This window comes from Paramisgurnus dabryanus, chromosome 8, assembly GCF_030506205.2.
Source record: "Paramisgurnus dabryanus chromosome 8, PD_genome_1.1, whole genome shotgun sequence".
In the NCBI taxonomy this organism is placed as follows: domain Eukaryota; kingdom Metazoa; phylum Chordata; class Actinopteri; order Cypriniformes; family Cobitidae; genus Paramisgurnus; species Paramisgurnus dabryanus.
Genome location: NC_133344.1, coordinates 39,568,703 through 39,621,374, shown reverse-complemented (window position 1 = coordinate 39,621,374; position 52,672 = coordinate 39,568,703). Strand labels below are relative to the sequence as shown.

Genomic DNA, 52,672 nt, shown 5'->3' with positions numbered 1-52,672 from the left:
TTAACAAAGCCGCATTTATGCCATGCGGTGAGTTGCTGTCTTCCTTTTTGATTTGTTACCACTATTTCACATATTTTGAAAGAGGGATTGTTTGTTATGAAATATTTGTGAAGTTAAAAGGGACAGAGAATGAAAAACCATTTTTACCTTGTCTCTGTTGATTAATGGTAGTCTACCCGCATTCACAAACATACAAAAAGTGCTAGACATGCTAAACATCTCAGTCTCATAGAAATTCCTCTTTTAGAAATGTCAGCCAGAAAACGGCCCAATCTGAAAAACTGATGCTTATGACATCACAGGCATCTCACTGCCCCTCCACTTTAAAATAATTGGCTACATTTTTTGTGTAGCAGCAAAGTCAGCCAATCAGTAATGAGATTGCAAGTTAAGCCAGTAGGGGGAGCCAAATAGGTGCAAAACCACTTGTTAAAAATCCCCCACCCTAATAGAGCTATCTGAGAGAGGTTTTTAGGAAGCTTCCAAGGCATTACAGACCCAAACAAAAAAAATTGTCTACATGTCACATCATAGATCAAGGATAAATACCCCATTCAATCATTCTATGTTACCTTTTAAATATTAGTTGCATGTGATCCAGAACCACATAAGGTTGGATTGAGGATAAAGGATGGGATTGATTTCCTTTAAAGAAAAATAATGTCCTCTCTCTTTACCTCCACAAAGAGCTAATATATACGCTTAAAAAATAAGTGTTTTTTTGTACCTTACATTTTTATTGCATACACATAGGGTTCAGAGGGGCGGAAAGTTTCGAGTACATTTCCAGAGAACTAAATTTGGGAACATAATTTGGGGAATTTTGGAAATATTCCAAGTTGGAAACTTAACGGAATTTTAATGGTAATTTACGGGAATTTATGATAATATTTGGAAATTTAGGAAAACTTATATAAATTACATCATATACAAACAAAATAAACATTTAGTTTAGTCATAAGTAGACATGCATGCAAGGTAATACAATTTTTGAAGAATCCTAATACTTACGCTCATCAAGCCTGGACATATTTGATCAAAAATCCTTCAGAAATCATTTATACATTTAAGTTCCCTGTTATAGGCAACTCTGCATTTTTTATTTATTCTCAGTTTCAAACTGCAATTAATTCCTTTTAATTCCCAATTAAGATTCCAGCCTTGAAAATTCCCAGAATTTTGAAACCCTACATACACAAGCCAATTTACTTTATTAATTGTACAATTTTATGGATTTGCATGTTCTTCAGTCAAGTCACATTTAATTGTATTGCACGTTTTGCTTCAAAACTAATTTACAAGAAAGGCGAAGACATAATAAATAAAAACCAGAAAAGAACGGGGAAATTATTAAACATATAGAACATATAATAGAATATAATGCAAATTTGATTGTGCTCATAAAAAGATTACAATCTAATTACATACAGAAAAACATTGACATTTTATAACTGTTGCTTGAATTGCATAAGCATATCTGTTTGTTTTCTTTTTTCAAGCAAATATAATTCTCATGTAATGTGTTTTTGTACTAAAGTATGGTACAATCAAGAGAAAGAAGACTGCCTTACCATTATACTCTGACAGTATTCGTGTTGATGTTTTCATGGCGCCCCCTTGTGGTTCTGAAAGGGCAATGGAAATATTTGTTAATGTCAAAGGATTTTTACTAATATTCAGTACATTTACATTGATACTTAATAATAGCTCTGTTTGACTCCATTTTTAGAAGCCTGAAAAGAGACAATGGTTTACTGACTTGTTTCACAGCAACAGAAAACATTCTTGTCATATGTCTTTTCAGATATTACATATAAATGCATAATTCTAAAGCTTTAATCTCTAACTACTTTCTTTAATAGTAATAAAAAAGCTGGTTCTTGATGTATATTTTTTAAAACAATCCTACTACTTAATAAAGAGACAGCATACAGTTAAAAAGTCACTTTTCATGTTTCTGAGTGACCCCTGTAAATGTAATTTCTTCAGTTTACTGTGAAGCATATATGTCCCAAAACACTACAAAAACGTATTTTGTAGTGATTTAAATGGTAAAAGCCAATCATTCCTAATGGTATTTAATGGAAACCATTCGAATTTCTGTGATGGTTTCTTATTGTTTTTTTTTTTTTCGGTATGCTATGGATGGCTTCAATTCCACTCAACACCATTTGTGAGTTCAAACAACATGTCCTGCAAGCTCTCCCACATAAAACTGAGACCAAGCACAACTTCAGGCTCTAAAGGGCTTTGACTGATACTAGCAAAACCCACCCTCAAATTAAAACACAGCGAGCTCACTGTAAAAAAAAACCCCCGATTTACCTCAGATGCTCGGGTCAGGGGATTAGCCTAACAAATATCGTTGATAAAATGTCCATGTGAATTTAGTAACTTTAGCACCATCTGTGGTCAAAAGGAAATTTTTTTAAGGGGGCGGTCATTTTAGCTCAGAGGACGTCATTACTCCATGGCCGTTTTTCAATGCGAAAGCTGCAGCCTCCGGAGGTCGCATATGCAGGCTGCATACGTCATTAAGCCTGGATTATTTAAATTCACTGAGCAATACATTCGCAAGTCATAAACATATTATAACAATTTACGATTAACTAACATAATAGTCAACTTTATGATTGTTAGCATTCTGAAATAAGACTTTCTTGATGACGTAGGCAGCCTGCATATGCGACCTGGAGGCTGAAGCCTTCAGATTGAGAAACGGCCAATGTGTCGCTATGCACTTTATATACAGACATGCTCAGAGGAAAGTAAAACTTCCAGTGGTTTGTTATTATAGTAATAGTGCGCTGTTTGTTGTGGATACCTGAAATGGCAACAAATACAGTACTGGTTATCATCATCATCAGCAGCACTTGAGGACATTTCTGAAAAGACGCACTAAAGCGAACAAATCGATGACTATCCATCCATTACAGTTTTACAGTACGTCGAGTAACTGACTGCTTACGGTTACTATGGTAAAGCTGTGTGGAGGACCTGACATTAAACTGTGTGGACTGACTGCTCGTTAATGTGGAATATTTATACTTAAATTATATTCATGTTAAACCCAACGATTAGCAGACTGTTTCACATAGAGAGAGTTGGATATAACTTCCGTCTTTCTTCAGGTAAGCAAGGACGTTTATACTTTTAAGACAATGATGTTTAAACATGAAGATATTCTGCTGATTATGTTATCATTGTGAGTTATTTAAAACGACACACACACCACCACCCATAATCCATAAAAAATATTAATGTTTAAATACGTTTTTATTCATATTTCTCTGGCCAAAAATATGTTTTAAATATATGCTAAATACATTTTGCAGAAAGTAAAGCTTAATTAAATATATTTTGAATTTGTAAATATAATTCGTTTTAACCTTCATATATTATTATTAACATATATTTATATATGTCAAAATATATTACAAAAAAAATATATTGGTGAAAATTACATTTTTGTAAACATATTTCAAAATATATTTCAGCACATATATATTTTTTAAACATTTTTGAGATATATTTACAAATATTTTTTTGCCATATGGAACAGAAGATCTTACATAGTTCACTTCACTACTTAATCCTTTTCCTGGTAAAAGACTTACAATTATACAAATTTTACAATGTCAGTTGCTTTATGTATTCAAATAACTTCAAAACAATATAGGCTGTATAGTAATCTAGGTAGTTGAAATATAATTTTAAGCACTCGTAACAGTGCTCATGTGTGACATCTAAATTGAATTTATATAAAAGTGCCAGTTCTTTTAATTCTATAGGCTACATTTAATACAAGATACTAATTACAGCCAACGGGCACCTTGATGTTAAAAAGGCGTTAAATTGACCTCAAAAACTGACAGGGCAAAATTCTTATTCGAACTGACGACAAAAACTTGATGTCCATTTGACGTTCACACACCGATGTTCTTTCAGCCTCCAAAAAAACAAAACAACAGCCATGTAATGAAAGGAAAAAATTTTATTCAGCAATCTTGAAATTAATAATAAGGGCTGTAGCCTAGTCCAGCTTTGTCAAGTCCAAGACCAGGTCTAGTCGAGACCAAGTCAAGAGTCCAAAGAAGTTAGAGTCCAAGTCTATACCAAGTCCAAATGAGACAGTCAAGACAGAGACAGAAAAAATAATCCTCTTCAAGACCTCATTCTCAAATATTGATCATTTATGTGATGTAAATTTGACGTCTATACAATGACATTAATTGTAAACTGCCTGTAAACATTTTGGTCTGCGGTTTCCCGGACAGGTTTAGATTTGGACCTTTAAGTAGTTTTTACAAACAAACCTTACAAAAAACATACAAAACAACAGCACTGATATATGTAAGGAATAATTGACGACGGGCCATTGAATTATTTGAAAATAATGCACACCCAAGGTGTTAATGCGGCAAGACTTGAAGCGGACATGTATTTGGACTACGATGGACTACGATAAGCCCTGTCCGGGAAACCGCCCCTATTAATTTAAGTGTGGGTATTAACTTCCTAATTTTAGCTTATCACTACTGAAAGAAACTTGGTCATCCAAACTGACCTTAACATTATGTTATACAGCATATTTATCAAGTCTCGACTAACGTTTTATTATGTCAAATGCATATTAAGGTGCCTGCTTGGGAGTGATTTGAGGGGGGACTGACTCCCCTAAATATTAAGTTAAAAAATATTGAAATATTATTCCTTTGTATCCTAAATAATATGTTTGCTACTAACATGACCACCCCTAAAGTGGATCATACCTTGTTAATGCTTGACTCAAGCATACTCCAAACAATTATTTCCATATTCCTCCCTGCATTCTCTTAAAGGGCCCATATTTCATTGCTAAAAAACAACGTTATTTTGTGTATTTGGTATAATACAATGTGTTTGCATGGTTTATGGTTCAAAAATGTTCCAAATACTGCACATTTTTGTAGCTCTAGATAACCTGTCTTCCTCAAATGCTCTGGATTTGTAAAAAACTCATTGATCGGAAAAGCACTGTGTCCCTGATTGGCCAGCTAATTTGTACATTGTGATTGGCCTAAATTCCTATGACGTTAGCCAGAAATGTGACGCTCCTTACCATGTTTGAAAGATTCAGGCACAATGCAACGCTGACAGGAGTTAACTTACTGGCTATGAGTCAAAGTGGGAGGAATTATGATAATGTTGGTCTTTCTTTACTACATCACCAATCCCAGGAAGTAAACTGATGTAGAAAATCTGTGTGTTTGTTGTAGTCCAAGAATCACTTTATCATTTAAAACACATCTTTGAGCGTCATAATAGCACATATAAAAGTTTAACCTTTCACAGTAATTACTTCATTAAAACACTATGAATGTAACTCTACACCCATGCCTCATTATAGACGGATCTATGAATATGAAAATTAGTTGCGGACCATAGATATGAATATGCAAATTAGTCTCCGCCTCCACTATTTCACACCACCTCTGACCACCTTGTGTAACTACTCATGTCTTTAAATAGGGAACACATGGAAGTGTTTGGTGGCTTCTAAATTTATCCCTGTTTGGATCCTAATAAATGAATGGTGCTAGGCTAAATAGACGTGCTGTACAACGATTAAGTACATACATTGAGAAAAGAGAGGTATGGATTAATTTGTCTAAAGGAAGAACATAATAAAATATTGAAAAACTGTAGTGTTTTCCTTTCAATACAAAGTTTATAACTACTACCCAAATTTATAAAAACTTGATATACTCAATGTGTTTTTATTTTAATAGATTTGTTATTACATAACAACTGTTATGTCTGTAGTCATTAATTAGATTAAGTACATGTGAACATAAAACAAACTAATGTTTGTTTGTTTACAGTATATGTAACCCTGTGAGATGGATAAGTATGAGAAACTGTCTAAGATTGGTGAAGGCTCATATGGAGTGGTGTTCAAATGCAGACAGAGGGACACGGGTCAGATAGTGGCCATTAAAAGGTTTGTGGAGTCTGAAGATGACCCAGTCATCAAGAAAATAGCACTGAGAGAAATCCGCATGCTGAAGGTAGATATATACAGTATATAGACACAGAAACTATAAAAAGTACTGTACAGTATATTGTACAGTACTTTCATCCTTTACCCTAAATCATTTGCAGAGTAATATATACACATATGTTTTATTCTTTATCTGTGTAGCAACTGAAGCATGTGAATCTGGTGAACTTGCTGGAGGTCTTCCGGAGGAAGAGACGTCTTCACTTAGTCTTTGAGTTTTGTGAACAAACTGTACTCAATGAACTAGACAAACACCCACGAGGGTCAGTAACATACTTCTCTTTAATCCCACTATCATATCTTTTGCATCTGTCTTTATGTCTGTCTTTCATTTTAATGAGCAATCAGATGTAAAATATCATATCTAGAGACATGATCAGTGTGTCCAGCTACTCAGTAATATTTAACAAACAGTATATTTTTATTGGCTCTTATGGCCATGTAAAAGCTATGAATTCACAGCCTTTAAATGATCATACGCTAAATGGAGTTTCTATAAATATTTTAATGGCTTATCAGCAGCCATGTCACCCTGTAGCCCAAGACAGCTTACCCACTGAAGCTAAGCAGGGCTGAGCCTGGTCAGGAGGATGCTCCACCTGCCAGGTGGATGCTGCACATTGGTGGTGGTTGAGGAGATTCCCTCATTCATATGTTAAGCGCTTTGAGGTCTGCAGAAAAGCGCTATATAAATGTAATGAATTATTATTATTTTTAATTTCCTTTACTCTAAAATATTTCATCAGCAAAATATTGCTTTCTGTTAGTCATTATGTCATGCAAACTAGTATAACTACACAAGTTTTTCAGTTAAGAAACTTTTAGAGCCTTTTTTAGTGTAGTGTAGTAATTTAATCTAAATGTGCAAAATGCACACTAGTAATGATTTATCAAGGCATGTTTGTTAAAACTAGTTATTTTCCTAATTAAACTAAGGCCTTGTCCTATCTTAAGACAATCTCTGTCCGAGAAACCACCCCAAAGTGTTAGCGATTTATGAACTTCTGGTTTCTGATCTGTCCAAGTCTAAATCAGGGCTGGCAAAATTTCAAAATCCCTGGTAGCTCTTTGGGCAGGTAATCTTGAATTTTTGATAGCCCAAAATTAATATAAAAGTAGCCAGAATAAAAATTACATACATATTTATGTAGAATATTGATTTACATGCAAGCCCTGTTCCTTCTCATCTCCACACTGAATATAATCAACATTTAATAGTAATTTAATGGATCACAAGGCTCACAGTTTGGATCATACAATGTTTTTCCAGTCACAGATTGGATAATATTTCCGATCAGAAATATATGGACTACTGTCGCTTTAAAAGCGAGTTCTGGACAGAAAGTTTCTTTCTCAATTGGTTAGTTTGTACAGTTGGAGCGATCACGAATGGAAAGTGAAAGTAAAGATTTCAATACCCAATGCCTGAATTACATACAGTATAATTACCCAATCAAATGTAAGTGAATGCGAAAACATTAAAATATATTTTTCCTCCCTAACATAGCCCGAGTGCAAGTTAATGAGCTCATTTTGCTCCATTTGTTTTTTTTTTAAGCTGTAAAACTGGTCAGGCTTCACAACTTGGTTGCCTCCCAACATCTTGCTCTCTCAATTCCCAGAATGACTTTCAATTGTAACCTTAGCTGCTCATGAAAACAAAAGAACTGGTTGCCAGTGACCACAGGCCATGCCTACTGTAGATAGAGGACAGCGTTTTTCTCACTCCTTTAGAGATTTGAACAACTGTTTAGTCTTAAGATAGCATACTTGATATTAACATTTGTCTGTTTTTGTTCTTCTCAGTGTTCCTGAAGCACAACTCAAGAATATTGTATGGCAAACTCTACAGGCTGTGAACTTCTGCCACAAACACAATGTTAGTGTGCCCAACTTGGTTTTCTAACTATTGTTAACTTAGTTCTCCATTTATTTATTTTTTTATAAAAAAAGGTTTACATTTAGGGGTGTGACGGTTTTTTATAACTGTGAGACCGACGGTTATAGTTGAAAACCGTCATTAGAACTCTATAACCGCAGAAACCGTGTTATTACAATTTTTTTTAAACATTTTTATCAAGTAGCTAATCAGTGTCTGCTAGTTTATTCAAACGCCGGTTTCACATTGCAAGCGTGAGCACTGAATCTGCAGAAAGCGTTTGCCGTGCGTGGACATTGTGTTTTTACACAAGCGCATAATGTGCAGTGTAATAACAGTATACAAATCTCAAGTTCACATTACTTTATTTTACATGCATTTATGAGCAAAACCTCTTCAAGACGCTTTTTAATCCACATTGTTTTCGTGCTGTTCTGGTCTGTGTAATGACAGATATAGACACAATTATATACATAAAAAGCCCATGGCACAAAACTGTTTCTCTGAAGATTATTAAAATAAAAGATGATAGATAGAGCATTAATTTATGCTGGGCAGAGAGTGACAGCGCAGTCTTCTGGCAACAGTGTGCTTTTTAAATATTTCATTGCTTTTTGTTAAATTGCTCAAAGTCATTACTGTTTAAAACACACTTGGCATCACATTCATGATTTTATGTAAAATGACACTTTTGCGTCAATCCACGAGCATTTAGAAGAGCAAAACGCCCCCCACCGACGGTTATGTTACGAACCATCACATTTGACTCGCGTCATAAACGTCATCACCAATTCTGAAACCGGCACACCCCTATTTACATTCACCTATTTCATTTTTTTTTCTGTGCATAGTGGGGGCAGTAAGCATTTAACTGACCGACATTACTGAAATAGGTGTCCTAAAATATAAAATTTTAATCTGTAAGCAAAAGATAAAAACATGTAAAGGTGGACCAGACCGATTATTTGTTTAGCCAATCAGAGCACTTAGGGGTTGTGTACACCAAAACTTTTACGCCCGCGGCCGGTGCATGTTTTCAATTGTTTCCAATGGAAGCTCGGCGTTTTTCAAATAAGCCAGCAGCTAGTGAGTTTTTTCCGCGCTGAAAACCGGCGCTCGGCGGTTTTTCCACGCTCGGCGCTGAGCGTCGAGAGTTGAAAGAGATTCAACTTGGGGAGAAAAGCTCCGCTCGTCAATGTCAGTTCTCACACGGCCGCCCAATCACAGTGGAGGAGGGGCGGGACATTACCACGGCAACCAACCGGCTCGCAGGTGAAGTATCACAGCTACCAAAGCGCTCAGCTGAAGAAAGCTGGCACTCAGCTGAAAAACAGCTGGCATTCGGCGTCCTCAAGGCGTTTTCAGCCGCGTTTAAAAGTTTTGGTGTGTCCAGCCCCTTAAGAATTTTTTTGGGCCCTATCATACACCTGACGCAATGCAGCACAAAGCGCAACGCAAGTGTGTATTGCTAATTTCAGCCCGGCCCAGTTATAATTTTTACGTTCAACGTCAAGTAATAGTAAATGCATTTGCGTCTATTTGTGCGCCCATGGGCGTTCTGGTCTGGAAACGAGGTGTGTTCAGGTGCATTGTTGTTGCATTGCTATTTTGAGGAAACTAAAATAGACTACAGTACACCATTGGCCAACTAAAACCTGGTCTAAAGTCAGCTCAATATTGATTTTCGTTATTTAAAGAGCGTGTTGGTAATATGCGCCTATAAATGGGATGACAACGCACATTTGCTTTCTACACGCATGGATGCGCAGCAGCAGACAAATGTTTTAAATATAAAAAATTAAAGGATAAAAATGTACAGGATTATTATTTAGTCTCTTGGACATAAATGAGGACAGTTTACAGGACTTTAAAAGGCTTGAGAGCTGCTTCACCTGTAGTCTGGTAAGAAATTTTTAAGCTGAATTTTTTTGCTTTTAAAAAATGCTAATATTGCATTTTTTTTTTAAATGCTACCCAACAGGTTTATTGTATATGATGTCTTTGCACCTTTGGATATGGTGAGATGAGAACCCATTTTTAAGTAATATTTTTCAATACACTCAGGGCCCTAGTCCGAGTGCTTAAATGCCTCTCTACATGTTTGTAAATTCTTTATCTCCTGTTTGTTAGGAATAAAGTATTTTGCTTATGCAAACCTTTTTTGCATATTTTTTATTTATTCTTTTAACAAACATTTTGAGATAACAGTGACCATGCAATTAAAACCCTCCTTATTTTACTCCATTATTGAATTAACGATGTCTAAAGAGAACCAATGCTTTAATTACACAAATAACCTTTATAATAAATAAAACGCAACATCAATCTAAAACTGGTGGTCTTCTTCCTCTGCTCACAGTTTTCCGCTTAAAAAATCCGCCATGTAAATAGGCAATCCCCATGGTGCGACCGCAAGCTTTTAAAGAGAATAAGACTCCTATTGGTTTATTCAACTTTACACCCAAAACACACTCATTACCCATTACGAGAATAGGAACAACCCTTTTAGACTCATAAACCATTTTTCAGTCATTAAACTACCAAAAGTGGATTTGGTCACACCCTTTTAAGCGCTGTGTGCTTAGACCATGCGCTTAGATCTTAATATAATCAAATATAATATTAATCAAATATAGCACAAGTACACACAACATGCAGATCTTAAATGAAGGTTTTTATTTTGAAGTTTATTTAACTAAGTTCGGGAGACGCATGGCCATGTGATTAAAACAATCAGCGCAAAGAGGTTTCTATAAATAACCATCTTTCCTGTCTGTTCCGTGAGAGTTTTTTGCATCATCCCTCCTCCACCCCATCACCTCACTCTCAGATAGTTTAATCTATCCCATTTAGGGGGGGGGGGGTACTCTTCAAGTTCATTTCCATTCCAATTCATAATATCACAGCAAGTCTTCCAGGTCCCGAAGCAGCAAAACCCCAGAACATCACACTTCCACCACCATATTTTACTAGCCTGTTCCAACCAGACTCTCGTACATTCATTTCATTTGTACAGAGAGTCTGGCCACGCTCCATTGCAAAGCGTTACTTCTGTTAAGGAGGGTCCTCTGTTGAAGTTTAAAACTATTGGATCTGCCCAGAGTCACTCAGGATCTGCCATAGGCGATCGCTAACGTGTGGTCATGATGTTTATCATGCGCCGAAACCGGCCGGAAACAACAAGTACGAATAATCAGACCAACAAAACTTAGCAAATTGGTTCTTGTTCCAGCTTTAACTTCTGTATATTTGGCAGTTTTTCAACAACGGACGAATAGCTTTTCTCACGTCTTTCTCCGCTTCCATTACGGAACTACAACTCAAACTGACGCACAATCTCAACGTCATCGTTCTTAGCCACCCCCCTCTGTTCGCTGATTGGACCTGCAGATTTTTGCAGGAGAAAACGAAACTCTACAGAGCAGTCCCAGACGTAGCACTGAAGCGAAATGAAAATTAAGCGGAAGCACGAAGGAGGGCGGAGCCAGGCTAATATTTTACTGTTGTTGTGGGGTCTTTGTGACCTCTTGAATGGGTCGTCGCTGGCCTCCTAGGGGAAAATTCGGTCGGCCAGCCACTCCTGGGAAGATTCACCACTGTTCCATGTTTTTGTCATTTGTGAGTAATGGCTCTCACTGTGGTTCACCGAAGTTCCAAAGCTTTAGAAATCTTCATAGCATTTTCTAGACTGATAGAGCTCAATTACTTTCTTTTTTATTTGTTCCTGAATTCCTTTGGATCTCAACATTGTGTGTAGCTTTTGAGAATTTTGGTTTACTTCATTTTGTCAGGCAGGTCCTATTTAAGTGATTTCTTGATTGTGAACAGGTGTGGCAGTAATCAGGCCTGGGTGATGCTAGAAAAACTGAACTCAGGTGTGATAAACCACAGTTAAAGGTGATCTAAGTGAATTCACGTGTTTTAGGCCAAAAAAAAATTTTTTGTTTCATACAGTAAACATCTCACTATCTGCTTGCTGCCTGTCCTCTGAACACACTGTAAAAAAATGCGGTCTCTGCAGACAGCCCTGGCTTCGCAAACTGCAACAAAAACAGAGTGGTCAAAACTACCACCACGAAACATAACAAAAGTGTTCCAGCCAATAAACGACAAGAAGGATTTGGGAGTGGGGGTTGGGCGCGTTCATGACTCGTTCAGAAAGCACAGAAGGGAGGTGGAGGGGAGGAGTTAGCTACGCTCTGTTTTGTTTGACAACACTTCAAACGTCAACAGGAAGGGTAGGGTTGCCACCTGTCCCGGTTTTACCGGGATTGTCCTTCTTTTTACTAACCTGTCCCGGGAAAATTATCAACTCTCCCGGGACACTGAATGTCCCGGTTTTCAAAAGCTATGTGAATATATTATTAAGCGCACGCACGGCAGAGACGGAGACCTTGCGTCTGTGTATGTGTGTGCCTCAATAAGCGCATGTAAGACAGAGAGCATCCTGATTGGCCTGTTTCGGTAAATCAACCAATCAATTGTCAGTGTGGGCGGGATTTATCTCTTCTCCCGAACCGAATTATCTAGAAACAGGAGCGCCGTCAGCGCCCCAAAAGCAAAAATATAAGACACATTTTACGCCAGACTACACGAAAGTGTACCCCTGTCTTAAAAGAGTTAAAAGTAATAACAATCTTGCATGCTGTACAGTTTGTAACAGTGACTTCAGCATTGCCCAGGGGGGTTAAAATGATTGTAAAATACATGTTGAGAGGCTAGTTGCTATTTAGACCTGTTTAAATGGAATATAAATAAAACAGTTTACATTAATAGTATAAGGAGCTTATATAAATTGTAAAAGTGATTTACATATTTTAGTATAATTAACAAATAATTGGGTAACACTTTACAATAAGGTTCATTAGTTAACATTAGTTTACTACATTAGTTAACATGAACTAGTACTGAACTGCACTTATAAAGCTATTTTTTAAATCTTTGTTAATGTTAATAATACATAATTTAAATCTTTTTAACATAGTTAATGCACTGTGAATTAACAAGAATAAACCATGAATAGCTGTATTTTTGTAAAGTAATGTTAACAAAGAGTAACAAATAAAGTAACACATGTAAACAAGAATAAACCATGAATAGCTGTATTTTTGTTAAGTAATGTTAACAAAGATTAACAAATAAAGTAACACATGTATGGCTTATGGTTAGTTCATGTTAGTTAATACATTTACTAATGTTAACAAATAAGAATTGTGTTGCCAAAAATTGCATAGGTCTATAGAAATATTATGCCATGGGGGGGGGCTTGTGAGCAAACCAATTGGTCGGGTCATCGATATGTCCCGGTTTTTTATCAGACAAGGGTGGCAACCCTAAGGAAGGGACGTCACCAGTGTTGGTCAAGTTACTTGGAAATAGTAATTAGTTACTGATTACTGATTACTTCCCTAAGAAAGTAATCCCGTTACTTTACTGATTACTTATTTTCAAAAGTAATTAGTTACTTTACTAGTTACTTTACTAATTACTTTTCAAAAACATGATGCACGACCTGAATATGCTACAGTATGCAACAGGGCCCAGTTGCATAAAGCACCTTAAGTGTAATTTTCCCTTAAATTCACCCTTATGTTTCATTTCAACTTAAGGGTGTTGCAAAAAAACCTTAAGCTTTTTCTGTTGCATCTCCATGGCAACAATAGTATTTTATAAACCTGGGTCGCTGTCGTGAAACATTTAACGATTACCCTTACCTAAGAGAACCATTTAAGGGATTATACTGTATGCAACACCCTTAAATTATTCTCTTACTGTAGGTAAGGGGAATTTACCCCTTAAGTGTCATACTTAAGGGAAAAACTTAAGGTGCTTATTCTATTCTTTCTGCATATTCCATCATCTGAAATTGAATCAAATGAAACATTATCTGTTTTAACCTCTCGACGCGCACTAATTCGTGGGCGTGATGGCGTCGTTTTTTTCTAAGCCTGCAAACAATATCTATATAGCATACTGTCTACAAAGATTACTAATATTAATATCAACATTACTATACATCGGTCTACGGGTTTAGCATCATTGTATGGTGATTGTCTCTGTTTTGAGGTACATGCTCTAGCATCAGAAATGTATTTTACAGAAGTCCAGATGACTAGATGCAAGATATAAACGGGACTTCTTACCTTATAACGATCGCGAGTTGAATCCGGTCTGTTTCAGTTGTGTGAATAACCCATTAAATCAGTCTAATAAAATTCATCAAATGACAATTTTTGTCCACAAATGCGTATAATCCATGAAATGATGTTTTATTAACAAAGTTCGGGAGGAACATGTCAAATAAAATACCTAAGTGACTTCAGCTGTTTTCAATCAGTAGTCAATGGCACCAGCCGCTTTCAATCGGTAATCAACAATACACCCAAGCAATCAGCTCGAAAGCAAGCCATATATAAATCACAGTAGAACTCACTGAAAATCCTCCGCATCTTTCAGAATCCCTCCTCCACCCCGTCTCCTCTCACTTACCAAGTTATTTCCATAAGGGGGGGGGATACTCTGTGTTTCAGGCTCATTCCCTGCTCAGAGCCCACTCCCCGGACAGCACGCCAAATACGTTTACTAATTTAATTCTTTTAACTTATTTGTAAGTGTGAACTCGTGAAATATAGTAGTCTGTTGTTTACATCAGATTTCGCGTGAACGTGAGATGGAGCCGCAGCAGTCACGTCAGCTTGTCCAATAATCCATGAAATACAGATATATAGTCTGTTGTTTTACATCAGATTTCGCGTGAACGTGTATGAGATGGAGCCGCAGCGGTCATGTCAGCTGGGGGTTCAGGGATTTTTTCAGTAAGTTTCACATTGATGTGCCGGCTTGCTAGGTGTTTGCTTAGATCTGATGTGGAATTTTTCGCTGTGGATAAAAGTTTTATTCCCACGCAGAGTGTACAGCGGACGCTGATGTTTTTGTCACCTTTAACTGGGTTAAACTCAAAGTAATGTCGGTACTTCCAAGCATTAAACGCTGCATAGTCTTGTTCTCTTCCGCGCTCCATGTTGTCTTCTCACGTTCAACAATAAACTGACTGACGGCGCGGCGCTCATACGTCATTGTCACTCGACTCGCGTCACGACACGAGAGAGTCTCACGAAACAAAATCAAGATTAAAAAATAACGCAGTAACGCAGTCTGCTAATGGGGAAGTAACAGTAATCTAATTACTCGTTTTGCAATTGTAATCCCTTACTTTACTCGTTACTTGAAAAAAGTAATCGGATTACAGTAACGCGTTACTTCTAACGCGTTACTGCCCATCACTGGACGTCACACAGATTCGCTTAGAGCACCTTTAAGTTTGAGTTGAGTGCGTTTACATGCACAGAATAAGCAGATAACTAGCAAAAATCTGCTTTTTATAGAAAACCATTTTCATGCGTTTACGTTTACAAATCAGTTATGCAGACAACTGCTATTACACCGGACTTTAATGGCGCTTTTCCATTGCATAGTACCCCACGGTTTAGTTTAGTTTGGGTCGGGTCAGCTCACCTCACTTTGGCGTGGTTAGCTTTTCCATCGAGTTTAGTATCACTTCAGAGTGGGAGGGATTATAGGTGTGTCGTTATATTTACGCTGCCTACTGCTGTGACATCATACACGTGAGAGCGTTGTTGTACATTCCCATACATTCATTTATTTCTCAGTCTGCCACAAAATTAAAATTGGCCACCACAAATAGATGTTTGCACATCGCGTTTATAACTACCTCTCTCTCACATGACAGTTTCTGTTCAAACACCTGACCCGTGGCGTCAGTCGACGGCGCTCCGCTGAGCCTCATTCAAGTTGCATTTAAGCATATATAATGCGGATGTGCACGTCGCGAATGTGCCGCCACAAACTGTAAGTCTGGAAAAAACTGTTATGGTGTCCCGGATTCTCAACCTGCGGATGTTTTTCATCGCTAAAAGGGTGTTTGGAAACTTATAGCAGAACACAGATAACAACATGTTTGCTTGAGACAGCGCAAGCTAGCAGTAAGCTAAAGCTAATATTTACATTATAGCGATGACGTGACGATTCTCTCAGACCAATCAGTGATCTACAGTGTTTTCGCGTCACGTTTGGTATCAGCTCGGGTCGCTTGGAACCCCAACCGAGGTGGTACGAAAAAAAGTATCGGGTACTACGTACTGCACCCAATGGAAAAGCTCCCAAAAGTAAACTGACCCGACCCAAACTAAACTAAACCGTGGGGTACTATGCAATGGAAAAGCGCCATTAGATTTGTCAGGTTTCTCGCAAGTATTGACATCACCGCCTATAGTACATAATAGTCGTTCAAAAAGCCGATGGCATATCTGTCTTAAAGCTCCACTGTGTAGGATTTACTCCCATCTAGCGGTGAAAGTCTATATGACAACCAACTGAATATTACTCTCTAGCCCCACCCATTCGGAACGCGTTTTAACTCGTACGGTGGCCCGGCCATGTCATGCCAAGGTTAACATGGCTTCCAGTAGCTACAAAGCAAAAGCAATGAAAAAAATTTAAAATTTGCAATGTCCTTTGCCTGTGATCTGTCAAAGCACACAGATTTATGTTAAACATGGAAAAAGTCTGATTGTCATGATATGTCCGCTTAAAATCACATACAAAAAGCAACCATAAATGTGGCTTAGACACTCCTTTTTCATCAACGCGAGGAAAAATATCCCAGGGGCTGTTACACTTGGTAATAAGATGTGTTTTCGTCGATCGGATCACATTCATTGCCATGGATGTGTTATGAAGTTGTGTTTCTCTGATAGCGTCAGTCTTTGTTTGTGTTCCTACAGTGTATCCATCGAGACGTGAAGCCGGAAAACATTCTTCTGACCAAGACCGGTGTGATCAAGCTTTGTGATTTTGGCTTCGCTCGCATCCTCAGTAGGTTTCTTTGTCTCTACCTATTTATGTACATTTAGCATCTCCAGCTGGTTAATGACTTATTTATACCTCTTGCCTACAGTATATCAGTTGTCATTGCATTCTGAGCTCACAGAGCCTCACAGATGCAGTCAGCCAGTCAGGCTCTGCTTACACATCTCATTCTTGAGTTTCAGTGTATTGTTACTGTGGGCTAACACAAGGTCTATCTGTCAGCATGTTGTAATCCTTTTTGTATGATGTACATGTAGTTTTGTGTCTATTTGTGTTTGTAAAACAGCTGGTCCAGGTGATGATTACACAGATTACGTGGCGACTCGCTGGTACCGAGCTCCTGAGCTTTTAGTAGGAGATACTCAGTATGGTCCACCGGTGGACGTGTGGGCCATTGGTTGTGTTTTTGCAGAGCTGTTATCTGGAAATCCTCTCTGGCCAGGACGTTCTGATGTGGATCAGCTGTTTCTCATTCGACAAACGCTGGGTACTGACAGAAAAACAAAAGTGTGGGTAGATAAGGTTAGATAAACATAAGTAAATTTAGTGAATAGCTTAATATTTAAAAAGCACCAAAAACCTATATATGTATAGACATCTAACTGTGCCTTCATACCAGATGCGAATGAAGCAAATTAACCACGCTGTTTGCATGTCGTTGGACACTTATACGTTTTGAGTTAACTTACCTCATTTGCAAGATCCATTTTATTACTCCGGGTATCCACATACAGCGAGGATGATTTTGTCCACCATTGTTGGTTAATATTTCATCCCCTGCTCGATATGTTGTAATCACGTTACTACTAGAGGAAGCTCCTGATTGTGTGGCAGGAATATTCACCAAATTTCAGATTTTTCAATTTGTGCGAATCACGCGTTACATTATGTGCCTGAAACGCTCAATTCGCACCATCTCATTCGCGAGAATCAAGCCGCAGGATGTCTATTGCGTCTTTGCGTAAATCACTCCTACTTAAAGTTTTATTCGCACCACGTTAATCAATCAGGATCTTGCTATAGTAGTGACATGATTACAGGAAGTGAGCGGAGTCTCAGCAGATTCGCAGAAGCCCCTCCCATGACGCGAATGTCTGCGTGAATGTCTCGAATGACTAGAATTTCATGCCTGAGTAAACTCAAATGTTCAAGCGTCCAACTGCACGCGAATACCGCGTTTTTGTCGCCTCTACCGCGGCTGGTGTGAATGCACCATAACACTCTTTATTAAAATTAGAATAACATTTTTTATGTCTTTTACGCCTCTATAAATGTGGGCATACATAACAAAGAGTAAGAAAGCAAAATGAAATCTGCCTTCATTCATATAAGTAATAATTCAGTATAAATGTTGTATTTTAAATTACACTACTTAGACTAACCACTGTGTTTGAAACACCAATAGGTGACTTGATCCCACGACATCAACAGGTGTTCCGGTCCAATGTCTTCTTTAGTGGAGTCAGCATCCCTGAGCCCGATACCATGGTAACACAAGTACTCACACAAATACATGCCTAAAGGTTGTTTATGGATGACCGGCTCATCCTGACTAAATGGTTTTGTGTCCTGAAACAGGAGCCACTGGATAAAAGGTTTCATGGTCTTTCTCCTCATGCTGTTACTGTCATGAAGGTGAGATGCTGACTTTGATGGGGTTTTACATTTATTCAACTACATTGTGATTGCTTCATTTAGTTTTAAAAGGGAAATTTCCCAAGACTTTGTAAGATGTAAAGTAAATCTTTGATGCTCCCAAAGTACACACTGTATGTGAAGTTCAAGCTCAAAATATCATATAGAATCTATATTATAGATAATTTATTATAGCATGTTAAATTTGTAAGTGTAAGCAAAAATGTGCCGTTTTGGGTGTGTCCTTTTAGGGTGTACTCACACTATCCAAACCAAACCGCGCTCGGGCGCATTTGACCCCCTAAAGCCTGGTTTGTGATCGACTAGTGTGCGGTTTACTTGGGCTCAGGCGTGGAAGGCTATGGTGTGAGCGCAATCATGCCTGAGCGTGATTCAAAAGGTGAAGACGTCAATTGCGCGACCACTCACCTTCATCTGCCTCTATTAAAGCCTTTTGGTGCGCGCAGCAGGGTTACGTGAATGTCCGAGCTGCACACGCAATAGATCCAAGAAGCAATATGATAACATGTGACAGGGCTGTCTGTCATCGCTCACCACGACTCTGAATAAAAAACACATTTTTAAATTTTCTAGGTTGACAGAAGCTCTGGGACCTAATTATAGCACTTAAACATGGAAAAAGTCAGATTTTCATGATATGTCCTCTTTAAGCGACACTTCTGGTCCTCCATAGTATTTTTATTAAATAGGTCATTTTAATAAAATCTTTAATAAAAATGTCAAATTTTGACCCAACTATGTATCAAATCAAATCAAAATTTATTTATATAGCACAAATTCGTACATCAAGGCAATTCAATGTGCTTTACAAAGAAAAACAAAGCTAATAAAAAAAAACAATAAAAATTTACATGCCATTGTCTCATAAATTATTTTACCATAGAAACAATTCAAGACTTTACACCTTCCTTTTGACTATCTGTAGATTTAGTCTTTAAAAGCTTTCTTAGCTGAAAATGTTTGCTTGGCAACTCTCAGGAAACAGGAATTGGAATGATGCTGGGTACACAAGCACCTGAGTAGGCACAATGCTTCTGCACTAACTACTAAACGGGTTTAATCTCTTTTTTTGTGCATATGTAGTCCTGTCTAGTAATGGATCCCTCTGACAGACTGTCATGTGAAGAACTCCTAGAGCTACCATACTTTCAAGAGGAAGGAGGAACATGCTGCGGCAGAGAAGCGGATCGTCCTGGAAGACGTAATGAGAAAGGCTCTAGACGCAGAGTCACAGGGGTACGAATCAATATGAAACAAGACATTTCTATGGAAATAAAAAATATTAGGCCATATTATTTTTTAAATCAAACACAGAGGAGCTACATGAGTAAATTTTTTATTTATTAATTAATTGCGATTTGAATTCATGATTAAAGCTGATGTACTGCCTTTGTGCTTATTAAAATAATTCTAAATTAACGATAAACAAATGAAAGTAGGAATACAATGAAATGTAAATTTGACCTGCTTTTAGAAAAGAGAAACAAAAGTTACTATGCTTCTTTATAAGGAATAAAAGGTTTAACTAAATCGTTTTGAAATTGTTTGGACTTCTGACTTGAATCACATGTTTTCCAGCCCCAGTACTTTCCACAGTTGATCAACAGCAACATCTCACCAGCACCTGAACTGAAGAATAAACACAGAAACAAAAATGACCATCGTTTACCCAACATCTGATAATGACACCAGAGCAAATGTGTTTGGCAGGCAAAAATGCCTATAAAAGACATCTATAGATGTAAAGCACCTCAAGAAGACTATATTAATTTTACTTTATAAATACCTGTACAACCTCATTCATCTTTCTCTCTCTCATTGGCTGTTGATAAAATTCTTATCATATGTAATCATCCAGATTTAAAATCCTAAATATCAAACATGTTTGATGGGATCAGGGCATCCCAATTTTGCTTGCATTCATTTCAGTAAGTATAAGATTTGATCTGTAATCATCACACATTACATGATAATTTAAGCTTGATGGTTTTTTGCTTGTTGGTTTACCTTGATGGATATGCATGTCTTGGGTCACTTTGAACTAAAATTTGCCTAGCAGAAAGTGCAGCACTATATTGTGTTTTAATGGTAATCATTTAAATGTAATTCATCTTGAAGTTGCAGTAAGTTGCTGCCGTACAGTATGTACATTTACATTAGCTTACTAAAGAAAGTGCCTAGTTTTTCACTGCTACATTACAGTAACCTAAGTGGATTCTTTGAGTAACTGTGATGTAGCATTTGATAATTTTTACTATAAATACATCAGATAATATGGTTTTAAAACAAAAGTACTGGTGTTACTTTCAGGACAAATAAAATAAATAACATTACAAAAATTTTATATCATCATTGTACAGTCTTGTTCAAAATAATAGCAGTACAATGTGACTAACCAGAATAATCAAGGTTTTTAGTATATTTTTTATTGCTACGTGGCAAACAAGTTACCAGTAGGTTCAGTAGATTCTCAAAAAACAAATGAGACCCAGCATTCATGATATGCACGCTCTTAAGGCTGTGCAATTGGGCAATTAGTTGAAAGGGCTGTGTTCAAATAAATAGCAGTGTCCACCTTTGACTGTACAAACTCAAAACTATTTTGTACAAACATTTTTTTTCTGGGATTTAGCAATTTTGTGAATCACTAAACTAATATTTAGTTGTATGACCACAGTTTTTTAAAACTGCTTGACATCTGTGTGGCATGGAATCAACCAACTTGTGGCACCTCTCAGCTGTTATTCCACTCCATGATTCTTTAACAATTCATTCACATTTCTTGGTTTTGCTTCAGAAACAGCATTTTTGATATCACCCCACAAGTTCTCATTTGGATTAAGGTCTGGAGATTGGGCTGGCCACTCCATAACATTAATTTTGTTGGTTTGGAACCAAGACTTTGCCCGTTTACTAGTGTGTTTTGGGTCATTGTCTTGTTGAAACAACCATTTCAAGGGCATGTCCTCTTCAGCATAGGGCAACATGACCTCTTCAAGTATTTTAACATATGCAAACTGATCCATGATCCCTGGTATGCGATAAATAGGCCCAACACCATAGTAGGAGAAACATGCCCATATCATGCTCCATGCTTCACTGTGTACTGTGGCTTGAATTCAGAGTTTGGGGGTCGTCTCACAAACTGCCTGTGGCCCTTGGACCCAAAAAGAACAATTTTACTCTCATCAGTCCACAAAATGTTCCTCCATTTCTCTTTAGGCCAGTTGATGTGTTCTTTGGCAAATTGTAACCTCTTCTGCACATGCCTTTTTTTAACAGAGGGACTTTGCGGGGGATTCTTGAAAATAGATTAGCTTCACACAGACGTCTTCTAACTGTCACAGTACTTACAGGTAACTCCAGACTGTCTTTGATCATCCTGGAGGTGATCATTGGCTGAGCCTTTGCCATTCTGGTTATTCTTCTATCCATTTTGATGGTTGTCTTCCATTTTCTTCCACGTCTCTCTGGTTTTGCTCTCCATTTTAAGGCATTGGAGATCATTTTAGCTGAACAGCCTATCATTTTTTGCACCTCTTTATAGGTTTTCCCCTCTCCAATCAACTTTTTAATCAAAGTACGCTGTTCTTCTGAACAATGTCTTGAACGACCCATTTTCCTCAGCTTTCAAATGCATGTTCAACAAGTGTTGGCTTCATCCTTAAATAGGGGCCACCTGATTCACACCTGTTTCTTCACAAAATTGATGACCTCAGTGATTGAATGTCATACTGCTATTTTTTTGAACACACCCCTTTCAACTAATTCAACTAATTGCCCAATTGCACAGCCTTAAGAGCGTGCATATCATGAATGCTGGGTCTCATTTGTTTTTTGAGAATCTACTGAACCTACTGGGAACTTGTTTGCCACGTAGCAATAAAAAATATACTTAAAACCTTGATTATTCTGGTTAGTCACATTGTACTGCAATTATTTTGAACAAGACTGTATATCTGTGAGTTAACATGTGTCACTATGCATTAAGTTTATCAACAGACCAGCAGGTTTGACTTTAGAGGTGCATTTGTGAAACAACAACAGTGAGATAAAAGTAGAAAAGAAAAGTATCTTTGTATTATTAATGATCATTAATAATGATCAAATAGATAAAATTACAACATTTTGGGCAAAATTCCTTCTGAATACCACTCACAAAATAATTGCAATGCAATACCACAATTTAACTTTTAAAAGATGTGGTTCATATGGTTCAGATCCAGAAATAGAAATAGAAAAGGGGAAAGTTTGATTCAGTTTAAGAACTTCATAATTCAAAAATATAATAGGGCTTGGGCGCCATGTTGTATTCTGGGACGTGGCAGCCATGTTGATGGCGTCACGAATGTAAACACACAGCAAGTCGAATGAGAAGAAGCAGCAGAGTTTGACGCATGTGCAGCAGGCACATATTCTGATGCACACGTGATGCACATGGTTCACATATTTGAAATGCCGAGCAACACACATGACACTCCGAACACATATTTTGAATTTGTTCTACGAAATAGAAGTCCCCACCTGCCACTGGATTTGAAGAATTTTCACCTTTAGCAAAAACTTTTTTGCAGCATGTTTTGCAAGTTGGTCATCCATCGTCTTTAATGACACCCTGGTAATGAGTGTATCAAAAAGATAAATCCAAGGCACTCTTCTTCAATGAAATTTTAAAAAGCCTTAACTGAACTGGCTACTTCATATTAGAAAAAAAATACATGGGGAAAAGAAGGCAACCCACGTGTAGCTACTTGCAAAGCGTAGAGGCACAAACAGCCTTCTTGAGGGTACAGTACCCTGAACAAGGCTGTTTGTGCCGCTACGTGTGGCGTTTCTTTGGCAAATATAAAGTTTCGTTGTTTGGTCCATCTGCCTGTTCTGTTCCGTGCAACAAAAACACGCATTGTAACGGAGCCTTTACGATAACTTAACCGTGATGTTTTAAAGCGCTGTTAATAGTGAAACCGGTTAATTGCTGCATCCCTAGTCTGATCAGTGGTGTCAAAAGTATTCATATTCATTACTCAAGTAGAAGTATAGATACTAGGGTTAAAAAAGACTTTTGTAGAAGTTGAAGTATCAACTCAAGCTTTTTACTCAAGTAAAAGTGAAAAAGTACTGGTTTCAAAACTACTTAAAGTATAAAAGTAAAAGTAATGTAAGGAAAAAATGTCATTACGGATAAAAGCCTAGGCCGCACCACAGGGGCCTTTTGTGCACTACCCTATCTCCTCTAAAACATGTTTCTAAAGGCCATAATAACTATAGTGTTATATTAAAAATGTTAATGTTAAACAATTTGGGATGCACTAGGGCCAGGGGTAGGCAACATCAGTCCTGGAGTGCCGATGTCCTGCAGATTTTAGCTCCAACCCTTATAAAACCTTGGCTACCTGTAGTTTCAGGTGACTTTATAGACCTTTATTAGTTTGTTCAGGTCTGCTTGTTTAGACCTGGAGCTAAACACTGCAGGACATCGGCACTCCATGTTGCCTACCCCTGCACTAGGCTATCTGTTTCAACCACATACGGTACATGCCCATTAAAAATGAACGCATTTCAATACAATGCAAACAAATACATTAAAGCAGTGGTTCTCAAACTGGGGGCCGCGAGATGGTGCCAGGGGCCCCAGTTTTATAATATTTTATGAAATACATTACTTTATTATAAATTCTGTCTAATTAAACCTCAAAAAATAAGGCTACTAAACAAAAGCAATACATTGTATAATTTAATATGTTTTGTTTAATTCAAATTGTAAGTTTTAGAATGTTTATGTCATACATTTTCTTTGGGGGGTCGTGAAGGAATCCACTGTAAACAAGGGAGGCGCGAAAAAAAAAGGTTTGATAACCACTGCATTAAAGAACCACATATGTGTACTACTGAGCATTAACATGTGTTCCGTAGAGAGGAAGATATGATGACTAGTTGCCTATAAATATTGTAATGGTGCAAAAAGTCAAACTTCAGAGCAGGGCCGCTGCTGGCAAAACTTCTACAGTGGTGCCCTCTTTAGTTAAAAAACAACAAAATCTCACACAACTATAGTATGTGTGAGAATAGAAATATGCTATTATTGTTTTCATTTAAAATTTTATTTTGACAGCAACACAAACTACAATTATACAAATATGCAATTATATATTATAGCCTATATTCCTGTATCTGTACTTGTGTAGCTAATGGACTTTAGTATACTTTACTTTAGTCAGTATAAATCCAAGCAATTAAGGAGAATTACTAAATGTCTTTCTTGTAAGTAAATTCAAAAAGTCAGGTTTAAGGAAACAGCTGATGTCTATTAACAAAAGCAAACGTTGGTATGTATGGTTATGTGTTTGATTGATTTAACACTCAAGCATTCAGCTAAGTAGGTTTTGTTAATGCAAATAAAATTTAGGGTAGTTATAAGCATATACAAAACAACAGATGTCTTTAGCATAGATATCTTTGCCATGCTTCAAAACGCAACGCAGCACAATGTCATTTAAGTTGAACAACTGAAGTTATATGATATAAATTGGTATTGTTACACTATTTAAATCACACAGATGAGTTGGTGTCAGCAGACAGCTATATATTTACACAGGCTTGTGAATGTGAACTGACCTGAAAGTGATGCGCGAGTTTTATTTCGTACTTTTCCATTTGAAGACAGAATGCCGCGTTCTGTTACTGTACAAACGGATGGCGGATGATATCAAAGCATCGTGAGAGCAAACTGCTCCGCATGCTTTCTAATCGCTCTCGCGGTTCTTTTATGTTTCTCTGTGCAGCAGCATCGAACAAACTTTTGATCATCTGCAGTCAGCTGGGGGGCGGGGATTGCGTACAAACCAATAGGGTGTCGGAATGGTGTATGTTTATACTTCTCATCCAACCACAATCGCATTTATCTGGATGATGCAATTTATCAAGATAGGTTTTTTTAACGATGACAAGCCGGAATGAAAAAAGCAAACAAGCCGAAATAATAGAAGTAACGAGGCGATTTTTAAAATGTAAGGAGTAGAAAGTACAGATAATTGCGTGAAAATGTAAGGAGTAGAAGTAAAAAGTCGTCTGAAAAATAATTACTCCAGTAAAGTATAGATACCCAAAATAGCTACTTAAGTAAGGTAACGAAGTATTTGTACTTCGTTACTTGACACATCTGAGTCTGATTGGCTGTCAGTCACTGGCTGGTCTGGTAGCTCTCAAAGCAAACAGACCTTATATGTTTGAGCCTGTTTCATTTATTTTCACTGTTCAAACTTTTTTTTCCTTTTCTTTTTAATACATGCCTTTTCAATGGGTTATGTGATAGGAAAAGAGAAAATAGTGAGATTGCCAAAAGATGGATTTGATCCTTGAACATCAAAATCCAGATCTAAAAGCCACAAGGTCTACACCTTACACCACAGAAGCTGTTGACTTCAGCATGTCCTTTTTAAACTTTAGTGCTACAACCAGACTTCATTGTAAATCAAGGCTTTGAACCCGTTCACGGAATGAAAACGAAAACCAGAAACTTTTGATGTTTTGCAAGGAACAGAAACGAAACCAGAAACTTTCCAAAATTATATGTTCCGGAACAGAACTGTTTATCTAAAATAATTGTAAGCGGTTAATAACGTTATTTTTTCCGTTCTTTGACAAGATTTCTGTGTAATATGACTCGGTGAAGTTCACTTCCGGTCATCGCTGACTCATCGGAGAAATGAGAAGCTTGCCACCAGCAAGTACAGTGTTTCTCTCTTGTTGCGTACAGCGCCTCAACAGCGCTCGCCCCCTCCCCTCTCTCTCATGTTGCATGCAGCATGCCTCTCTCACACAACAGTGAAAAGTATTTTAACTCTGCGTTCCTCCGTGTACTTTCTTTTTCGAGTAAATGTCAACAGTTACGGATGGTACTGACAGAGAAGACGGCTGGTCAAGTTCATCACGAGTGACTTAACAAAAGGTTAGCATTACCACACATAACCGTTCTGGTGTGAGTCTGTGTCCGAGCTCTCTCCCTATCTATGATGCAGTATGCCCGTGCACGTGTTCTGTAGTAACAGCAACCGGGTATTCTCTCATATTTCTGAATTTGCAACAAATTGTCTGCACGATACGCGATATACAATAAAACTACCACTTGTATTTAAAATAAAAAAGCACTCATAACGCAACAACACTGATGAGAAGTGCAACAACAGTACAGCCTCGATGTAAATGTATGATGATTTTGTCAGATGAGGGCGCAATTTTAGCAGCAGTTAAAGAAAGAGCTGATTGGATTAAACAAGGAGTTAATGGGTCGTGGGTCGTTACTAGATTGTGTTAAGTCACTATTTTATAGACAACAGAACAAATAATATGTAAAAATAGCATTCAGTTGTGTTAAAATGCAATATAATGTGCAATATAACGGCACATATATGCTAATCCGCGTGTGACGTCATCACCGCCACAGTCTCTCAAAATCCTGTGGGAAACACCGAAGTAGCCTACAGTACTCAAGCCCAAGGCTGCGTCCGAAACCGCATACTGTATAGTAGGTACTGAATTAGATGAAGTACCTACTTACTTGCCGTTAAAACAGTAGGTACTGTATAGTATGAATCCTGGTAGTATGAATGAGATTCGGACGTACTACATTCGCCATCTTGCTACATCACGTGACATACGTCGTCATGTCATTTCAGCGCGAAAACAGCCTCTTCTTCTTCGTTGGATAACTCCTCGTCCGGGGCATCATGGGATAGTGAAGCGTCCATCGTATGCAAACTGCAAAATCTAACCGGAAGTAGTAGGTCATCCGGGTACTTTTGGCATACTGTTTTTTGAATACTATGTATTCGGACATACTACTCGCCTCGCCATCTGCTTTTCGCGTACTATATAGTATGTAGTAGGCGGTTTCGGACGCAGCACAAGTCTCTAATGCTCAATCATAAGAGGTAAAGGGTACCAAGTATCTCAAGATGTTTGTTTTAATACTAATTAGTGGTGTAACGGATTGCAGTTGATCCGTGATCCATTCCATACAGATCACGACCCATGGTTCGGCTCGCATGTGATTTGCGGATTAATACACAAATTTAAATAGGGTGAAAGTTGATGATTTGCACGCGTTTCAAAGGCTTGCAAATGTTAACACTTAAGTGATTTTAAACAATTTAACCACAAAAAGGCACTAAAGTGAGCAATTTTCTGTACGCACAGACGCACATGCGGTTAAATGTGTCTGGTCCAACTCCTATTAAACGTGATTATCCCTATGCCCTTCAAAGATCAGAACTCTTGATGTATAAACTTGAGAGAGAGTTGCGCTACTATGTCTCATACTGTAGTCCATTAAATAAATAAATAAAGTACTGAAAAACAACGTAATTTTCAACTTAATGTGGAGCGACTGTTTCTGCTGCATCTTCTTCACGAAGTGACGTTTGGAATTCTCCATCTGTGTGTGTGCGCGTGTTTAAGTGCACTCAACAAATGTAGGCATGTCAGAATTACAGTTATGCCGCTTACATAATGTAGCCTTTTTTAATGTTCGATGACAAGATTTAGACTTAAGGAAAATTATGTAGACTAATAATTTAAGTTTAATGTCCCACAGCTGACATGGAACGTTATTAACCGGTTCTGGAACTTTATTTTTTTGTTCTAACTGGTCCAGGAACGTAAACTTTAGGGTTGAACCAAAAACCACAAACTTTTAAATGCTGTTTCTGTTTAAAACCAATTGGGAAAAAATTCTGGTTCAAAGCCCTTGTGTAAAGACTGTTGTACAGGTAAGGTGATATTTCCTGCATTGGCTTTCTAGCCTGTCGCACCTCCACCGGTGCCATTAGGTCAGCTGCAGGGTCATCAGCTGGACGCCACCATTCACAGATGTTTCGCCCCCAAGACCAGTACATCTCCAGGCGGGGGGGCGGTGGCATACTGGGGACGTCTCCCCGCCACCCCCTGCAGCTGCCTTCACTGGGGTGTTACTCCCCACCCAATATCTTTCCTCCTCAACCAAAGCCAATAGCTCCCTCTCTCTGCTTCCTCTCCCAGCACCTTTGTGGCTTCTCTCATGCTTGATCCTGATACGCCCATTCTGTGTAGTAGTTGGACTGCTGTTTTGCCCACGAAGCCCCGACAGCCGACCTCCACAGGATGAACACTTGTTTTCCAGCCCGCATCTTGGCACTCCGATGCCAGCTCGGTGTACTTCAGCTGCTTCCTTTCATGGGCGGCAGTCATGTTCTCCTCCCAGGGGATGGTTAGTTCAATGAGGAGAACCCGTTTCGCCACTGCAGACCACATGACTATATCTGGCCGGAGAGTGGTGATCATAATTTTCCTTGGAAAGACTAGCTGCTTCCGGAGGTCTGCCAACATCTGCCACTCTTTTCCAGGAGCAAGCATGCGGTTTTTCTTCTGGGCAGAAGGTTGGTGTATACTGCCAGGCTTTACAAACCCTGCCAGGGCATGCTCTCTTGTTGCAGGTAAGCGATTTACTGCTACCCTGCGGCTCTCCAGGATCTCAGCCAGCTTCATCAGGACCTGGTCATGCACCACCTGAAGTGCCCCTGAGTCAGTGCCATTCTGCATCCTGTCAAAATGTGTTGGAGGCTTGCCTTAACGCTCCCGCATAATTGACAGCCTACTTCATCACCGTACAAAAGTGCGAGGTTCCTAGGGCATGGGAGGGTGTCGTAGGTTGCCCCCAGCAGGAAGCTAAGCCTGGATTGAGGCATCCTCCAGATGTCTGCCCAGGTAACTCGCCTGTTGATGGTAGCATCCCATCTCGTCCAGGCTCCTTGTATGCCCTGGGATATTGCCTTCAAATGGAAGCGCTCCAGTCTGGTGATTTCATCCACCATCATGATCTTCTGCTGCTTCTTGGTGGCTTTGGACCAGAATTGCTGCGCTGCTCCCCAGCCTAGACCGGCACGACTGGTCTGGACAGCCCCCATCACCTCTCTGTGTTGCAGACTGGTGATTGTACGGTCTACCTCTGCCTGTGCTTTCCATTTGCGGCCAGTGCGGATGGTAACGTTTGCACTCCTTACGAGGGGGTCTGCTGAGTTCTTGAGTTCTAAAGCAAGGCGAGCTTTTTCCTGCTTGTACCCTAGGCTGATAGATTTGATAGGCAGCTCCAGCATACTCCGACCAAAGAGACCTGCATCTGAAAAGCATCTGGGCAAGCCTAGCCCCTTACAGATGTATCTATTGGCAAACCTGTCCATTCCGCTGACTTCTGATGAGGCAATTTCGCAGACCTTAAGAGGCCACAGGATACGTTGGTACAGGATGTGCTGGTAACACCACATCTTATGCTTCCCGGGCAGTTGGCTTCGCTCAATCTTTGCCAGCACTTTGGCGAGTTGATGTTTGGCTAGCTTTCCCATCTGCCGTGTACTGCCTCCCCAAGCTTCGCAGAGGTTTCTCATCCAACTGTGGAATGGGCTCCCCTCCTATGACAAAGATCACCTGGGCTTGTGGAATCCCTCTCCCTATTGACACAGGCTTCTCATTTTTTCCGCCTTGACCTTCATCCCTGCCCATGTGATAAGCTCATCAAAATGCTTGATGAGCCTGGTTGTACATGGCGCTGTCTGGAGGATGCTTGTCACATCGTCCATGTAGCTTCTCAGGGGTGGAAGCCTCACGCCTGATGGTAATTTGATACCTCCAACCACCTGCCTGGCCCCAATGAGGTTTACCTCAAAGGCTATCACAAAAAGGATGGGGGAGATAGCACATCCCATTGCAATTCCACATTCTAACTGCTGCCACCCCGTTGTGTAGCCCTCTAGGGAGAAGAACATGTGCAGGTTGCTGAAGTATCTGGTGATGATGTTCTTTACGCAACCTGGAACATGGAAGAACTCCAAGGCGAAGTCGATCAACCTCTGTGGAACTGAGCCATATGCGTTGGCTAGGTCTAACCATACCACATACAAATCTCTCTTCTCTCTTTTGGCACACTGGATCTGATCCCAAATCAGGGAAGAGTGCTCGATGCATCCTGGAAAGCCAGGAATTCCAGCCTTCTGGCAACTTGTATCGATGTATCCATTCGCCATTAGGAAGTTTGTCATTCTCTTTGCCGTAACAGAGAAGATCTTTCCCTCTACATTCAACAAGGCAATGCTTCTGAACTAGCTGATGGTCTGGGAGTTCTGCTCCTTGGGAATGAATATACGGACAGCTTGTTGCCACTCTGCCGGGACTTGCTGCTTCCTCCAAGCTGTTTTCATTAGCTTCCATAGTACCTTGACCACCTGCGGAGTGTTCTTATATATTTTGTAGGGAAGCCCATTTGGTCCTGGAGATGATGCTGACCTTGCCTTCTTGATTACATCTTCCACTTCTCGCAACTTGGGTGGTGAAATGTCGTACGGTAAGGTTGGAGGTGCTGGCCGTGGTACATACCCCGGAGAACCAAGCTGTGATGTTCGTCGGTCATCACTAAGCTGGCCTCTGATGTATTGCTCCAGCTCCTCCTTGCTGATGTTAAGCTTTCCACTTTTCTTCTCGTCCAACAACTGTCGGGCATGCTTGAAGGGATCTCTGAAGAAGTTGGTTCTCCCTTTCTCTCTTCCTCCTCCTCCTTATCCTCTCCACTCTCCTCAACTTGGCGAGATTTTGTCTGACCTCATCCCACAGTTCCTTCAAGCCTTCCTTCTCCTGGGTTGCAGCCTTCCTCCATCTCAGACAGAGCTGGCACCTTTCTTTGATGAGCTGGTCAATCTCTCTCTCTCTCTTCTTCCCTTGCCTGGGGCTTTAGCCTCTTTCCTACTGACTTCCCCAAAACTCTCTCTGCATACCTCAAAGATGATATCCCCGATGGTGTTTAGTTTGCTCTCGACACCCCCTCTCAGTGCCAGCTCCAACAGATGGCTAACATCAGCATCCAGACTCTGCCATGCCCCCCGGTCATTCGCTTTTGGCCATTTCATAAATAGACACTCTGTTTTATTTTAAATAGGACATATCACTAAAAATTCTAAGCAATATAACATAAATTCAACCATATACTTGCCCTACTGAGAAATCAGGTATTTTTTGCAGACTATTTCAAATATCCGTGCAAAAAAAAAATGCTTTCAGTACTTTCCTCAGAGCTAGCTGTCCTGGTGTTTAGTTAGAATGAATGAAGTGCAGATACGCTGTTCTGTTAAAGGATGTATGGAATGGGCTATTGCCAGACCGTCTGCTCCCGCCCAAAGTACACCAGAGTTCAGATCCCTGCCATCTTTTACTCTGAAATTTGATCCTGCAATTGTTTAGTTGAATTACTTGCCTTTCCAGATTAAATGTCTGTTCTTTGGCTTGGATTTTGTGAAATCATTTTCTAAATAAACGCGACATATAGTCCAGTGCGACTTATGTTTTTTCCTTTTCAAAAATGAATTTTTGATGGATGTGACTTATACAGTATTTAAAATAAAAAAAATTCTTCAAAATTTCAGCACCAAAGGCAAATTGCAAAGGTCAACCCCAGTGTGCCAGTACTTCAGATTTACTTTGAAGAAACTATGGACACAAAGACTGAATTCAGACTGTCTCAAGATGCCATATTTATGTTGGTTAGACTACTTGGCATTTAAAAGAGGCATGGCTGGAATCCTCTAGTTGCAGAGGTGCTTGTGTTTCTCTATTGGCTGAGGCATGGGGCTTCTTATAGTGTTGTGTCTCGTGTGTTCTCCATTCCAAAGACCAGTGACTTTCGGATTGTCCATTGAATTGCCTCAAAAGTTGTAGCTCTACAAACCAAGTGTATTCAGTTTCCTAAACCTCAGCACTTGGACAAAGTTGGAGAAGGATTTGCCAGACTGGCCCATAGCCATTCCTTCAAAAAGTGTGTGCGTGCCATTGATGGATGCCATGTTAGAATAAAAAAACCTGTAGTCCAGATGGACAGGATTTCTTCAATCGAAAGCTTTTTTATTCTGTTCAATTACAGGCCACTTGTGACAGCAATGAAAATTTTCTGGACACTTTTGTTGGGTATCCAGGATCAGTATATTATACAGAAAAACAGTCCAGTATACACAGAAGCTCTCTATACACCAGCAGGATATTTTATTCTAGGCGATGGTGGTTACCCATGCATTGAACATCCCATATACATTATTACATTTAAAGAACATGTAAGGGACGTTTTAATGTCCATGTTTCAAAAGCCAGGTGTGTAATTGAGAGAGCATTTGGGATGATGAAGACAAGGTGGCAGAGCTGTTGCATAGGCTATGCGAACTGTGCAAGCCTCGCGCCACTATGAACTTCATGCAAAAATACAGAGACACTGGATTTGTGTCTGCAAAAGCTACTTCAACAAAAGCTACTGCTTCTGATATGAACACTGAACCTGTAATAAAAGCAACATGGCGAGTGAAAAGCAAACATGATGAAAATGAATATACTCCAGACCCAGAGCAGGTATATTGTAAATAACAGACTTTCCTAATGTGAAAGTGGACCAGGATCTCAGTGGTCTCAATACCCATTTTAAACAAATGCAGGAGGTTGGCAACATGTTTGTATTTCTTTTTGATCTGACCAAACTGTGTGAAATGGAGGACACTGACCTGCAAAGACACTGCACAAGACTGTATGATGCTCTGAGCATGTCCGAATCTCTGGATTAAAATGCAGCTGACCTCTTCCAGGAGTTGAGGATACTAAGAGAGATAATCCCAAAGGGAACAACTACAACAATAAAAACACTTTGTTACCTCAAAGTGATTGAAGGAACTTTGTAGCTGGACCAGGGTGTCACGGTTAGTCCGTGTCATGTTTTGTGTCTGTTCTAATTATTATCACCTGGACATTCATTAATTAATCACCTGATTCATTCCACCTGTTTGTCATTTAGTCTGTGTGTATTTATACCTGTGTTTGTGCCCTACTCACTGCCGGATCATTGTCGTTTCTATCATGTCTGTTCCAGTTAATGTTTATCTATTTCTGTGTTTTATGTACCTGCCATGTTTTGATTCCCGTGTTTTATTTCTGGTTTATTTTTTAAATGTTATTTATTCACACAAACTCTGCACTTGCGTCCTCACTTCCTCACTCCTGCATCCCAGTCATGACAGAGGGGGGACTGCCTAGCTTTGATTGATGAAAGCAAAGATTTTGCATAAAATTCCGACTACGCCACCCCGGGACTTACACCCAGGGAGATATACCTTACACCCAAAAAGGCAGGAAGGCACACAAGTTCATTCCTCTTAAAAGGAAGAGTGAGCAAGAGACGTGGGTATAATACAAAAATCAAGTTTATTCACACAGAATCTCTTAAAATGAGCACTCCAAAATATTCAATCACTCCACTTCAAAATGCATCACAATCAACACACACTCAAAATTAAGATTAATGGAGACAAAACAAACATATACTGTAGTAACCAGCAGGGCTGAGGTTCCCAACGGGAGGAATTACTTAAAGGTAGGGTAACAGATTTAATCTTGAAACATTTTTTGTAATGCTGGTTAAAAGTCTCCTCACATCCTGATAGCAATCACTGTGTTAAGTTGTTTAAATGTATTTGTAGAAATTTATGTCATCTGTGAAAGGCGTAGGACCAAAAAATGTTCAACAAATCATAGATTTTGGTCCGAACGGACGTTTCCATTTTTGTCCCTCATACGTAAGCGTAATTTGAATGCCCACCGCGCAGCGAGTCCACGCAGACACCATACGTCATCGGTGCGTTCACGTGCGCTCATCTCCTGTCTGTAAACAGTGAGAACACCAAACTTTTCTGCTGAATTGACAACCTACACAGGAGGCACACAATGAAAGACATCTTTTATAAAAACAACAGCAAAAACTGCCTGGATCAGCAAGAGCAAAAACCCAAATTAACATCGGTAACTTTACTGCTTTACCACGAGATGAAACAGCTGCAAGAGGCAAAGGGTCTGAAAGGGTCGTTGCACTGTTTATTTTGGTAAGGTAGGTACGCGATATGTTTGTACTGAGATGGATTCAGATATTCTACTTTGATGAAACATTGTGTTGCTTATGAAATTTGTGTTCGTTTACGGATTAGCGTAACGATATAGTTACTACGTCTACACAACCGAACGTGTGCTTAAACTAATTCTGATGTAAACCAGTTGTTTGGTTATTTTGGAAGTGTTATTCACTTTGTACTGCAAAGTTTTCTCACTGGTGAATGAGACATGAGATGTGACCGTCTGATCTGTGCGTGTTCATGTGTTTGGAAAGAGGCGTGACTTTGGATGGCGATTTGACTTGAGGGTGGGATCGGGATTTCTTTGCTAGGCGGCTACCGTTAGCATTTTTCAAAATGTGTTACCCTGCCTTTAATCACGACTCGTGTTTACAAAAAGACACACGCACACACACACCCCACTGTGCACTCAGATTACACAACCACACACTTCAAGTGTTACACAGCACACACTGAGGACGAAGCACCACCACCGGACAGATCCATCCACCCGTGGGACCCAGCTCCTGCAATAAATTGAAACAATGTAAATAATTGGGTCACACAAAACAAAATGGTGGCGACCAGCCTTATTTCACAAAGCTGACGACCACCACAAACAATAAAAGAAAATAAATTAATAACAGTTAGTAAAAGTAATTATACTAATCCAAACCACAGGAAAATAATAAGGCAGTACAGAAGATGTATACACTTAACAATGAATCAGTCACAATTATGGACAAAGCAAGGTTCTCAGGAACCAGCTATAATGAGCAATCTAGAATGTCAACATCATTGCTTATAACCCAAAAACAGGTTCACAAACACAGATGATATTCCCTGAAATTAAGAAAAAACAAACAAACAGAAAGACGTAATTGATGCATTAAAAGCAGACCCAATGGAAAACTACTAGTTTCTCTCACACCAAGAGCGAACCACGGCTCTGTGATAGTAACGTCTTACGTGGAGCGTAAAAAACGCTAGGCTCACAACTAGGGCTGTCACTTTTCGTTCGATTTTAACCAAATATGTACACTATTAATTTTAAAAGAATTAAACAGTTAAAAATATAGATGTAACAAAACTCACAAACAAGCAGAAAAAGAAAATAAATAATTCCGAAAGTGCAGTAGGTGTGCGAAAGCTAAACAGAAAATACCCAGCAATTTTACGCACCTATAGTTTCACGCTTTCAATCGCTGCATCTAGTGTTTTGCAAAGAAAATGGAGGACAACGTCAATAATCCTGTGCAACACGAGAGAGCGTCGAAATTGTGACCTTACAGGAGATGAAGGAGTTATGACAAGGAGTCACCCTTGCGAGCTGACAGCAACCCGCTTTTGTGATGGAAGATTGGCAGTACGAAATACGCAGCTGGCAACGAAGTACCCGAGTTTCCCTGGGACATCAGTGCGGTCGGAGTGCGTCTTCTCAACAGATGGACATATAGTGAATGAAAAGCGCTCTGCTCTTGACCCCTAAAATGTTGATCGACTTGTTTTCCTGACCAATAATTTGTAATGGCCCTAGTCTTTTTGCGCATTTCATTATGCCTGCCTAGTGCCGCCTAAGTGTCGGTTACGTTTAATAAAAAAACACACAGCATGTTCTCAACTTCAAGTAAGTCTATTTAAAGTTTCATTTTTGAACAGTTGTTTGAAATGGATCGAATCATTATTTCAAATAATTTTTGAATTGCCTAAATCATAAAAGCAGCCGGTTGAAGCCCGCAGGAATGTTTTTCATTTATGGCAGCAGTCCACTCTGCATATTTTTTTAGAGAATGTTGCACTACTGTTGCTGTTTTTTATTCTGCACGAAACTTAATGACAATGAATTAGAAATATTGCTGACTTGTGTGTTTCAGGCGCTCTCTTTACATTTGTCTGTTATTTGGCGTTGAAAATGGAAACGTCTTTTTTAGAGATGGAAAATCGATTTTACAATTGATTCAATGAACCCTTATATATTAAAAATCGAAAATGATTTTTTCACAAAAGTGACAGCCCTACTCACAACAGAACCAGACAGTACGCAGTCCAGTGTGCAGTGGCACAGATTATGACGTTGGTAACAGCGGTGCAACACTGCAGCGCAAGAATCAAAAGACAGGGCAACGGGAGACTTCGTGCTAGACACTTACCGAACAGTGGTATCACCCCAGACAATTTACTGTTTTACGGCACAGGTTAACCAACAGCAGGAAACCCAGCAGCCAACTGAGGGTACACCATCACGTACACCACTAACAGCACGACAAGGGCACCAGCACGACAGACAACACACTAAATCCAACGCAACATTACTTTTAAATGACAAACACAGATTAAAACTACTAACCGTAGCATGGTAGCAAGAACTCACCTGCCGCTAACGTTGCAAACACCCAGGGGGAAAGTCGGACATGATGCATTCAGAGCAGCAGCCAATCACCGCTTAAAAGGGGACTGCAACTCTCTGATAGGCAATACCAGCTGTCAGTCACAGCTCACCTGATCCTGCTAAACATACATGAAACTAATCGCATCAATAATAATCAGTCGAGTAATAACTATTTATGTAGAAAGTTTATCATTTGCATGTGTTTATAAGCCTTGCAAATGTTCGTTTTTAAGCGATTTCAGACAATTTAAGCAACAAAGATGCTAAAGTGAGCTGTTGCACACACACTCACACCACACATTCATTTTCTCATGCAGGCTCGTGCCCACCATTGAGATTCCCATTGAGTTTAATAAAAGTCATGAAATAATTGCCTAATATACCTAACTGTAAATACTGTAAAAAGCCTATCTCTATCTGGCGTGCCTCAATCAGCATAAAGCGCTCGTCAAAGTCAAAATGATGCGAAAGCCAACCAAATCAAAGAAGGTGGAGTTATTGTTTACAAATGCTGGAGCGCCAGCTACAAAATACAGAGCGACAGCGCGATGGTGAAAGAGCAACGCACGAAGTAAGTAGCTGAACCAGTGCTCGCAGTACTGATACTTTTATTATTTTGCGTACCTTCATTTTCTTTTGCGTGCCACCACTGATCATGTTGCTGGTACTTTGCTGCAAAGAGTCAAAGAGCATTTCACTTTATGTTGGGCTGTGCACAAAGTTCGGCAGCGAGGACATCAGAGTACCGCGAGAGCAAGTCGAAATGTTACAAAAGGGTCCGCCTTAACCTTTGCTCTCGCGTTACTTTGATGTCATACGCCGATCAGTCAGCTCCGCACGAGTCGAACACACAAAGCGCCAAGGTCTGGATGAAAAGCAGAGACCTGCCCGGATTCCACGCACACAGATACCCTCAGAAAACAGCAATTTTAATCAACCCTCACTCGCGTGTGCATGTTTGTAAGCAGTACAAGCCTGCGTAATTTTTGCTTTGACAGTTTTTAATAAAAGATAAAAAAGTCAATTTAATATTGACATCTATAAACAATAATAGCCTATATACGAAATATAATTATATGGTCTTGACATGCACATTATCTGTTGCTTTAGTTTAATATAAACTACTCATTTGGTTTATTTGATTGTGACAGTCCCTCTATCACCAATCAATCACAAATCATCACTTTATGCTTCTCTTTCTCAGTGGATAAACTGAATCAAAGCTGCTGTTATCTGCAGTTAAACATTTTATAGAGATCAGTATTCATTAGATTTTAAGAACTTTTTTGGCACTTTTATCAGAAGGAAAGCATAATAGAAGTGTATAAAATAATAATAAAGACTCTAATCTCAGGCATTTAAACTCAGTAAAAGCTTTTATATCAATTTAATTTCTAAAATATGATTAGATTTTGTAAACCATTTTTACGCAGTCTTTTCCAACTATTTAACACAGAAATAGCTAAAATCCACACTATTATCAATTGTCAGGTTAGGACTTATATAAAAAATGATTACCCCCCCCAAAAAAATCTCACACCAAGCTGAACTCAGAAGTTGGCAGCTCTGCACTCATGGAACTCAAAAGCCAACACACAGAGACGCACGTTTAAAAAAGCCAGCAAACACATAGGGCCCTATTTTAACGATCTGAAATGCAAGTGCGAAGCGCAACGCGCAAGTGAATTTGTGGGCGGATCTTGGGCGCTGTTGCTATTTTCCCGGTGTGAGAAATAACTCTTGCGCCGGGCGCAAATCAATAAGGGGTTGGTCTGAAGTAGGTTCATTATTCATAGGTGTGGTTTGGGCGTAACGTCAAATAAACCAATCAGAACGCTATCCAACATTCCCTTTAAACGCAAGGGCGCAAGTTCCATGGCGGGTGCTATTATTATGACGGATTTACCAGGCGTACGCCAGGAGCGGTTTACAGCCGAGGAGACCCACGTTCTTGTAAGAGCAGTCAAAGACAGAGAAGTTGTTTTGTATGGGGATAGGAGAAACCCGCCCAAATCAGCGTAGGTTAAACAGGCGTGAGAGGAAATAGCCACAGTCTCATCAGCTGGCATCCCCATCGTTGCGCCAAGCGCTACAATGATGTCAGGAGACTGGGGAATCCCAAGCTTGCCAGCATAAATCGGGCACGCCGTGTAACGGGAGGTGGATCTGCCTACACATGACCTGACGCCAGCACAGGACATCGCTGCGTCCACCCTCACCGCTGAAAGGGTTTGGGGGCTTTGAAATCGGACCCAAGAAAAGCAAGCAAGGTCCAACCCCAAAGTACTCTTACAAATCAAGTTCATATACATTAAGGTTTCTTATGAAAACATTTTAATTATTATTTACATAAAATAAACGTAATACAGCCACACAACAAACTTATGAAAATATTTTAATCGTTATTTGCATGAGTATATTAATATTTTTTAGTGTAACAATTTATGATTTGTAAAAATAACTGTTGCATCTGTGTAGATTAGATGCAAAGTGTATGCGCGTTGTGCACACTATACATTATGGTCAAGCATGCGCCCTTAAAATAGCATAATGAACAACGCGCAACGCGCCACTGACTTTAAACTTTTTTTCTGGTCAGTGGCGCAATTGTTTTTGAAACTGCAAAATAGCATCAGGGATGGTTTGCGCCGGAACACACCTCTTTTTTTGCGCTGAACCGCCCAGGGAGCGCAAGTTCATTCCCTAGTTTGGCGACGTGCGTCTGTGGAGGGAAAAACCCGCTGTGCGCCGGTGCAAAATACGAATGATACATGCGTCACTGACAAAGTCAATTGCGCTGGGTGCAAGATAGGGCCCATAATCTCTTTGCGCTTGACAGGAGATATACACACAAATTATCTTGTAATAACACAGTCGTGGCACATTCTCATAAAAACAGTCGATTATTATAAGTGAACGAGCTCAGAAAGAAATCGGATGTTGTCCGTGATCCATGCTTATCCGTTCTCAAAGGGACAGTTCTTCGTATTGGAAATGCTTATGTTTGTGTCACTATTTTAATTAAACTACAGAAGACGAAAGGAAAATCACTTCTATAGCTTTAAAAAGATGAATTATATTTAATTTATAGAATGAAAACAGTGTTATTATTCATTTGATTATATTTCTGTACCTAATACTACTGTTAGACCTTACTTTATTTCTTACTTTGTTCTTTTCTATTTTATATGCTTCTAATTTCTTGATTTGTTCTTATTTTATTTTCCTACATCACTTTTTTTTTGTTGATCTGAAAATTATTCAACCCATGAATCACAAACCATAATGTCATTTATTTAACTATTACTATGTTGTAAAATTAAGTAAATTTAAATTACATGTAGGCCTTCAGGTCCACCCAATTCAAGGTCCACTCAATTAAAAATGTATGACCTTGCCACTGATGAACAGATTATGGCAAAATAAAATTATTGAACATGTAAAATAGTAAGGGGATGCCACTTGTTGCCATACCATTTAAAATAAACATCGGTAACTAGAAAAATGTTTAGATTTTATAGAATTAAATTATTATAATGGTTATAATGTATTTTTGTGTATGTTATGGTGTGCATTTTGTCTCCGCTTGCCAGGTGGTGGTTTTGGGTTCCTTCCTTTTTTTTTGTCTTTGGCCAGTCACATGCCTGAGCAAAAAGTCATAGCTGAGACTATGTGTATGATTATGCTGTGTTATTATACTTGATAAAAACGTATTGCAGTGAGATTATGCATGCTATAACTGCTACGTCGGTTATTCATGCGCAATTGAGCATACACATCAAAAAGCAGGGCCTCACGTTTCAAGTTTGCAAGTTTACCTGGAAGTTGACTCACATTTTGTCCCTGACATCATCACATGTTGTACTGTATTGCATAATATAAGCCTTGGGGTTGGGGACGTGGAGGATCCTGGACCTGAGGCAGCAGAAAATTATGTGGGATCACCTCCTTGAATGGGCTCTGGAGACCTGAGTGGGCAGCTCTGAGGAACACACTCGCTCGTCAGATTTCGGCACCCAGGACCCAGCTACATGACAACAACTACTTGTAGCAGCAAACTGAAATTTCTTTCATAAATAATTAAAGAATACAATTTGCTACATATTTAAATAGTTAAATGTTTCAAACTCTAGTGGTAATATTACATTCAGACTCAAAAAAGAGATATTTTTATTGAAGAACTTTGCAGTGAAACAGTGAAATTAATTCAAAATATTTCTTGTCATTTATTTTTTGTTAAGTCAAGAAAACATGCAAAGTTTGTAAAGTCACATGGTAAGTCAGATGTGCCATATTAAACTGAAATAATGCACTTTATTAATTTTTTCTCTTGTCATTAACTGAAATTCTTGCAAATCTTTCTTTATGAAAATATTGCAACAAGTCAATGACTAAAAACTATTATGCCGACAATATATAACAGGAACAATTATGGCGCTTTTCCATTGCATAGTACCCCACGGTTTGGTTTGGTTTAGTTTGGGTCGGGTCAGCTTACTTTTGGGAGCTTTTCCATTGGGTGCAGTACGTAGTACCCGATACTTTTTTTCGTACCACCTCGGTTGGGGTTCCAAGCGACCCAAGCTGATACCAAACGTGATGCGAAAACACTGTAGATCACTGAGAAGCGTCATCGCTATAATGTAAATATTAGCTTTAGCTTACTGCTAGCTTGCGCTGTCTCAAGCAAACATGTTGTTATCTGTGTTCTGCTATAAGATTCCAAACACCCTTTTAGTGATGAAAAATATCCACAGGTTGAGAATCGGGGACATCATAACAGTTTTTTCCAGACTTGCAGTTTGTGGCGGCACATTCGCGACGTGCACGTCCACATTATATATGCTTAAATGCAACTTGAATGAGGCTCAGCGGAGTGTGGGATTTTTATGTTGTTTTATTAATCAGTATGTCATGTTATAATTGATATGTGCCATTATGCTTTCTGTGCTGAGATATGTGAGTAAATGTCTGTGTGTAAAGTTGAAAGGCTGTTCCAGTTGGGGGTAGGAACAAAGCCCTGAAGAGAAAACACGCAGAACAGATGGTTTCAATAAACAAGTTGTTTGCTTTATAACTATGTTATATTTAGAGAAAGTGAAAATTAGTATGTTTAACTAATGAATGCATTTAACCAATTCATGAACAATGGAGTACTGTTGTGTTGTTGAATAATTATGTTTTACATATTTACTGCCTACATTTCATGCTGATTGCTAAAAGTGTTAAAGTTACAAAGATATCCAAATAAGGACTGTGGAAATTGATTTTGTTCCATTTTTATATTTCTTTAATTGATCATTTTATTCTATAAACATTGTGTGTTTCATATATGCACTGAGCTATTATGTAGAAATGAGGTGTTTATGTTTGAGAGTGGAGAGTTACCAGTTTTTGTGTGTGTGCTGTAAGGAGGATTAGCGAGGAATTTACGCCTGGTATAGATCAAGATAAGAGAGAGGCCTGAGGGGGAATGCAAACAGGCAACTATTTCATTAACTAATGCTTTAATGTTCACAGGATAAAATATGCAATGTATTTCTTACTTAATCAGTATTAATCATTGAATAATTGATGTAATAAATATAAGATGTTGTCTTTAAAAAATGTGTATTAACCAATGAAATGAAGGTTGCATACAGAATAACTTAATGGGGGCAGGGCAGCTCAACCTTGAAGAAACAGAATCTCCTGTGTGTATGTGTGTGTGTGTGTGTGTGTGTGTGTGTGTGTGTGTGTGTGTGTGTGTGTGTGTGTGTGTTTTCTTTCCTAACAGATGGTTTTTAATAATGATTAAAGTGTTTGCTTAGAAGTAGTATTGCAGTAAAAGATTTAATATGTGTTTATCTATCTAAAGAAGTTAATGTGTGCCTTATTCATATACCGTAAAACTTCAAATAATAGCCCGGGCTTTTATTTACCCAAACCTGTCGTCACACCAGGCGTCTAAAAGAGACAGGCGTCTATAAGAGACAGGCTTTTAATTTAATTGTTCAAGCATGACAGCAGGAGGTTATCACATATTACGTTTTATTTATAATTAAAGTGTGTTTAACAAATTAGTTTTTGTAAGAATAACATTAAATTAAATTATTGGCAGCATGAATAAAGCATTAAATAACGAAACATGTGACAGCAATGGGCAAAACAATATAACGTTCCTGGTAAGATAACTGTAATATCCTCCGAACATATGAACTTGTTGCCCGAAACACATCAACAAGAAAGAATTAAGCTTAGGCTACCATGCAAACAAATGGAATCATGTAATAGGAAATGACTCTATTCATCACTATTATCATCATCACTGCAAGCCTCAACAACAAGTTCATTGGCGAATTCCTCCTCCTCGTCGCTCTCATCAACTTCTACCTCTCCGGCCTCCGCTAACTCTGACTGCCTTGCTTGTACTAACAGCTCCCGCCCAGATGCACAGGGCTCTCCCTCTTTGAAACAATGGATAAGGTGATCCTCGCTTCCATCAGAAGCTACTGTCAGGCCACATACCTAGGACAAGGATCCCGAAGTTAATTAAATATATTATCGGTTTCTCTCTCTCTCTCTCTCACACACGCGTGCGCACAAGCAGGCGCTCCGTATCCAGCCTTTCCCACGCTCACACACAAACATGCACGCGCACAGCGCAAAAGCATACCTTGAAGGATTTTTTCAGCAGCTCCGTATCCAGCTTTTCCCATGCTTGGAGTACCCAGGCAACCAACAAGCGGCGAGCTGGAGCCCTCATATTTCCTCCAGCGGTGTACTCTTTGTCCACATCCCCGGCCATCCAGTTGTCATAGGACTCATGCAGGCTGGCTTTGAATGGTTGGTTCCATACGACATCAGGGGCCTGTATGTACTTTTTACAGCCACCGGGTATCACTGCCGTGGTTATGTTGTAGCCCCTTTTAAGCTCAGCTTTGGTTGCTGCGCTGATATGACAGCGATATGAATCCCAGGCGAGGAGACGAGGGGCGAAGTTGAGCTTTCCCACCACTCTCTGAAGCCAGTCTGCAGTCAGCTCCTCATTCATCCATCCATTTTTGGACGTGGCGATCACGACACCATTGATATTTTGCATCGATTTCACCTCTCTGATCCCCCCTTTGAAGAAAACGTAAGGTTTCAATTTGGTCCCATCTGCTTTCGCAGCCAACACCACAGTTAAGTGGCTTTTCTCATGGCCTGTGGTTTTCAGTGGAACACTGCGGGCACCTCTTGCATCCACCGTTGTAGAGCCCACCATATCAAACCACACCGCTGTTTCATCCATGGCTATAATGTTTTTCTGCTGAATTTTATTTTCTTTAATAATCCGCGTTGTATATGTGACAAAATTCACCAGTTTTTCAGTGAAGTGCCTTGCGTCTTTCTGGGCAACAGTTGTGCGTCTTCTGACCGAAAATTCATTGCGCTTCAGGAATTTATCCAGCCAGCCAGCACTCGCAGTAAAACTCTCCTCATCCCTGCCATCACTCACTGTTGCATACACTTCTTTTGCCTTGGCCCTGATCATCTTACGCGAGACTCTGAGATGCTTTGCCCGCATGCTGTGAATCCACTCGCACACGCTCACCTCTAGCTCTTCACTGACCTTCTTCCTCCCCCCACCTCGCAGTCTGGCCCTTTTGTCGTCTTCCTCAGACAGACATTGCAGTTCAGCTTTATTTTTACGCCATTCTCGCACTCTCTTTGGATCAACCGAAAAATGTCGCGCCGCGCATTCTCCCGAATTTTGTTCGGCAAATTTGACAACCTTCAGCTTAAAATTCAAATCATACTTTTTTCTTTTTGTCGCCATGGTGGTATTGAGAGAATTTAGAAAAACTTTAGACTGAAGAAAGTTCAAGAACCTAATGACCTGACGATGAACCTTGTTGTGTTGTTATAGTGATGAGTAACGGAACGATTGCGTCTCTCACGTGACATCTGCTGGTAATCAAAAATTTGCGCGTGCAATCTGCACCATAGAACTGGCTTAAACAGACGATCTGACGGGTTTTATAAGATTAAATACAACCCAAAACTAAAAATAGACCAGGCTTTTATTTGAGACAGGCGTTTATTTACCCAAACCCGTCGTCGCACCAGGCGTCTAAAAGAGACAGGCGTCTATTTGGGACTCGGCTATTATTTGAAGTTTTACGGTAACCAATTTTACAAATAATGAAATGATGTCATGATATTGAAATATGTTTTACATAATAATCACTTTCATCTTACAGCTTATGTTTTTTATAAATGAATGTTTTATTAATGATTTGTTTCTAAGAAAGCATTATAACATGCTATTCAAAGTGGAGGAGTACTGGAGAGGAACTGCAGGGCTCCCAGGGATGAGAGGAGAACAGTTTGTTTTTCTTTGTCTATGTGTGTCCATCTTTGCCTACAGGCTAAAATTGGGTGTGGTGATGGAGTCAGATGGACGAGGGGAACAGCCTTTGTGGGTGGAGATTTTCTGAAGAAAGATCGACGTCACATATTTTATAAATAAGCATGTTACTTCCTGAGCTGGTTGTTCGCTACTTGAGAGGACCCAGCGCTGTTAAACTTTTTCATATCTGATCAATAAATATTTGAACTTAGATATTTGTATCTTTTGCCTTTCCTCTAAATTATGAACACGCAATGGACGCCTTAAAGTCCAACAATTGGTGACCGCTGACGTTTTGTGGAGGGAAAGGAGAGAGTGAGAGGAAGGAGGGTTTCACATTGAAGAAACCAGAGTAAGGGAGGGCTCCATTTCAACACAAAAGACCGGTCTTCTAAAATAAAGGTAAGCAGAAACCTGTTGTATCGAATTCTGCTATTTGGATATACCAAATTAATTGAGTTGATAAGGAGCTCCGAACTGAAATTAATTATTTAAACAATAAGAATTGATTAGAGTGAAAAACTTTTTGAAATTTTTGAATTTTTTTGTTAAATAAAAGGTTGAGGATTCCTTTTAACGCATTAGGCGTTATAAAATACCAACTCGGGTTGAAGCCCGTAGGGGGTTGAGAAACCAATGGGTGGAGGGCCCAGGAACCATCTAATTGAGTACAGTATTAAATTTAAGGGTTATATATTGTAATTTATGGTTGGAGGCCATTAGTGCATTAGGCGCTATAAAGTACCAATTTGGGTGAAAGGCCCGTTAGGTGAAATTCCTACGAATACTGTTAATGGCGGTGTAAGTTAACAGAATTAAATATAAGGTTGAGGATTCCTTTAATACATTAGGTGTTATAAAATACCGACTCGGTTGTAGCCGTAGGGGGTGTACAGCAGCCCGTGAGGTGTAAGGCCTACGAATACTGGAAAAGAAAATTGACGTCTTACTGTTATTGTTGTGGTTTTGTCTGAGAAATTGTATTGTAATAGTATTTGTACCGTGTATTGAACGTTGATATATATTATGGCTGAATTTCAGAAAGAGTAAGATGACTATGTGTGTTCACCGGTGTATGTGCCATGGCTAAAAATAATTCAATTAATGATGGCCCAAACTGATCCTAAAGATGTTAAGAAAAGACAGAAAGAGGTTGCATTAGTTAGGGGAAGTTGACAGTGGTGCAGCTGCAAAGCCAAAGAAAGTTAAACAAGGAAACAGTCAGCCAGACTCAAGTGTGACACCTACGGCTCCTCCTCCAGTTCCACCCCCAGTGAAATCGATCTACCCCTCCTTGCACACACCTCCTCCTTATGAGAAAGCCAAAGCCCCAATGAAACAGCCTGTTTTTCAAATCAATAGCGGTGAATTGAATGTAGATGTAGATTTTATTTGTGTAAAAATGTAGTGTGTCTGTGATATAATGAGTCTGTTAAAACCATAAATGGGATTAAGCAAAATCTAGCAGAAAGACAGAGGCGAAGCTTTGAAAGAAAAACAACAAATTACAGAAAAGAGTAGAGACCAAGTTATTAAATGTGGAAATGAAGATGAACAATTGAAAAAGGACAGAAAATTGTTAAAAGGTGAATGACACAGATAAATTGTATAAAGGACAAAAAGATTTAACAAAATGAAGAGGAGTCTTCATCTGATGGTGGAAGGTGGTCACAAGATAAATTTTATTTTAAATTGAAAGGCAATATTTTGCAATGGGTTAAGTTAAACCTTGAAAGGCTGAAAGCTCTCATCCTTTGACATTCAACAAAGTGACTAAAAAGCTGGCAAGAAACAGACAATGAAAAACTGTGTGTGACATCAAAGTGTTGGAGTTGCAAAGAGAGGAGTAACTCATAAACTGGACTGAGAGCACATTCTATTTGAATGGGACTATACTTGAACTCAAGCGGTGAAGGGGGCACTGCATATGGTCAGAGACATTTACAAGGATGAAACACCAAAAAGACTGAGTGGAATCCAGAAAGACTCACAAAGACAATAATGTTCTTGGAGGCAAGAGAAACTGGACAATATTTCACTGGACACTGAACTTTTTCATCTTCATACGGGCCTTTGAGTGAAAAAGGGGAAAGAGTAAACAGCCGTTCAATGTTTAGTAAAGACCTTGTTACTATAGGGACACAGACATTCTTTATGAGAAAATCAGCTAGACACATTTAAAGGCTGATCAAGAACTTTGTTGTTAGGTGTGACTACCTGTTCTGAAATCAAATCAGACTCCTATTAATCTGACAGGAAGAAATGCATAATTGAATTTAGTATCTACAGAGGAAGTCAGAATTCCACTGATGGTACTGAGCTAAAAAGCAAATATATATGGCATAGAACAGCTATGGCAGAAAGGAAATTAAAATAGATAAAAGAAATAAATTGAAAATGAAAAAAGAACACCATAGAACACTATAAAAGGTAAACAAGAAAAGCTGTGAGAATAGAAAATAACTGATTATTGTAACAAACTTTGTATTTAAGGAAATTGCCAGCCCAGACATCATATATGTGCATGAAGGTGTTCACATGGCAGATCTAATCACTGAGGGTGAGCCAAATGATTGGATACCATTGACTGATATACAAATTATTATTATTGTAATTAATTATAATTGTTATACCATTGACTGAAAAAGCAAATAAATTGAGAGATGGTTTGTTCGCGGTACCACTGACAACTACCCCACCGTTAATCACACTGTTTACAGATGGTTGTTGTTTCAGAGCAGCAGATGACACATTGAAGGCAGGCTTTGCTGTGGTTGAGCAAGTTGTGGGTGATTTTGTAACACGACTGAGTGGTAGATTGAAAGGTAAACGGTCAGCACAGAGAGCTGAAATGACAGCTGTTATGAAAGCCTTGCACTACACTGGTGAAGAGAGGGTGATTGTTTATAGTGAATCTGCATATGTGATTGGTGCAGTATATATGGAACTGCCATATGGCAGATAGGTGGGTTTGAAACCAGGAAAGGCCGGCCTATAGTAAATGCTAGCAAAGCCTGACACATACTACAGGCTGTGAAGGTACCTAATGAAGTGGCTGTTGTCAACTGCCTAATAAACCACTTATATCCCCAACCATGGTTTCCCAAGACAAAGTTAGATCTGACAAAATTGACAAACACGCACTGGAATTGACATATAATTTCGGGGCTGCTTATCACCCCAATGTTAGAGCAAAGATGAAATACTGAACCTGACTTTGACATTAAAATTTGACTTGACAAAATCTGTGCACAGACAAAAATAACATGGCTTGAGGCATTACCAATTGCATTAATGTCTATTCACTTTTCTGTTAACAGGATTTCTGGTTTTACAACCTTTGAATTGCTTACAGGTCGACAGTTTCCAGGCCCACGGAACGCCTTGGTGTAGGATCCAATACTGCCACTAACTAATGCTGTTTATTTCTACAAACTAACTGCTATGATTGAAAATTTTTCCTGCCCAGCTGTTATAGATGATGTTTGGGTTTCTAATAGACACAGGTGTGGACCTGAGGACTCAGGTCCAAGAGAGGGAAAGTGTTGAAAGTGAAAGTGAATCAGCTGGGATACAGAGAGGACAAACAGGAAGTGGTAACACATCAGTGGTAACACATCAGTGGTAACACTCACACAACACCAACGTCAAAGTCAACAAACACTCTGTAAAATTGTGCATAAAAAAGGTGACATTTTTTCTAGCCCAGCAACAGAACCCCTAGCACACTGTGTGAGTGCAGATTGTGCCTATGGAGCAGGTATAGCCATACAATTCAAAGCGAAGTACGGTACACAAAAGGTTGTAAGACAGAACAAACACACAGGTGAATGTGCAGTTACCCACGAGGACGACGGCAGATTGATTTTTCATTTAATAACAAAACAAAATTGTACTGATTTACCAACATATGAGAATTTTACCTACAGCCTCAGATGTATGAGAGAGTGGTGTGAGAAAGAAAACATAACAAGTGTATCCACTCCCCGGCTGGGGTGTGGCCTGGATAAATTGGATTTCCACAAAGTGCTGGAAATCCTGACAGAAGTGTTTAGAGACCTGAATATCACAATTACCATATATTCATTATAACCTGGGTAACTACATACCATATTGACCTTTGTATTTTGATCTTTGAATTTCTTAAGTTTTTTATACAATTCTACAGTATTAATTTCATATTTAATTTTTCTTTTCCTTTTTGAATTTACGATTGTTATTTGAGTATTAGCCAATAGGCATAAGTGTATTTTTTCCACAGAGATGAAGCTATATGCAAATTGGAAGGTTCTGTGGGCCGTAGGAGTTATAACTGCAATTATAGTCACCATAATATTTGGCATAAACAATGGAGATCCCTGTGTAACAGACTGATAGTGTCTGCAATAGAGAAAAAAGAAAATCCACCCAAATACAGCATGCCGCTATTAGGCCTACAGAACCTGGATGAGGAGGAAGAAGAAAATGTGTGACCTCTTTCAGAGGTCAAGAGAGGGAATTGTGGGATTTTTATGTTGTTTTATTAATCAGTATGTCATGTTATAATTGATATGTGCCATTATGCTTTCTGTGCTGAGATATGTGAGTAAATGTCTGTGTGTAAAGTTGAAAGGCTGTTCCAGTTGGGGGTAGGAACAAAGCCCTGAAGAGAAAACACGCAGAACAGATGGTTTCAATAAACAAGTTGTTTGCTTTATAACTATGTTATATTTAGAGAAAGTGAAAATTAGTATGTTTAACTAATGAATGCATTTAACCAATTCATGAACAATGGAGTACTGTTGTGTTGTTGAATAATTATGTTTTAAATATTTACTGCCTACATTTCATGCTGATTGCTAAAAGTGTTAAAGTTACAAAGATGTCCAAATAAGGACTGTGGAAATTGATTTTGTTCCATTTTTATATTTCTTTAATTGATCATTTTATTCTATAAACATTGTGTGTTTCATATATGCACTGAGCTATTATGTAGAAATTAGGTGTTTATGTTTGAGAGTGGAGAGTTACCAGTTTTTGTGTGTGTGCTGTAAGGAGGATTAGCGAGGAATTTACGCCTGGTATAGATCAAGATAAGAGAGAGGCCTGAGGGGGAATGCAAACAGGCAACTATTTCATTAACTAATGCTTTAATGTTCACAGGATAAAATATGCAATGTATTTCTTACTTAATCAGTATTAATCATTGAATAATTGATGTAATAAATATAAGATGTTGTCTTTGATAAATGTGTATTAACCAATGAAATGAAGGTTGCATACAGAATAACTTAATGGGGGCAGGGCAGCTCAACCTTGAAGAAACAGAATCTCCTGTGTGTATGTGTGTGTGTGTGTGTGTGTGTGTGTGTGTGTATGTGTGTGTTTTCTTTCCTAACAGATGGTTTTTAATAATGATTAAAGTGTTTGCTTAGAAGTAGTATTGCAGTAAAAGATTTAATATGTGTTTATCTATCTAAAGAAGTTAATGTGTGCCTTATTCATATAACCAATTTTACAAATAATGAAATGATGTCATGATATTGAAATATGTTTTACATAATAATCACTTTCATCTTACAACTTATGTTTTTTATAAATGAATGTTTTATTAATGATTTGTTTCTAAGAAAGCATTATAACATGCTATTCAAAGTGGAGGAGTACTGGAGAGGAACTGCAGGGCTCCCAGGGATGAGAGGAGAACAGTTTGTTTTTCTTTGTCTATGTGTGTCCATCTTTGCCTACAGGCTAAAATTGGGTGTGGTGATGGAGTCAGATGGACGAGGGGAACGGCCTTTGTGGGTGGAGATTTTCTGAAGAAAGATCGACGTCACATATTTTATAAATAAGCATGTTACTTCCTGAGCTGGTTGTTCGCTACTTGAGAGGACCCAGCGCTGTTAAACTTTTTCATATCTGATCAATAAATATTTGAACTTAAATATTTGTATCTTTTGCCTTTCCTCTAAATTATGAACACGCAATGGACGCCTTAAAGTCCAACAATGCACCGTCGACTGACGCCACGGGTCGGGTGTTTGAACAGAAACTGTCATGTGAGACAGAGGTAGTTATAAATGCGATGTGCAAACATCAATTTGTGGTGGCCAATTTTAATTTTGTGGCAGACTGAGAAATAAATGAATGTATGGGAATGTACAACAACGCTCTCACGTGTATGATGTCACAGCAGTAGGCAGCGTAAATATAAAGACATGCCTATAATCCATCCCACTCCGAAGTGATCCTAAACTCGATGGAAAAGCTAACCACGCCAAAGTGAGGTGAGCTGACCCGACCCAAACTAAACTAAACCGTGGGGTACTATGCAATGGAAAAGTGCCATTATTGTTCCTTTTTTAGTATTGCATTGCTAGTGCTGCTTAGACCTGTCAGCCAGCCTCTCTTGTATGGTGGTCAGTAGAGCTGGGGTACTCAAGCTTGAACTCGGACTCGACTTGTCACGGACTCGGGTAAATATGTACTCTGACTTGACACGGACTTGGGCATTTTGGACTCGGAAATATCCCAAGTACAGTTGAGTCCGCGTCATGTGTAACAATAAAACCAGCATAAACTTAAGATAAGATTAAGAGAATTTAAGATTAAAGGGACACTTCACCCATTTGCACAAAGCTTTGTATAGTTAGAACCCCAATCATTTTTTTGAACCGTCATGCATAATTTTCTCAGTTGCCGCTGAGAGAGGAGAAATACAGATTCCGGTGTTGCACTTCCTTCTTTCAATGATATAAAAATCATCATTTTGCATCATTGAAAGAAGGAAGTCCAATATCTTTGTTGAGGGTGTGAGACTACAAACATCCCTTTTCTCTGTCAAATAGGCACCAAATTCTGAATGTATGTTACATTTCGACTACAAATATAACACACTTTCAATTAAGATTAATGTTTCTACGGGTGAAATGCTCCTTTAATGTCTCACTGTCTCCCCTCCTGTTTTTTTACTGCAACACACTGGCAGGCAGCAGCCAGTCGCATCATACGTGCTACGATACTTCTATATCCCTTTCTTTTCTTTGAAATCAGTTTTGATAGGAAACTAGTTGACATGAAATAAAAAATATTCAATGGCAATGACAAGGTAGAGGTATTAGAGGTATTTTTATAACATTTTTATATTGCCATTGGTGTAATGGGTTGAAAGGTTAAAGTATTAATTAGAGCCCGACCAATAAAGGATTTTGAAAGCCGATACCGATACAAATGTTTGTTGGCTTTAAAATCCGATATTCCGATATATCGGCCTTTTTTTTCAGAAACGCGCAACAAAACATTAACAGATTTCCCTAACATTAGTTATTTGTAGTTATTTATGAGTTTTAACTAAAATAATATGATAATGCATTTTAAAAAGAAACTTGTTTCTTTTATTGTCACAACAGAACAGAGGAACATCAAAATATATTAAAGTTCTGATAAATAAAATGTGTAAAATTATAAACGTACGATATGAAACGTATAGGCCTTTGAACAAAAACAACAAAACAACAACAACCAAATC

General features: G+C 38.9%; 1 protein-coding gene across 2 annotated transcripts; it reads left to right on the top strand.

Moving 5' to 3' along the window:
- The first annotated feature begins 2,726 nt into the window (after positions 1-2,726).
- Positions 2,727-20,806, top strand: LOC135771505 (cyclin-dependent kinase-like 1). Of its 2 annotated transcripts, none has more exons than XM_065281774.1 (10): positions 2,727-3,131; positions 5,865-6,050; positions 6,185-6,306; positions 7,850-7,922; positions 16,727-16,817; positions 17,098-17,298; positions 18,217-18,299; positions 18,390-18,446; positions 19,551-19,703; positions 20,046-20,806. In XM_065281774.1, the coding sequence occupies exons 2-10, from the start codon at positions 5,883-5,885 to the stop codon at positions 20,145-20,147; spliced, it is 1,050 nt and encodes a 349-aa protein (XP_065137846.1). In that variant the 5' UTR covers positions 2,727-3,131; positions 5,865-5,882; the 3' UTR covers positions 20,148-20,806. The 2 variants fall into 2 exon arrangements, with proteins under 2 accessions (XP_065137846.1, XP_065137847.1); XM_065281775.1 differs by lacking the exon at positions 2,727-3,131 and adding an exon at positions 5,519-5,634.
- The last annotated feature ends 31,866 nt before the right edge of the window (positions 20,807-52,672 follow it).

Bases quoted from the DNA above. Each gene is read 5' to 3' on its own strand.
- LOC135771505 (XM_065281774.1), top strand. From the start codon at position 5,883: ATGGATAAGTATGAGAAACTGTCTAAGATTGGTGAAGGCTCATATGGA. The intron at 6,307-7,849 runs GTCAGTAACATA...TGTTCTTCTCAG, and splicing joins CTAGACAAACACCCACGAGG to TGTTCCTGAAGCACAACTCA. The intron at 18,447-19,550 runs GTGAGATGCTGA...GTGCATATGTAG, and splicing joins ATGCTGTTACTGTCATGAAG to TCCTGTCTAGTAATGGATCC.